The sequence below is a fragment of the Vigna unguiculata genome, chromosome 10 (genome assembly GCF_004118075.2).
Source record: "Vigna unguiculata cultivar IT97K-499-35 chromosome 10, ASM411807v1, whole genome shotgun sequence".
Taxonomy (NCBI): Eukaryota; Viridiplantae; Streptophyta; class Magnoliopsida; order Fabales; family Fabaceae; genus Vigna; species Vigna unguiculata.
The window spans coordinates 15,268,086-15,340,174 of NC_040288.1; the positions used below are offsets into that span (position 1 = coordinate 15,268,086).

The following is a 72,089-nucleotide window of genomic DNA, read 5'->3' on the forward strand; positions in this document are numbered from 1 at the left end:
AGATTTTACCTTCTTATATATAATTAATTTGAATCTTAAACAACACTTTTAAATATTATTTATTAATAATAATTTATTAATTTACCTAAACGGTGTTTTAAATATTTATTGATAATAATTTATTAATTTATTTAAAAATTATTATTTTTCTTTTTGTGTTTTTCTATTGATTTGTATTTTTATCCGTTTAACACGAGTCAACATCTCGAGTAAACATTTTCGTTACATATTTAATATTGATGTAATATTTCAAAGTTTGAAATAAGTATTCATTGTACTTAGTTTTAGATTATATAATATATTTGTTTGATTTTATCAATTTTTTATTTTAAAATCAACTATACTCGTATAAGTAAACAAGACGGGCTTCTTATAAAGTTTAGAATTAATAACTCAAACCTAATTCAACTATCAAATCAAACTTAATAAATAGTTTGATTTTGACCTTTCAACTAATACTAAACTTAATTTTTCACAGTTTTCAATTCATTTACCATATATATCTTTTTATTCTAGGGAAGCTGAATCCAAATTAATGACCAATAACTATATATATATAATATAATATAATATAATATAATATAGCTATATCTTTTTATTCTAGGGAAACTGAATACAAATTAATGACCGAACAGTGTAAAAATGGAAGCTTATTAAAATACATGAAAAGTATTTAAAACTTTTATAGTGTCAACTACTTTTTGTGTTAATTTATTATTTAAATTTTCACCAAATGAGTTAATTATTGAAGGTAAAAGCCCGTGTGAGGTGCTCCATATTAATAAATTATATTCTGACTTAGTATGTAAGCTGAGCTAAAACTTTTAAACACTTACGGCGGGTTTATTTTATAAGCGTTTAAACACCTTTTTATGTGATGAATATTAATTTAACGAACCGAATATATCAGTTAAATATACTTTATTTGCATACGTATTTATCACCACAAACTATTTTCCAAATATGCCACGTTTTTAATACTTCGTTAATTAGAAAACTAGGAAATGGGAATGTTTTCATCTATTAGCACATGAATCACTTATCCATTGACATTTTTTCAAAGAGTAGAAAAAAAAAATTGAAAGTAACTTCTTCATAAACTAAAGTAGCTTATGCATCTTTTAATTTGTAAGAAGAAGAAAAAAACTTATAGAAATTTTAATTTTGGTTAACAAAAATATTATTTAATTTTTTATTTTAAAAATTTTAGGAAAATAGTCATCCTATTAATTCAAACCTCATACCAACCAAGTCTAGTTGGTGGAAGACTTTTTGATATGATTCACGAAAATGCAGTACTTTCGAAGTGTTTTATATGATACCTATCCCATTAGGAGTTTAAAAAATTCCGATATACAAAAGCTAGAGATTCACTACTTGAAGAGTGTTATGTAATGAATTTTTTATGTATTGTATACTATATCAATAATATCAATGTTATAGATGCATACCATATATTATATTAACACATATACGCATTTAGTATTAAGTTAATACATTAGATTATTAAAACCCACTATCATAGAATTTGGATTTTTATTTATTTATTTTTTACTATATTTTTACTGTATTTTTAAAATATATTAAAATTAGTACAACTTGAAAAATAGTGAAATATTAATGTTATTTGAAAATACAATAAAACGAGGAGACTAAAAAAATTCCAAAATCAATAGAGTCCAAGTGTCTTGAAAGATTCTATACATGACTTTTTGACTCAATAATTATTGTTTTTATATATAGCAAATTTTTTATTGAAATATATTAGCTAGTGATATCTATAGCAATATATAAAGAGATTCTCTCTTTTGCGTTCCAATTTTAAAATATCAATTTTATCCTTTAAAAAATAATTATTTATTAAATATTTAAAAATTGACTGTTACTTTTACAAATTTTTTTATAAAATCGTCTATCTCTGTTCTTATCTTTTTCTCTATTTCTCAACAATTATACTCTCATCTTTTATGATATATTTCACTTTATTCTCTCACATTTTTTGATATATTTTATTTTATTTTTAATAAATATAATTTTATTTTATATATTAATTTAATAACATTATATTATTATCACCTACTAATATAATATTATATATATATATATATATATATATATATATATATATATTTAAAGGATACTTACACACATATATTACAGTATTACAGTGTCGGTAGTTATAACAAAAGTACTTTTCGTTCAAATCCAAACCGTAGTCGCATCTATTTCATATTTTTGGGTAATTTTTTAATAATTTATTAATAACCATATCAGTAATTTATTTACTTATTACCTTTTTCAATCGTTTATTCTCCTTCAGTATTTAGAATTCTTTTTTCATATTAACAATTTAACTTTTAAAACTATATTTAGATAGAAGTAGTCAAAACACAACTACTCGAAATTCCACATCAAGTACAATGAAAGTCAAATTAACATATAAAGATGAAGATAACTGTTATTCTATAAAATAACTTTTGTAAGAATAACTTAAATTTAAATTTACTTTTATTTAGGATATTAAAACTTATTATAGTAATATTTGTTAGATCTAACGCATTATCTACTATTTAGTTTCCCATCAATACCACATAATATATAGTAACTAAATTTAATAATTTTATATTGACTAGATTAAAAACTATTACATAAAATAAAAATTATTGATATCTAAAATAAACTCTAATTTTATAAATTAATTTAAATTTTAATTCATAAAATAATTATAATTTTTTGTTATTAATAGAAATTATTTAGATACTAATAAATTTTAGTTTATAAAATAATATCTAATTTAGTTAATATGAAGCTAATTAGTTTTTTTATATATAAATTTATTTTTTATTGAATGATTTTATAAACAAAATGTAAGAATCTCCTCTTACAAAGTAGATTCTTAATAATCTGATATGGTAGTTATATGTATTAGTTATTAATTAATAAGAAGCAAGCACTACTTGTTCATGTTTAGTTCTTAATCTTGAATGTTCAACGGTATATATCCATAGATATTCAACCCTAATTATTAGGCACCCTGCAAATAAAGAAAAGAGTACATACACACAAAATTCTTATAAACTCATATGGTCAAGAAGACTAGCACAACCTATAAATAGGTGGGTCCACTTCCTACAACTAGATATATTTTATTAACATTATTATTGAAGATAATGCATATAAACCACACAAAATTGGCATTATAATTCACTATTACTAGTGAGAAAGATTCTCCACTCCCATTTGAAACTGGATAATGAGTGTTATTTTTAGCAGATAAGAACACTACAGCCTGTATTCAAATCACTGCTTCAAAATTCCCTTTATATCCCTTACACATGAGATTCAAATTTTGACTTCATATATGAATTTCAAATGATTTAAAAGTACAAAGCTTTCTTGTTTTCGCTATATGAAAAAGACTTTTCTATATAGAAAACTCTAGATAATGACAATAAAGTTATTTTTCACACTCATTCTGTAATGGGAAATTTTAAATTTTAAACTTATATTTCAAATAGTTTGTAATTTACACTACAAATATATTAAAATTAAATTCTCGCATTAATTTGGTGGTTCCCATAATTCAGAGACTACAAATGATGTTTACACTTGTAGTTCATAAAAATAATAAAATTCTATTATTATATTTGTAATATTTATCTCCTGCACATTTTACTTTTAAGGTGCTCGACCATGTTGAATAAAAGGTTTAGCGAAATAGTATTTTTATAACCATTAGCTTTGCAACAATCACATGTCAATTACCTTTTAATAAGAAAATATAAAACTACAAAAATAGTATAATGATTAGAATAAAAGTTATTTAATCAATATATATATATAGCACAAAAATCATTGTAAAAAGGTGATATGAGATAATGCGTTGTCTTGTCCCTGTACGATAACTCGAAAGTTCATTATTCTTACCGCATATTGTGCGTGCCAAAATCATTGAACAAGAATATACTGTGCCCGCATGCTTGTTTTTTGGGCAATCAGAAAAGCTATTCGATGTATAGATTAGGATTACTGGTTCAGGATGCTTCTTTTCTTTCAAACCTTTTCTTATATTTTCAATCACAGAAATGGAAGCATTTATCGAAACCATTTCATTTCTATATATCAGAGTTATTCCATTTTCTTGAATCTATAAACTTAACAATCACTCTTTAACTGCACCATAACTACCCATGCATATATTCATACAGTTATTTCTTTTCAATATCGATAAAATAATAGGGATTAAAATATTTTTTTCTCTAAAATATTATATAATAAAACTGATAATAATAATAATAATAATAATATCGTGATGGACTATTTATGATAAATTAACATAAACATAAACTTTTTATTCTGATTTGCAGCAATTGAATTCAGTGAGAGATTGAGCTACTTCGGAATAGCAACTAGTTTGGTTCTTTACCTTACAAAAGTTATTCATCAAGACCTTAAGACAGCAGTTAAGAATGTTAACTACTGGTCTGGTGTGACCACCTTGATGCCATTGTTAGGAGGATTCCTTGCTGATGCTTACTTGGGTCGTTACTCCACTGTCATAGCATCATGCGTTGTTTATCTCATGGTAATCAATCTCAATCATCATCATTCAATTCAGAATCCAGATTCTCTATCGAATTTTTTTTCTTGTCTTTTATCGAATATTATCGATAAATTGATGTTGATACTTTAAAAATCATTTTAAAACATTAAAATCAGTGTTTATTAACGTATTTTGAATTCACAAAAGATAAAAAAAAAACAGCGGATGAGAATCCAAATTCATTCATTCAATTAAGCACTTAATTAAAGATTAGAGATATGATTACATTTATAATTAACTATTAACAACTGTTTCTGTGTGGCAAAACTCCACAGGGTCTGGTTCTGCTTACTCTGTCATGGTTCTTACCAGGCTTGAAGCCGTGTGATCATGCTGCTACATGCACCGAACCTAGGAAGATTCATGAAGTGGCTTTCTTCCTAGGGATCTATCTGATATCCATAGGAACAGGGGGCCATAAACCTTCGTTGGAAAGCTTTGGTGCTGATCAATTTGATGATAACAATGCTAAGGAACGAAGGCAGAAAATGTCCTTTTTCAACTGGTGGAACAGTGGATTGTGCAGTGGAATCATTCTGGGAGTGACTGTGATTGTGTATGCTCAAGAACGTATCAATTGGGGTGCTGCTTATATCATTCTCACAGTTGTCATGGCCATCTCTTTGCTCATTTTCTTGATAGGAAGGCCTTATTATCGTTATAGGACACAAACTGGGAGCCCCTTGACTCCTATGTTGCAGGTTCTTGTTGCTGCTATTTCCAAAAGAAAGCTTCCATATCCTTCCAGTCCAACTCAGTTGTATGAACTTTCCAAGGCTGAAAGCAATGGTGAAAGATTTCTGGTTCACACCAAGAAACTCAAGTAAGTACAAAATCTTAATCATTACTTTGAGAAAGGTCAATTTAATACGTGACACGCGTTTTCTTTTTAAGCAATTAAAAGCGTTTTCCTGTGATTTCTTCTGTCAGATTTCTTGACAAGGCAGCAATCACTGAAAACGAAGGGAACATAGAAGAGAAACAGAGTCCATGGAGGCTTGCAACAGTGACTAAAGTTGAAGAGCTGAAGCTAATCATCAACATGATCCCCATTTGGGTGTTCACTCTACCATTTGGAATCTGTGCTGCACAAACCTCAACTTTCTTCATCAAGCAAGGTGCCGTGATGAACAGAAAGTTAGGCAATGGATTTGAGGTCCCTCCAGCTTCAATTTTCACTCTTGCTGCTATAGGGATGATAACTGCAGTGATCATTTACAACAACATCCTTGTGCCAACCCTAAGAAAGCTCACAGGAAATGAAAGAGGAATCAACATCCTCCAAAGGATTGGGATTGGAATGGTTTTCTCAGTCCTCTCAATGATAGTGGCAGCTTTGGTAGAAAGAAAGAGGCTTGATGCTGTTGAGATGAATGGACCTATAAAGGGTTCTTCATCAATGAGTGCCCTTTGGTTGGCCCCACAATTTATAATCATTGGAGTTGGTGATGGGTTTGCTCTTGTGGGCTTGCAAGAGTATTTCTATGACCAAGTGCCAGACTCAATGAGAAGCTTGGGAATAGCACTATACCTTAGTGTGATTGGGGCAGCAAGTTTTCTCAGTAGTGTGTTGATAACCATTGTTGACCATGTGACAAGAAAGAGTGGGAAGAGTTGGTTTGGTAAGGATTTGAATTCTAGCCGCTTGGACAAATTCTTTTGGCTTCTGGCAGTGATCACAACGTTGAACTTGTTCATGTTTGTGTTCTTTGCTCGCAAGTATAACTACAAGAATGTACAGAAGTTGGCCGTGGCTGATTGTTATGAAGACAAAAGTGATGATGATAGAGCAGATATTAGAGTTTGAATTAGTGAAAATTAATTCTATTCGGCATAAGTCACCACCACCAAGGTTTCTTCAACCAGTGAACAAAATACACATGTTTCTACTGTTAGAATCCTTAAATTTCATCTTAAGCATCAAATAGCTTATGATCCTAGTCCAGGAGTTTTAGTTTTTGTTTTAGTTGTTTATGGCATCATGTAATATCACAATAAGATTATATGTGTGTAATTTCCATTTCAAAAGTTGTCATTCACCTTTTTCACATTTTATCTCGTATGTCGTACTTTTCTTTTTATGGTACTTGATGGCAAGACTAATTTGATATTTGAATGTATCAGATACCTAAACATACAACATATTAGTTTGTATTGGAAATTCAAGAGGTTAAATATATTATGGTTCTTTTAATTTTTAGTGAAAATTGAAATTAGTTTATTTTCAAAATTTCAGATCAATTTAGGCTTAAAACTTTAAAAATGTATGGATTAGTCATTTTAACAAAATTTTGTTAAGTTTATTTGATGTTTCAAATGTATTTCATAATAGCATTTAAGTTTCTGCGACGTTTGACATATTTTTGCTTCAATGTTAGTTTAGAAACGTGTTTGAAACGTTGAATAAATTTGGGAATAAATTAGGCCAGAATTTCGAAGAATGACTAATTACAATTTTTACTAAAAGTTAAGAGACCAAAAATATATTTAACCCAAAATTTAATTATTAGTCCATATCTATGATGCATTGATACTTCAATTTGGGTCACGTATCCATGTCCGATACTTTAGGATACCTTAACAATATTTATCAATGAAGTATGTAATTTATAAAGTCGTAATATACTACAATAAAATCTTTGAATAGTATTGACTAAAAATAATTAGTCACTATATGGTGACCATATTGACAACTGAAATAGTTTCAAAAAATTATAATTGATCTCTAAATTGATAATTAAAATAGTTTCAATTATGAATTGATTTTTAAATTGGTCACTAACATTAGCTACCAAATTTTGGCTACCAAAATAATTTGTCTCTAATTAGAAAATTTGGATTCACACATTAACAATCATATATTTATTATGTTTGTAAGAATTATTATACATTTTTCATTCATATATCATGTATCTATCACGTATCATATCTTATTATTTTGAAAATAAACCTATCGACGTATATGTGTCGTATCCAATACATGTATCGTGTCTGTGCATCATAAATCCATTAGAGTACCTTATATAAGAAAGAAGAATTATAAATCCAATATTTTAAGGTTTTAAATTCGAGGTAATATATAAATCTCTTATATGAATTTGACTTATATATTTTGGTAAATCCTTTCAAAATACTCATTCGTTTGAAAATGTTTTTAAATTTGTTGCAAATTTTTAATATACAGAATAACTTTGAATATAGTGTAGTCGAATAAAAATATGATTAAACAAATAAAAAAGAATAGTTCTTAAAGATTATGATTCGAAAATGATATAACTTGAAAGGTTAACCAACATACTAATGTAAAGCAAATAGAAAATATTCTATGTGATTCTTGCTTTCGAATAAAACAAAGCAAAGCGGTTACTAGTACACTAAAGCTTTATTGACCTCTGATTAAATGTGCGAAAAAGCAATTAGCATTTTTCTCAACAAACCAACAATCGTTTGAATGAGCAAGAGCATATATCATCGAAACATGCAACATGAATATCATCCAATAAAAAAAGAAGCTACCTTACCGTCCTAAACATGTATTATTAGCTAAAGGCCCATGAAAGTAGTTAATCAATAAACATAAATATGTATGATTAGATAAAGGAGTGATTTTATGATCGATGTGTTTTTGTGTGGTAATAATGTTGAGTTTCTCATTTGATTTTTATGTGTGGAAATGATTGAAGTTTTTCTGGATTTGAAGTTATGTATGATTAGATAAAGGAATCATTTTATGCTTTTTGTGTGGTAATAATGTTGAGTTTCTCATTTGATTTTCATATGTGGAAATGATTGAAGTTTTTCAGGATTTGAAGTTTTCTTCTTTAAATTTTGATATTGAGTTTATGAAGTAGTCTTGTAATCTTTTACTTGTAATCTTTTACTTAAAGTAATTAAAGTGCCTAACATTATTAGAATTATTTGATAATACGAGGGATGAGAAATCATAATAGGTTTTACAATCCAATTGCGTTTCTTTTTACTATTTTTCAAATTAAAGAGTTAGTGCGTACAAATGACAATAAATATAAAAAACATATGAGTAATGTTATCTTTTGATTTTTTTTATGCTAAAAATTTTCAATATTCAATGAGTGCTAGTGTAGAAAAGTCTTTTTATACTATTTAAAAAAGGTTTTCTATTCAACACATCTTTGTCCGGTTTAAAATAACTGGGCAAGAGTACTTCATCGACACAATTATCTGAACCGTAGAGCAAGATAATGACCGGAATAAGGTCACTGCAATTGATGTGTTTTGTTGCTGTAACACGGTCGATTACTCCAGATTTTCCCCAAAACAGAACATGGTGTCGTATGAACAAACACTTATGCAACTAATCAAGAAAGAATCTTCTCCATCCTTTCTTCGCTTCTTTCCGTTGATGTTTAACCCTCTTCTAACCGAACACCTGTGACACTCACCCATATAGAAATTCCAACAATACTGCAAATATAGAGATATCTCATCATCTTTAAAGAAAAAGCTGTTTGAAGAAAAATTACAGTGTATAGCGTGATTACAACATTTCACAACTTAAAATGTGAATTTGTTTACGAAAGGCTTAATTAAGCATTTATAAATTTGGACATTTAATTGAGTCTATTAAAAAAGTTTGTTTGTGCTGAATGTTCAAAACATTTTTTATTTTTAATCAAATATCTTACCATTTGATTTGGCCATCTCAGTAATGGCTACATAGCTTCTACCTTAGCCTTCGTATCTCATACTCACTTGTCAACTTGTTCCATTCCTCTCCAATTTCTCAAACTTGTTTGTCAACTCAGTTTTGGAAAAGGAAAGAATAAGTTGACTGACCAGTTGGGAGGTAAAGAACAAGTTGATCCGTGAAATGAAGATAGAAAGACAGATGTAACGGTCACATCATTTCATTGATGGCAAAAGAATCAAATAGTACGGTACTTAGACAACAAAGATTGAGAACTCATTAGAACGAAAATTTGTAAGAGTGAAGTGAAAGTACCTAAACTTAAAGGCTTACTAAAATATAAAAGCAATTGTCAATCCTTGGTACAAGTGGATTAAAGAGATTCGTGCAAGGACGAGGCGATAAAGATAAACTCTTTGACAATTATTCATCCTTATCTAGCAAAACAAAATTGAACACCAAAGTGTCACTTTCAAACTAGAAGAGCGGATCATATAACCCTTCCTCTCTCCAACAAAACCTAAAGTAAATATGCAATGTATAAAAGAAAACTAGAGGATTATTAAAATCACACCTGAATTATTTTTCTTCCCATTGCTCCTAACCCCCACAAACAAAACACTACTGGACTGTAGCTATTGGAAATTTCTGCTCTCGGCCAATGAAAGCCTGATTGAAAGAACTCACTTTCGCTATAATTGGTAAATGAACCCCATAATATAAAAATGAAAGAACTACAATTTCCTTGATATGAATCATGATGAAATTGCAAAGGGAATTTTGTCCATATAGATGAGACCAATTTAATACCATTCGAGAACTTTCTGCAAAACTCGGTTCCCAAGAAAATCCAATGGAAAAATGAGTGCCGACCAGGATCCTTTTGCGTGAATTAAGCTCCAATCAGAGCGTATGATCTTTTTACCTTTCCATTTACAAGAATATCATACGTAGTGTCATCAGGCACCAGACCTTTATCAAGCATCTCATCATGCAGCCTAAAAGCCTCTTGTAGATTGCCCTCCTTAAAATGTACAGCAATTAAAGTGTTATACAGAAGAACAGTAGGAGTTATACTATTCCCATCCATTTCCTTTAGAATCTTGCCCGCCTTTTCTAGTTGTCCCTGGTTACAGAGTCCATTTATCAGAACAGTGTACATGACGATATCAGGCACAATACCCATGGAAAGCATCTCTGAGTAAAGATCTAAGGCAAAACTTAATTTACCCTCTTTTAGTAGGCCACCGATCAGTGAGGTGTATATTTGTATATCACATGGAATCTTACTATTTATCATTTCCTTGTGTAGGTTAAGTGCTGCTTCCATATTATTCACATTTCTGAAGCCACTAATCATGCTGTTATAAACAATTGTATTTGGAGTCAAACCAGCCTCCAAAAGTTCAGAGAAGATTTTGCTTGCATTTTCCATGTCTTGCATTTTGCAGAAACCATCAATGAGAGCACTATATGCAGTAATATCCAATTCCAAATCCTTGTTTTTCATATCATCATACATTTTCAAAGCAAGATCAATCTTGTTACTTTTGAAAAATCCATTAATCAAACTAGTACAAGTGATGACATTTGGTGAAATTCCATTTTCACACATCTCCCTATAGGCAGACTCTGCAGAATCAATCGCACCTTCCTTGACAAATCCATTTATGATGCAATTATAAGTCATAGATGTGGGAATAAAACCCTGCTCGATAAAAGTGTTCAACTTATCCTTTGCCTCAGACAGTCGGCCAACTTTACATAAGCCTTTCATAATTGTGTTAAATGTGTAGTCAGTAGGCACAACATCTGCAGCCACCATTTGATCAAACACATCAGAAGCACGATCACAATCACCCTTTTTAGAAAATCCTTCCATCAAAATTGTGTATGTGATGACATTCGGTTTTAAGCCAGTTTTAATAATATCATTCATCACATTATATGCGTCATCCATGCAGCCTGCTTTGCAGTGACCAAGGATCATGTGGTTGTAAGAAACTAGTGAAGGCGTAATACCCTTACCAATCATCTTGTCCCACAAATTGCAAGCCTCATTAACCTTGCCCAATTCGCAGAGCCACAATAAAACAATGTTATATGTAACAACACTAGCAATTCCATTTTCAACTGCCTCATCAAGCAATGTATATGCATTTTCTAGCAAGTTCTTTTTCCGGAATCCTTTCAACAGAAAATTCACAATAAAGACAGTGGGTTGGAGGCCCACGAGTTTCATTCTGGTGTAAAGTTCATTGGCCTTGTCTACATTCCCAATCTTAGAACACCAATCTATCAAAACCGAAAAAATAGACACATTGGGAGTAACACCAGCCTCAACAACTTCATCAAACATCCGCAATGCACTATTCACATCCCCTTGCATACAATGCCCTTTAATCAAGCTAGTCGCAACAACTACATTCATAGGCACACCGTTACTCACCATTTCATCCTTGAGCCTCAAGGCCTCTACAAAGTTCCCCTGCCTGACACAAGCACCGATCACAGCCACATAAGTACCCTCAGATGGCACCCATCCCAACTCCTTCATCTTCTTCAACAGCGTACACGCCAAATTCAAGTCCGGCACCCTACAAACAGCCTGAATAACAATACTATAGGCAGCCGCGTCAAGCTTCAATCCTCTACCCACCCCATCTTCGAAGTACTTCCAAGCGTCCGCAAACCTCCCTCCCTTCAAACACGCACGCATTAAAATATGCAGGGTATAGCAATCGCCATAAAGTTCTCTCTCACCCATTTCATCATACAGTTGGCGCACATTATCAGCCATGTTTCTCCTAACCATGGCAGTCAAAAGTATGTTCACAATTGGAACCCAAGGAAGCACGCCGTGCTCTAACATGGTTCTAAAGCACTCAACAGCGTCCGTTATCTTATTAGCTCTAGCATAACTATTCAACAGATAATTGAAAACCCTTGAATCAGATAATTCAAAACCGTACCTTCCCGCACACTCCACCAAGTGTTCCACCAGCACCTTCGCACTAGGGGCTGAATCTCCAAACACATAGTTATTGAGCAAATACTTGGCATCTTTGTGAGTGTCGGGGCTTGAAGCGAGAATCTGAAGCAACAAGCACAAAACATCAACGGTTTTTAAAAACCCTCGTTGTCTCTCTACTTTTTTGAAGAACACCAACGCCGATCTGGGGTCGGCTTTGTGGAGCAAGAGGGTGTCCAAGACTTCATTTTGCGACGGAATCCGACGGGGTTCGGTAGATTGGGCTTCCAGGGGGGTTTTCTCGGAAACATTGGAGGTTGAAACGATTTTCTCGGGAAAATGGTCAGAGTCCGTGGGAATTGAGAAGAACTGAGATAATGGGCTAAGGTTCTCTGGAGGATTTGAGGAAACGATGCTGAGAAACCTCTTTCGCATTGTTGCGAGAGAATGGGCAACAAAAGGGAATTCAAACTTCAAAAGGTTCAGTAAAAGAAAGAAGATTTGACAGTTTACATTGCCTTCGGTTGAAAATTCTTACACTGTGGCTGCTAACTGCGGCTTAAATATTTTTTTTCAAATTTAGCGTAAATTTGATATTACTCTTTCAAATTTAAAGTTTGTATTTCAATAATTATAATTAAATAAGCATTTATTTTAATTTTTTTTAGATACTCATTGGAACTATGTTTATATGACTACAAAAGAGAGAAATAAAATAAGTTTTCTTTTCAAATTGCAATACTAAAATATTAATTTTAGATTTAAAGGATTAGTCAAATTTAAAAAGATTTTAAGAGATGGAAACTGTCCCAATCATACCACAAACCAAGACAAATGTGCATAGTATACGGTATGCAGCCGACCCAAGCCGCCTATTCTAAGCTATAAGGCACGCAGACAGAACATGACCAATACACAACCCCCTGGACCGCATACTCTATATAGAATTCACGAAACAGTATGCAGCCACTATCAACTCCCTGGGCTGCCAACTCCGTACTAAAGCCCCCACCCAAGTATAGAACTAGTAGCCACGGCCAGCAACCATCTAAACGACTAGGTGGCTAGGAGATAGTCAACCATTCAGATCTATATGGCCGGCTACCGAGTACCGCATGCTATGGATGCCCTTCGAGGTATGCGGTGCCCGACATTCATGGCCGACAACCGCTTACCGATAACCCTTGAGGGACTTCTTGGTATTTTCATCCCTTGCTAATGGATCCAGAAACAACTAAAGAGGTATTTGGGCCTCCAAAGCCCACTCCAGGTAGGACCCACTGGTAAAAAGGTATATATATATAGCACACTATTCGATGCATTGATTATGCATTAAATATTTCCTAAAACCACTGACATCACCAGCGCTGACTTAGGCATCAGAGTGTCTTTTGCAGGCACACTTGCGTGTCTTTTGCCGGCACACTTGCGCCGTCATCGGAGCTTCATCGGAGTAAGAAGACATCCACCCGACTACCCAGCACCAGAGCTATTCAGTAGACTTGTGGAATACTACTTGGTCCCCTAAGAACAAAAACAAAAATTTGAATTTCCTTGCAGAAATATCAAGCATGTTCTTACTATATAACTAAATAGACTCGTAATTTCTTATTACAGAAAAAAAAAATTATTTTATCATCTAAAAAAACTTAGAATACACCACTTGTCAATACTTTCTTTGTCTAACATATTACTTTATACATGCGTAAGATTTTGAATTAATAAGTGAACTCTATTATGAAAATTATCCTGTCACCAAAATATAATTAAGAGAATAAAAGTAGATGAAGTTTGAAAGAAGAATATATTTCTAATTTAAAAAGTAGAACAGTAGGATACCTTTTTTCTTAATTTTGTACAAAATTGTATAGGCGTATTATTTTTTTTTTTGTATTTTCTTAGAATTTTATAGAGACATAGGTAGTCTAGTTTGGCTTGGATGGGATGCACCTAACTCACTTTGTGAAGCCATACTTCAATTCATTTTTTCTTTGTTTTGAGTCCCACATTCCCTATGATAAAAAGATTAAGGGGCTTATGCATATATAAATAAGACCTCTTGCCCCCTTTTACAAATAGTTTTGTTTTGAATGAGAATTAATATTGATGAATGATTAAGTTGGTCCATTTTAGATTTTTGAATATGGTGATGAGTTCTTTAAGAAAACCTAGAAAAGATTCCCACTAAACATTAATATAACAAGTTATCTAGATGTGAATGTTCACTTCTAAAGGTTCTAGAGAAGAAGAGTAATGGATTGAGTTAAGAAACAAAACAAATAGGGAGTTTAAACATGAAACCGAATTGAAATAAGAAGAAACAAGTATAAAGCATAAAAGATGGTAAGGATGGAAGTGAAGCATGCCACTGATACAGGGGCCATATGGCTAACCAACTCTAGAAATGGGTGAAGGATGCCGTCACTTGCTAGGTAAGATAAGGCTAAGGTGAAGATTCCACTCCTATGGAGGAAGCTCACAATTTTTTTGTTGAATAACACAAGTGTATAAACTCAAAATTATCAACCCTTTTACAAGCTAAAGAGCACCCCTTATATAGAGAGTTCAAGGGGCCTCTAGGAAATAAATATAACTTCAAAAGGGATAACTAGCAAATAGAAAACCCTACATTCTATAAGGTAGGTTAAATGAAACAAAAAATGAAATGTTTTGTCCACTCCAATGGTGATTCTTGTCCAAGAGATGCTAGGTGTCCCCCTTGGACCACTTGTACCTCCATGGTACAAGTTGCTTTATGTTTTTACTTTATGCTTTATGTTTTTTCTCTCTCATCTCCTTTCCATGTGGTCCAATGACACTTTACCATCTAGGAATGCTCTAATCCATCTCCGTTAGTGATCATCTAATCCTAACCATGCTTAACCTACAAAAACATACGACAAACAAGTCAACATGTTGACTTGAGCCAAGTCAACTCTAGTCAACTAGTCAACCCTAGTCAAGGTCAACAAGTCAACTAAGGTTGATCTAACCAAGCTAACTTTAGGGAATTTCAACATAAGGAATTACTAAATAAGGACAAAGAAGAAGGAATAGAAGTCTCCTCTCTAGTCATGCTCCTTGTGATCCTCTTTAGGAGAGCTTCCATGGTATCTTATGTGGTCAATTGATAAGTCTTATCTCTAGAGTTTTCATAGCTAATTGCATTGTTTTGGGTAGGTTTTGTCGAAAAAACGCGTAGCAGAATGATTAGCGTTTGGAAAAAAACAAAGAGGGGGGATGAATTGGGTTCTTAATAAAATTATGCTTTTAAAATTTCCCCCTTTTAATATCAAAGTTCAGTTAAAATTCCTTCCTTTATTTTAGTAAACACAATAAAATAAAGAGAGTAAGGAAGAGAAAATTGCACAAGGTATTTATACTAGTTCAGATCAAAAGACCATACGTCCAATTGTTAATCTAAAAAAAAATGAGATTAACTTAATCACTAAAATAAATCACAAATACAATCACAGATAAGAAAGTTAGGGTTTAGAAAACACCTCACTTGAATCACACAAGAGATGAAGACACCTCCCTTGAAATCCACAAGGGATGAAAACACCTTCCTTAAATCACACAAGGAATGAACACCTCCTTTGAATCACACAAAGGATGACTGACTTCTCCTAGCAACAACGACAACACTCAATCACTCAAGATCCCACTTGATGAAAGTTATCGCTCTACCCACACTAGGTTTTTCAAAACCTTCCCACAAAGAGTTCTCAAGTACTCAGAGTTCTCTAACTTCTGTATTTTGAAATGGAAGCCTACCACTTTATTTATAGAAGCCTATTTAGAAATTAGGTTAAAAATATGAAAAGTTAAGTCACAACTGCCATAGATAATCGATTATCACAAAAACTTTTCTGAATTTTTTTTTCTTGTTGTCATAATCTATTATCAGCCAAGATAATCTATTATCAAAAGGTGATAATCGATTATCAAAAGTGATAATCGATTATCATAGAGGCTTTTCTCAAAAATCAGTTTTAACTAAGATAATCGATTATCACTAAGAATAATCGATTATTCTAGTGAGTTTTGCAAATAAATAAAATTCTCTTGGTGCTCTACTGCTTGGGTTTTGCTTTCTTGACTCTTAACATACTAATTTAACTATTTTAAATAACATACACAAATTACAAGACCTAAACAACTAAATCCCTAAGTCTTCAATGTATCTCTTGAATCGAAGCAGTCTTTAACATTTTTCCATTCATCATCATTAAGTATTCCATACTTCTTCATAATTCATCATTATCATTAAAACTCCTTTTTGAAGGAAGATGTCCATCTTCTTCTTTTTATCAACAGGTTTAAGATGTTAATTAGGAGTTATTAGCATAGAATTAATTTAGTTAGGTTTTTAGGCTAGTTTTACAAAAGTAGCTTACTTAGGTGTTTTTAATGCATTTTTAGTGTAATCCTTAGTAATACTATTAGTTTGGTCCAGTTTAGCATACAAGATAGGTTCATAAATAAGTAAATAACATATTAATTTAGTCTTAGTTCAAATACATAGGCTTAGAAGTAGAGTTGGTGCTCTAGTGTAGTCGTTTTAGAAACTTTTGGGAAGAGTTTAGTGTGACTAACATCCTTTTTCAGATTTTTGAGCTTAATGCAGATAAAGATCAAAGCAAGCATTCAAAGGTTCAGAAAAAGCCATGGGTGAATCTGAATCAACCAAAAATTTAGTGAAAAATGGCTGAGTTGACTTTTTAATGGAAGAGTTGACTTAGAGTTAACTTTTTTTATTTTCAATTTCAAATGACATGGTACTTGTGGGGAAAGTTTTAGAACCTTAAAACACATTTGTGCTGACCATGAAAGGGCTAAAAAGTGGTCAAAAGATGTATGAAACTCTTAAATCTAATTTGCACATGTTTAGTTCATTTAAGTGGTTTTAGTTGTAGCATAGTTTGAGTTTGTGAACTCTAATTTGCTTCTTTAGTTGTGAATACAAACAAGGGTCAAATGTGGAGCTGCTGGAAGAGAAGTGAATGGACTAAATTGGTTCTAAGATAAAGAGTGAAGTGGATCAAAGGTTATTTGGGAAGAATGCACGTGAGAGGTTTGAAATGAAGGCAAACATGGGTTGTCAAGAAGCTGGCTGGCTGCATAAACTGTTGTGAAGGTTGCAGAACCCGAACAACCACAATCACCAATGTTTATGATTTGTCCCAACCTGTAGCTGCACTTGAAAACCTGGTACCTAAGTGACAAGTAAAGATAAGTAGTTAGTTAGTATAGTTAGAAGTTAGTTTTGATTAGGGGGAACCTAGAATAACTGCCACAACTTGTAATAGCCAGTAGAGGCACTACTACATATTTATTCTTTAGTAACATTTAAAAAATGTTACTGTATTGTAAAAAATGTTACAAATATAATTTAGTAACATTATACCACATGTTACGTATACCCTATGTTACTAATAAATATTAGTGACATTTGTACGTATTAATTGAGACATTTATAAAAATGTTACTAAATACTTTTAGTAACATTTATTTAATAAAAATGTAATATTATAAAAAATGTTACTAAATTCTTTTAGTTATAATTCTTTTATAAATGAGTGACATTATAAAAATGTTACTAAAAATTATTGGTAACATTTTTTTAAATAAAGAGACATTTTAAAATTGTTACTAAAAAAGTTTAGTGATAACTTTTTTTTTAAGGTAACATTATAAAAATGTCACTAATATAAATAGTCACACCAACATTTCTTTTGACCAATTGATCTCTTGTAGTCTTAAAAAAGTTTGATTTTAATTTTTACAGATCAGTAGGATTAATTACGTTTTTAATTTGTAAAATTAAAATTTGTCCTTTTTCTAAATTAATTCCTATATGTATAAAGAGGCAAATATCATCTTCTATAACGGAAAATATCTTTTACTATATTTCAACATAATAGATAAACAAGAATTAAGAGCAGGTGAAAGAAGTGTTTAAATTTTGTCCGAGTTTTAAGATTCTCAACATCATCATGTTCTGCATTAAAAATAAAAGTAAATACATCAAAGAATATACCTCAACTAAAACATGGAAAATCTCAAGTTTAAAATATGATCTTAATAACCATCAACATAAATTGAACTGTCCTTCTCTTCTTCTGTTACTAATGCATGGATTTTTATTTTGATAGTTCAGAATTTCTTGGAGATATGATACTGAATTAGCTTTAATTTCAGTCTTATTCTTCATCATCTTCTTGATTCAGAATCTTTTGATGTTGAACTTCCTACGATCATTACCTGTTAAAGACTTAAAATCAGTAGGCACTGAAAGCAAGACAATTTTGCAGACAGCACTGAAATCAGTTTTCAATAACTTTTATTATGAACATGGTCTCATTCATGCATGATGCATGCAAAATGAAAGCTATGGTTGGTATCACAGTATCATCATATATACGAATATATAATCATATTTTGAAGAGAATTGGTGATATTGGTTTAATAAATAATAATAAGTGGAACAGTTTAAGATATTCAAGTGATAATTCCTTCTAAAGTGTTCATGCAAGTGGATGGTATAATCATTTTAATTTCTTTCGAAGGTTTGGCTGCTCTGCCTACTCAACAGAAACTGTGATAAGTACTAATGGCCTACTAGGGTTAATGTGCACCCTTGTAACAATATACTTCTGTTTACACATTATGCACCAGAGAACTTTGATGGATATGAAAGAAAAAATCATATTAATTTGAAAGCTTCACACACAAAATAAACAAGTAAAGCAATTTCAGTTATTGCAATTAATATTATTATTTATCCACTAGTTTAATTACTAAAAGTGGGGAATATATTTCAATGAGATAATAAAAGTAATGACAAAAAGACAAGGTTGGCGAGGAAGAGTTGGTTCATTTTTATCCAACACTGTAATTTGTTTCTTCCTATTTCAGATCTAGTAGCTATTTGTAAAAAATAGAATCCTGTGACAATTTATTGTATCCAATAGAAAACATTCACACCTTATTCAAGCCGCTTCTTCAGCTCATTTGCATGTAACAATGTATGTGCATCATTTAGCAACTGTATATAAAGATAATTAAAATTGATAAATTAGTATAACAAATACATAAATGTTTTTAATCAAACTATTACTATCATTTACTAAAAGACTTAGAGGAAACTTACACTTGTGAGATTTCTCTTGTTTCAATTTTTTCAAGTCAGTCCCGTCAAAATGAATTTTAGGTCTCCGCTCTCTTTTTCCTATTTCTTTTCCTTCAACAACACTACTTAGATAAAGTTCATTAACAAACAATCAATATAACAATAAAAATGGAAACAAAAACTACTTATACAGATGGAGGGATGTTAATCCTGAAACTGGTTTGAGCATTTTTCCATTGCTCAGAAGCTAGGAATGATGGGCAGTGACTATGTATGGATTGCAACAATTACTTTTGGCATGATGTTCAAGAGGATAATAAGAACATCTTATGGCATGATATTCAAGAATGTTAACAACACTAAAGTTATGAAGAAGAAGAAGAAGAAGAACCTTTCCTTTAATGTACTCAAATGTAATTTTCTTTTGAGTTTAGTTGCTGCATTGAAATAAGACTCTAATTCCTGATTCAAATATCATAAATAAGAAGCTCAATTAATATTAAATTTCTTAAGGATGAATAAAAGGCTTGGACTTACTTTATTTGTCAGAGAGTTCCATGCCTTAACAGCTTTTTTCTTAACCTATTTTTTAAATGAAATGTTAAATAATAAGTGATTCAAATAATGAAGCTTTATCAATGTATTGAACTTTACATACCCTTTCAAAATTGTCTAAATCAACTTTTGTTTCTTTATAGTTGTTTGCAAATTCTTGCCTGTAATAGTGATCATTTATAAGTCAATAAACCAAAAAGAATAAAATTATAAGCTTATTGTAAGAGAACTAGATCTTACAAGAAAAGCTCAAAGGCATTGGATGGATGTTTGAGAATGCTAAGATCTTTATCAAGTGTGACAATTTCAACATTAAGATCTTCTAATTTCCTGGATAAAAGAAATAGTAAGATATGTTCCAAAATATTATTAACAAAATTAATTGATAGATAATATAAAAGAAAAATAAAGAAAAAATATGATAATAACCTCTTAGTTAACTTGGTGTTAGTTTTCTGCACTTTTTCCTTTTTTCTCCTGGGGCTAGTATGAGTGAATGGAAAGATCAAGGCATGTGCATTTTTCTCTACGAGCTCACTTGTAGGATCTTCAATAACTACCAAAGGAACAATGCAAAGATCAAAACATTTAATACTAAATCAATATTTACTACTATGAAATAAATAAACCTTTATGAGAGATGTTGTCATCATTATCCATCATCTTCAATGTTGGATCATCTTCAATGTCCACCTCCTCTTTATTCAAATTTGAAACCATTACTTCTGGAGCATAACTTGGGATTTGAGTAAAAGCGATTTTGAAGTTCTTTAGAAGCTCAACTTTCATTGCTTCTAGTTGCTCTTTTAGTTTGGTTTCCACTTGCTCCTTCACTTGCTCTTTTAGCTTTATTTCCATTTCCTCTTGCATTCTGTTTTTCATGCTTTGTAGTTCAACCTGAGCATTCCTTTGAACTTCATCAATTAATTTTTGTATTCCAACTCGGGAGTTAGATCCCCATAGATCGGAAGGTGAAACCCCTTTTCCATATGTGCGCACATAACCATGTCGATCTTTTCCAAAGACTTGGAAAAATACATCATCTCGGGTTGAGTTTTTCTCTAGTTCTATTGAATGCGAAGAAATTGCATCCTCAAGCTTTGACTAAAAAAGGAAAGAAAAAAACAAAGTTAAACTTGTTATTAAACAAAACTATTAATTATAAAAATATATATAATGAATGAGATCATCATACAATAATCTCTTTGGTTTCCTCATTTTTAGGCTTATGTGTCATGATGAACATTTCTGCACGAGATGGCTCTCTTCCATCAATATTTTTCATCATCTACACCATACAAAAGAAAAAATATTAGTGTAAAAAGGGTACAACCATTAATACATTAGTTATGTAATTAGTCTAACCTCTTCATATCGTATTTCAGCAAAGGTTTTTGTTCCTGTGGTATGTACAGAAGTAAATTTTGCTCTGCTTGTTTTGTTCTTCTCACAGCGAACCTTTATAATAAAAATATGAAATGAGAAAAGATATAAGCAACTGAGATATACAAGTACAAATCCACATATAATAACATTTAAATAAGACCTTAGCTATGTCAGATTTCCAAAATTTAATAAGAATTTTCCACTGCTCAAGTGGAACACTTGGGGGTCGATTTTTGAAGTTGTAATCATCTGGCATATTTGGAAAAAAATACTTTGTCTTCAATCGACATTTGTGGTTCCTCCAACTTGAACATATGCTTCCTAAAACCCACTTTTTAGCACGTTCTTCAATATCAAATTTTGACAGCATATCATAATCAATGAATAAGTATTAGAATTTAGGTAATATATAATCAAAGATAAAGGTTAGTGAAATGAATTACCAATACTGTTTTCCACATGTCATTCCAATGTTCTTTCAATCCTTTCCAACTAGTAAAAGTTAGAGGAGCTAAATGTGCATTCCTAGCTAATGTTCCCAAATAATTGCTCAATGTAGCTCGATAAGTGCCAACAGGTTGACCAAGGACATTAAGTTTAACCGGTAAACGCTCATCATATCTCAAACCATGAGTCTTGAGACATTTGGTAGGACCTCTTTTTCTCTTACTAGTAGAACCTGTTAATTAAGTATAAAATTAAGAAATAATATTTTATTACATATATAATAAATTACTACATACTTGAATGAACAAAAAGAAATAACTAACCAATGTGGGGGAGTGTTGGAGTTTGACTAGGTCTTGATGCAATTTCTTCCAACTCATCAAGGATTGCAACCATAGAACCACTTGGAAATGACACTTTAACATTCTTGGCCAGCAAGGATGGTTTTTCTTTCTCACCACTAGCCATAAATCTACTTGACTTTGAAATTCATTCACAGCTATGGCATTATGTCCATACATCAAAGGTGAGCATATTCAGCTCATCAACTTGCAAGCATAACATTTTAATGTACTGTATTAATGCAATGTATAGTCAAGCATGTAAATAAATCATGTTTAACATTTTTTTTTCCCTTAAAAGTTTCGTGCTTCAGCCTTAAAAACAGTGCTAAATAATAACATGTTCTACAAGCTTACAAGCATCCTAACTTTAACAATATAATCATTAACAAAGTTTCAATATAGAAGTGCCTCTGCAAAAATACATTGAATATATCTTTACAGTTTTATCCATACTCTTCTCTGATATTTTGGCACATTGGTTCAATTAGACAATTTATTCTATAGTATGGACATTCAATTTTACAAACCAGAGAAACAAATACGAAAAGAAAAAGATCATGAACATTTTACGGAAATGTAGTTATTGAATTGAATTAAATTTTCTTTAACATCACACAAAAAGAGTACCAATTTTTGTTTACTTGGAGTTCCTATCATTCTTACTATTTACTAAAATGAAGGTGAAATATGTTTGTCACTATTAAGGCATGACATGCAGAGAAAAAGAGAACACTAGATATATTCTAATATTAACTTAAATAACAATAAAATTCAAAGTTATTAAACCAAACTACTTCCATTAATTCCAAAATTTCCACACACAACCTGATATAAAATAAAAAAACATTTGAGAAACGAGTTTGGTTAACTAAAAGTACAACAAATTAAGTAGTAATGCTTATCCAAGATGAACAGGTAATTAAGAATTGATGAGAGTGCAAGCTATGAGAAGCAGTGGCACAAATGGGCAAATAAAACCTGAAAAAGAATAATTATTGAGTTATCTCTCTTAAACTGAATAGAATTATATATGTGTATTCTATAGTGCACCAACATGGGAGAAGAACAGCTCACACCTGATGGAAGATGGCTATATATGGAGAAAGTATGGACAGAAAATCAACCCCATCTTGGTTCAACTGGATGCAGATATTCATGGGAAGGCACATGTCAACAAAATCAGATAGTCGCAGTCAAATCTCATAGTTTCATAATCAATGTACATCAGAACCATTAACCTTAATTTTCCAAATTCAGACAGAAATACAAAAAAAAAATAAAAAATACTACACGCAAGTGATATCCCAGAATTTTTTGAAAACTAAAGAGGTGGTATCAAGTGTTAATTTATTTCGCCAAATCTATCAAGCAAATAGAATAGCATAATTCGGTGCGAGCTAAGATGCACAGTCTGTTAAACACAAATACGAAAGAAAGTTTTGAAAATAAAACGATTCGATTTCTTCGTTGAGCATAAGGCAGGAAATGCGAAAGCTAAGATCTCCGCAATTGAGAAAAACCTAACTAATTTTCTAATTGAAAATGAGAAACTATTTTACTTGCAACAGATCCAGAACTTGAACAAAAGGTAATCAGAAGCGAGAGGCAAAAACGAATCGGTCACAGTCCAAAAGAGAAGAATCTTACAGAGAGAGGACTTAAGAGTTGTAGAAGAAACAGACAGTGGTGGTGAGGCTAGATCCAAGAAGAAGCTCCCTCCAAATCGAATCCAGACGGTGGTGGTGAAGGGGGATGATGCTTCTTGCGTTTAATATTATTGAGTTATTTTAGTACCTAAAATTATTATTTAATATAATAATAAAAGAGAAATGATATTCTATTTTATATACTCTTTAATACACTAGTTAATTATACATGGTCGTATACCGAACGATTACATTATAATTATAATACATTTTAATTAAATTTACTTCTTGTAAATATAAATCTTAAAAATCATTCATCAAATGATATGTCAACAAAATATTTATACAATAAAGATTAAAAAATCAATTTTTTAATAATACAATAATTAAAAACTAAAAGTTAGTTTCTATTTTGATTATTTTTATTGATTAAAATTTAGTTTCTAAAATAAATTTAAAATGACTAGAAAATAATTTTTAATTACTTCTTAACGATGCGATATTATTATTTTATTTTTAATTAATTTCTGATAATACTGATATTATACAATATATTTATTTATTTAGTATATATTAACATTTTTGTAACATGTTGCAATATTAGGATATATATATATATAGTAATATTTTTAGTAGATGTGATTATGCAAATGTTAATAAAAATAGAAAAAAGTGTAATATGTACAGTAACATTTTTAAAAAGTGTTACAATATTAATATTAATATTCTTTATAGTAACAATTTTAAGAAAATGTAACTATATTATATCAATAGTAACATTTTTAATAAATGTAGCTAGGTAAATGTTGCAGTAGCTACTAAATGCTGTAGTGAGGGTGCTGAAATTGAAATATATTGGCGCCATACACACCTCACTGAAAAAAATTTCACACACACATTCATCACACCATTCAAGCACATCACAAACCATTCACTGACTATTACAGAATCACCACATTTTTCTCTTTCTTTTTCACTGTTTTCTTGAATTTTGCTGCATTTTGGACAATTCTCTAAGCTATATTTGTGAGATTTCTTCCACTTTCACCGAACTCATTGTTGTGAGAATGCTTCTCTTTAATAGATTCACTTATTCCTTTCATTTCTACCGTTGAATTGTTATGTTTCCGTTCATCATCTGCTGATTTGCATTCATGATTCAAGTTTGATTGGTTTAGTGATATTGATTTACTCAACAATGAATTTGAGTTGGAATCAACTTGAATTTCAGTGAATGCAACAATCATTCTACTTAAATATCAAATGTCTTTTGATCAAGATCAATTATACATAAACCATTCAACTTGAATCATGAATTTTAAATCTGTAAAATTTGCTATTCTTGTGTTTTGTATGCTTGTTTCTTGTTTTTAATTCTTTTATGATGTCATACGTCATGTATTCGAACCATTTCCACGATCTATTCATGATTCATTGCATCCAATTGCATTTTCGCATGCTTATTCGTTATTTCTGTTAGATTAGGGTTTGTATTTTAGGATTTTGCGATTTACTTAACTTTTTCGCATGATTCTTATTCCTATGTTCTACTGAGATCAGTCTTGAGCATTCTATATCATCACATATGCATTTCATCCATTCTATAGTTAAATTCGACCATGCCCTGCACATTTCACATGTAAACATTCATGAATGATTTCCAGATTTTAGTTTTCTGCATATTATCATCAAATTCCATTTCAATTGGCTTTATTGACTTTAATCTACATGTTAGAAGCATGTCACATGTTTAAATTGTGTGTAGGATAATCACATTGCATATTAACATACATTAGTAGGTTAGGCATTTCATCAAACACCACGTGTGAATTCTAGTTTACTTAAGCATTTCACCAAACACTTTGCATTCATACACATTGATACCATTTTAAGTTCATTTTAGTTTTGGTTTAAATATATTTGTATAGATTTCCTGTGATTCACAAAACACATTGAAGAAATCATTCATTTCCCTTGCCTATCTTTGGATTGATCCTTGATTGATCATTATACTATATTAATTAGTGAGGAATTCGAGTTTTGACTAAATCTCTACGTGATGAAAGGTTTATAAACATAAGGAATTACTAAATAAAGACAAAGAAGAAGGAATAAAAGTCTTCCCTCTAGTCATGCTCCCTGTGATCCTCCTTGGGAGAGCTTTCATGGTATCTTGTGTGGTTAATTCTTCATCATCCTCCCCTTCTTGGAGAGAATTCAATCACGAATTCTTATACCTTACATCAAAAGGAGAAATATCACATACATTAAATGAGTTACTCATGTTATAACTTGGAGGTAAGTCTAATTCATAGGCATTGTTGTTCATCTTTCTAATGATTTGGAAAGGACCATCCCCTCTTGGGAGGAGCTTGGACTTCCTTTGAGTAGGGAACCTCTCCTTTCTCAAGTGAAGCTAAACCCAATCTCACTCCTTGAAGATGACTTCTTTCCTCCATTTGTTACCAACCTCTTGATGTTTCTTAACCCTTTTCTCAATGGTTTCCTTAACTTGTGCATGCAAGTCATGAATCATCTTAGCTTTTGTTTCCCCGTCTTGGAAATTCATGCCTCATGAGTAGGGAGGGGAAGAAGATCTAAGGGAGTTAGGGGATTGAACCCATAAACACCTTAAAAGGAGAGTGATATGTAGTAGAGTGTACCACCCTATTGTATGCAAACTCAATGTGAGAAGGAAGTTCCTCCCACTCTCTAATGTTTTGAACTATCATGCACCTCAACATTTCTCCCAAAGTTTTATTCACCATCTCGGTTTGGCCATCACTTTGGGGGTGACTTATAGAAAAGAGAGGTTTGGTTCCAAGCTTCCCCCATAATGTCCTCCAAAAATGTGGCTTAAGAACTTGGTGTCCCTATCACTCACAATAGTCATAGGGATGCCATGTAGTCTCACAACTTCATAAAGAAAACATTTGCAATGAAGTTGCATAATCCACTTTGTGGCATGGTATGAAATTGGCCAATTTTGATAACCTATCCACTACCACAAAGATGGAATTCCTACCCTTTCTTGTCCTTAGGAGCCCTAAAACAAAATCCATGGAGATGTCAACCTAAGGTATGGAAGGGATGGGCAAATGAGTGTAAAGACCATGAGGTTGGACTCTATACTTGGCTTTCATGCATGCTATGCAATTCTTGCAATGTTTATCTACATGTTTTCTCATGTGAAGCCAATAGAAATGCTCCTTTAAGACTTCCAAAGTCTCGTTAGGCCTAAAATGTCTCATTATACCTCCATCATATGTCTCTCTTTTGAGTGATGCTCTTAAAGAACCTTAGGGTATACAAAGCCTCTTACCTTTGAAAAGGTATTGATTGAGGAAATAAAAGTCTTTATTGAATAGGTGGAATTCATTAAAAATGGAAGAGAAGTCATCATCCTTGGCATGCAATACCTTAATGCGATCAAAGCTAAGAAATTTGATTTCAAGCATGGAAAGAAGGGAATGCTCTAGAAAGCACATATGCCACTATGTTGTCCTTCCCTTGTTTGTGATTGATCACATAGGGGAATTGTTCAAGAAACATTACCTACCTAGCATGTCTCTTGTTTAACTTGCCTTGACTTTCAAAAATTTTAGGGATTCATGATCATTACGGATCACCAACTACTTAGAAAAAAGGTAATGTTGCCAAGTCTATAAAGTTCTTACAAGAGCATAAAGCTCCTTGTCATAACTAGAGTAATTGATATGACTACCCTTGAGCTTCTCAATAAATTAAGCAATGAGGTATCCTTCATGGAGAAGCACAACCTCAATACCCACATTTGATGCATCACACTCAATTTAAAATGTCTTGAAAAAGTTAGGAAGGCTATAAGGGGTGCATTGATCAATTTTTCTTTTAAAGTTTCAAAGGCCTTTGTTTGATCAATTCCCCACTTGAACTCCACACTTTTCTTAACCAACTCATTCGAAAGGAAGGCTATTGTGCTAAAGTTTGGCAAAAACCTCCTATAGAAGCTAGTCAACCCATGAAAAGATCTAAGCTCACTCACACTCTTGGGTGTAGGTCACTCTGATAGCAATCACCTCTTCTTGGTCCACGTAGACCCCATTTTGATTTATTTTAAACCCTTGGAAGATCACCTTTTATGTAGTCAACCTTTTATGTCAGGCGATTCAAGGGGTTGACTAGTTTTGTTGTTATCATGAATACTACGCATCTTGTAGTAAAGTAGTCGACCTTCTTTGACTTATGCGAGAGGTATGCGACTTTCCTTTCTTTTTGTTAGTTTGGGAGGTTTACGAATTACTTGGCTTTCTCAGTACACAAGCCCCCCATCCTTTTGTATTTATTTTTGTTAAAGGCTAATAAGTACATGGCTCATCCTGTAGTATGGAGGTTAAGTTTACGACCTATCTGGCCCTTGTAGTACAAACATGAAATGGGTCTAATGGGTAATTTTTGGGTAGATAAGACTTTAAGTTTGCTTAAGGAAAAATTCTTTTGGCAGCATATGAGGAAGAAAGTCCAAAAACATTGTCATAAATGCATTTCATGTTTACATTCTTCATCTAGGATAATACCTCATGGACTTTACACCCATTTGCTTGTTGCCCCAACCTATTGGGAAGATATTAGCATGGATTTTGTCGTCGGTCTTCTGAAAACTTAAAGTGGTTGTGATTCCATTTCTGTGGCGGTTGATCGTTTTAATAAAATTTATTAAATGGCACATTTCATACCATGCCACAAAGTCGATGATGAAAGCAACATTGTTAGGCTCTTCCTTAGAGATGTGGTGAGACTTCATGGACTACCATGCACCATAGTGTCTGATAAAAACTCTAAGTTCCTTGGTCATTTTTGGAGAACCCATTGGTCTAGACTAGGAACCAAGCTTCATTTTATACTTCTTGTCACCCATAAGCTGATGGGCAAATAGAAGTTGTCAATAGATCTTTATTAACCATGTTAAGGGCAATCTTGAATGGTAATCACAAATCTTGGGATGAATACCTTCCCCATATTGAGTTTGCTTATAACAGGGTAGTTCATAGGACCACTAAGATCTCTCCTTTTGAGGTTGTTTATGGTTTTAATCCTCTTACTCCATTGGATTTGACACCACTTCCTAAATCTTATGACTTTGTCCATAAGGAAGGGGTAGCTCAAATATGAGTTTATCAAGAAATTACGTGAGTGTTAAAACTCAAATTTAACAACAAATTGAGAGGTACACAAGGTACAATAATAGGGGAATGAGGAGATCCTATTTGAGGAAGGGGATTAGGTTTCGCTTCATTTAAGAAAATATAGGTTTTCTAAACAAAGAAAGTCCAAACTTAGTCCTTGAGAAGATGGTCCCTTTAGATTTCTTAAGAGAGTGAATAGTAATGCTTGTAGGATAGAAATACACGAGGAGTATGAAGTTAATACCACCTTTAATGTCACTAACCTTATTCGTTTTGCAGGTGGAACTAATTATGAGGCAGACCCTCTAGATTTGAAGTCAAATCCTTCTCAAGAGGGAATGGATGATGACATACCTCTAGCCAAGGGGCCTAAAACAAGAGCAATGACCAAGAGGATACAAGAACATTGGTTTTATTCACAACTTAGCAGGCCCAAGCTGATGTTTACATGGGCTAAGGAGGACGTGAAAACCTAGTCTATGATTCTTTGTTTGTATTTTTTTGGACTTCTATTTGGACTGACTAGCATAGAATTTTGTGGGCCTTGTATTTGGGCCTTGTTTCGGCTTTTGGGCCTAGAAAGGGTGCACTTTTATGTGTGAGACATGAAAATTAGGGTTAACTGAATAGTTTGAGCCTCAAGCAACCCTAATAGTGGGCTTAGTGCTCTCCATTCAATTTTATTTGTTTTAATTTTCCACTTCTTTTGGAGAAGTCTTGCTTTCCTTTGCTCTTATAAGTAAAGGAGCACCTCTCTTGTAAAAATCACTCATGAATGTTAATGAAACTCTGTAGAGATTTCTCCAAACACTTTGTGAGGCTCCTTAGGATAGGTCTCCACTATCATGGCTTTTGTAACATTCCGTTAAGATATTACGGATTTAAATACTAAAATAAAGAATTAAGTAACAACTTCATTTAATAATACCTCATTTCCCAAAAACGCGGGAAATTTAAAACATTTTATTACTTCCAATTAAAATCCAAAATCCATAGTTTATAAACTGGAAATAACATAAAAGCCTCTCATACAAGTTTACAAATTATTTCAAATCAAAAAATACAAAACTCCCAAGCTTTTCCCTGCCCCGTGGCTAAACCTCACCAGAACCACCTGCAACAACATTATCTGTTCACGCGTACCACGTACGCGATCATAGCCAAACACAAGTAGATAAGGTGGGCTTAACATATTAATCATATCAAATACATATACATATATTAATCACCTATATATAAAAATAACACATCAGAGGAAGAATGGTCTAGAAAAGAGCGATGGCCTAACCAAAGCTAGGGGTAATACCCTTAGAAGGGATGGAACAAAAGCTCATAAAAGGGAGGTGCAAATCGTCCCCCAAATCAAGTCAAGCTCCATCTACAAAGGCATAAAGAATTAGTGGTCAAATTCTCTCCAAGGAGGGGAGGATGATGAAGGATTGACCCCAACCAAGGATGGAGGCACATGCTTAAGAAGACTAAGCATGTTTAGAAAGGAAGTTTACTAATCTTTCATCCCTTTCATTTGTGTTTGTTATTTTTGATTCCCAAAGTTGACTTAGTTGAATCAACTTTAGTTGACTTGTTGACCTTTGACTAGGTTTGACTTGCTAACTATAGTTGACTTGACTTAAGTCAACATGCTAATCTATGTTTATTTGCTTTGTAGGTTAATTAGGAGTAAGAAAGCAATGCTAGGTGGCGCATGGTGATTGGGGAGCATAAATGATGTGGATGAGAGAGTAAAGAAAACCATAAAGCATAAAGTAAAAGGCATAAAACAAGTGTACCTATGTACCTTTGGTCTCTTTTGTTTTTAGCACACTTTGGCCACTTTTTGGAGACATATGAGACACATTCTTTGTCTCCTTTTGTGCTAGAACGAAATTAGTCTTGCACACACCATAGTTGGCTCTTTTGTCTCTCATTTTTGTAACCTTATTTGACCTAGTTTCTAGAAGCTAGGGTTAGGTTTTTGTAGAGACATCCTTAGGTATCTTTTATTTGCTTAGAGGTCCCTAAACTCTTCTATATAAGGGGTGCTCCTAGACATGTAAAAGGGTTGAAGATTTTGAAGTAAAAACACTCATGTGTCTCAGCCATTTGTGAGAGTTTCCTCCCTAGGGAGTGAATACTTTTAAGCCTTATCTTGCATAGCAAGTGGCGGCACACATCCACTCATCTTCAAGGTTGTCATGGCTTCTAGCCTAGTCTTGTAGTGGCGTGCTTCTCACATTTTTACCATTTCTTTCCTTTCCATTTTATGTTTTCTTCTTCCTTTAATTGTTCTTGGTTTTCTATGATTTATGTGCTTTCCATTTCCTTTTTGTTTTGAATCAATCTATCATCTTCTTCTCTTGAGCTTTGTGAAAGGAACCTTCACATCTTGATAGCTTGCTATCTTAATGTCCAGTGGGGATTTCACTTAGTTTTCTTAATCAACTCACACCATATTCAATTATCTTAAAAAGGAACAAGATAATCCTTCATCATTTGGTATCTAGAGCCTAGGTTATCTTGAATATGGTGTTTTTCATGTGCTACCCTTGTCTTGTTGTAGGTATCTTTGTATGGTTCGAATCCTCTTCCATTACTAAAAAAAAACAGTGTTGGCAAAAAACTTGACGATTTTAAGACATTAAACTGCACCAGCTCAACAGTCCAAAAATTACGTTTTTGGAGTCAAAAGAAAGCTCTTTGAGTCTAGTTTCCAGGAAAAAAAAGAACCAACCCATTTGGAGTTCTGTGGAGAAAGTTATGATCAAATTAGTGAGCAAAGGTCAGATCTGCCAAGAATACGTGAATCAGTTTTTTCAAGTTTTGTTGTGGCAGTTTGGCTACGGTTTTTGCACCTCTTTAAGCTCCTAAATGTGGTTGGATAATATGTCTTTGGATGCTTAGTCTTTGAGCCTCAAATCCATGAGTTTAAATGCATGATAGCTACATGTTTGTGTCTTTGTGTATGTCATGTTGAGTCTTTAAATGTGCCTAACTTTTGCTTGAGTCATATGTCATATGTTAACTTGAAGCTTTCTTATTCTTGTTTTTCCAAGTATTTGAATCTTGCTTTCACTTTATGTCTTGCTTGATGTATGCTCCATGAAATTGATTTGTGCCTAAAACTTGAGGAACTAAGTGTCCAAGCCACCTAAAACTCTTTCTCACCATTTTATGAAACTAGTTGTGAAAGAAGAAAATTTTGCACCAATTTTTGCCTAAAAATCGAGAGCAACCTTGCTCCTTGGCGAACTAAAAGTGTGTTTTTCACTAGGTGTTATGCTACTAGTTTTCATACTTGAGAATTGGGTGATATTGACTAATTTGTTCCATACTTTAACTTGGTTATGATCTTTCTTGGTGTATGCATGATTTAAGACTTGAAGATGCTTGTCAAGTACTTTCCATAGAGTCTTTAAAATGTGCTTTTCTTGTTTTAGTCTTGTTAAAAGTTTTGTCTCAAACTTTTCTTCTTTAGAGTTTAGCTTTCCTTGTTTTTGTGCTTTTAATGCTTGTCACTAGGTGTTCTTTGTTTTGTCTTACTAGTTTTCTTTTCTTGAAACTCTTGGGGTGTTGTGGCCACTTGTCTTGCATTTGAAAGGTTTTGCACAAGTTTTTAAAAGTGTTTTCTTCAATCCTTTGGTGGATTTTGAGTGCTAGCCTTGCCTTGTTACTTTGGGAGTGTGATCTAAACAATTGGGTTGCATTTTGGGTTGGAATTAGTCTCGTTTTTTATGTTGTCTAACCCCTAATTCATTTATTTTGTCTTGGCTTTTAGTGTTTTGTTGTAGGAATCATGGCAAGTTTATCAAATGCACCTACTCCAAACAAAAAAAATACATTGATGAGATTGCTTCGGGATTTGGAGTTGTCTAGGAAGGAGTCCTTTGAACAATTGAGAAAAGAAAAGGAGCAAAGTGACCTAAGAATCCAAGAGCACATTCAAAGGTTTGAAGCTAAAGAGCAAGAAAGAGAGGCTAGGAAAAGAGGGCATTCTAGGCGCAACCCATTACAAGAGAAGCAAACTCCAAAGATTCCTAAGTTCAAAGGAGAAAATGATCCAAACATCTACATTGAGTGGGAACAAAAAGTGGACCAAATATTTAATATTCATTTAGTTAGTGATCAAGAGCAAGTACATTTAGTAGTTTTAGAATTTGAGGATTATGCCATGACATGGTGGCATCAATTGTGTATGGACAATATTAACCAAGAGCCACCCGCTGCCTCTTGGATGGACATTAAGACCTTGATGCGCGCTAGATTTGTTCCTTTGTACTATAGGAGGGAGACTCTTTTGAAGCTCCAAAGACTTCAACAAGGGTCCATAAGTGTGAATGAATATTTTAAAATGATGGAGTCCATACTTCTCAAAGTAGGACTCCAATTTGAAAGTGAAGAGGAAAATGTAGCTAGATTTGTGAGTGGGTTAAGGAGGGACATACAAGATTTAGTAGAGTTATATGAGTACTCCTCTCTTGACAAAGTTTTACATTTGGCCATTAAAGTTGAAACTGAATTGCAAAAGAAAAAAAAGAGGCAAAGAGGAGTGGTTCATACAATGACTACTATTCTAGTACTTGGAAAGATAGAGAAAGAAAACATGATAAATTACCACTCAAGAGTTTCCAAGACCCACCTCCTAGGACTAATTCATCTAGGCCTTCTAATGAAACTTCTAATTCTTCTCAAGGTACAAGGACAAGTTCTATAAAATGTTTTAAGTGTTTGAGATATGGGCACATAGCTTCAAATTGTCCTACCAAAAGAACCATGGCCTTAAACCTTAAAAGAGAAGTAAAGAGTGAACATTCTTCTCCCCCTTCCCCCAAAAGTACTTCTTCTCACACTTCTTCAAGTGAAAGGATTAAACCCATTAAAGGTGGATTGTTAATGATAAGGCACCAACTAAGACAAGTTTCCAAGGAACTTGACCCTTCTCAAAGACAAAACATTTTTCATTCAAGGTGCCATATCAATGACAAACTATGTCCCTTCCTCATAGATAATGGAAGTTGTGTAAATGTGGCTAGCACAAGGGTTGTGGACAAGCTTGGCTTGAAAACTATCCCTCATGCCAAGCCGTACAAGCTATCATGGCTTAAGGAAGAAGACATTAAAGTAACTCAACAAGTCCTCATTAACTTTTCAATTGGAAATTTTAAAGATGAGGTGTTATGTGATGTTGTGCCTATGGAAGCAAATCATATTTTGCTAGGTAGGCCATGGCAATTTGATAGAAAAGTCTTTTATGATGGCCATGCTAACACCTATGCTTTCTCCTTCCAAGGCAAGAAGTTCACACTCCTAGCTCTCTCACCCAATCAAGCAAATGAGGACCAAAATAAAGTGAAAGATAAGAGAAAAGATGAAAAAGAAAAGAGCAAGTTACCTTCAAAGTGTTACTTGCCTCCAAAAAAAGATTTCCAAAGCAAGATGGACATCACCATTCTTCCTTCTTTTCCAAGGCTCAAAAGGAAGACCCAATGCGCAAGCATGAGAGGAAGAATGGTCAAGAAAAGAGGGATGGCCTAACCAAAGCTAGGGGAAATACCCTTAGAAAGGATGGAACAAGAGCTCATAAAAGGGAGGTGCAAATCCTCCCCCAAATCAAGTCAAGCTCCATCTACAAAGGCATAAAGAATTTGTGGTCAAATTCTCTCCAAGGAGGGGAGGATGATGAAGGATTGACCCCAACCAAGGATGGAGGCACGTGCTTAAGAAGACTAAGCATGTTTAGAAAGGAAGTTCACTAATCCTTCATCCCTTTCATTTATGTTTGTTATTTTTGATTCCCAAAGTTGACTTAGTTGAATCAACTTTAGTTGACTTGTTGACCTTTGACTAGGTTTGACTTGTTGACTATAGTTGACTTGACTTAAGGCAACATGCTAATCTATGTTTATTTACTTTGTAGGTTAATTAGGAGTAAGAAAGCAATGCTAGGTGGCGCATGGTGATTGGGGAGCATAAATGATGTGGATGAGAGAGTAAAGCAAAGCCATAAAGCATAAAATAAAAGGCATAAAACAAGTGTATGTAACATCCCCTCAGGATATTTTTGATTTAAAGAAATAAAACAAATAAAATCATAAAGATGTCGCATTTATGAATAAACTTCATTTCCCAACAACGCGGGAAATTTAAACTTTCATAAGTGTAAATAATGAAAACCAAAGTTCATAATTACCAAAGTGTAATAATCCAAAATAAACGTCTCAAATGAGTTTACAATTCATTTCCAATAGTAGAAAATACAAGTAAGATAAAACACCTCGGATATCCCCTCTCCGTAGCTAAGCATCACCAGCTCCACCTGGATCAACATCCTCTGCTCACGTGTACCGCGTACACGATCATCATCAAACACAACCAGATAGGGTGAGCTTATGAAATCAACATACATCATAACAATAAATAATTAACCAACCATATAACTATATTTTCTACAAAGAACCAATATACAATCTCTTTCTATATTCTCTAACATCTAGCCACAACCAGACCATTCGTGTTCTACCTCTTCTAGTGATTACCCCAAGATAATTTGCTGCCAAACCTATCGGCCACAACCGACAGAGCACGTGCGGGAACCAATGCCACGGATCATACACCGTAACGCTAGGTGCAGTTCCCAATTACGAACATAGTCCGTAATGTCCCAAAACTACCAAACTCGTCAGCGATTTACTGAGGAGGGCAATCTATCTGGACCCATCCGTACTGGCCACAACCAGCACACTCACACCGGCAACACTCGCCAACCCGAGCTCAACTCAAGGGTTCCTCGTGTTCATCCGCCATCCCGAGCTCAACTCGAGGGATGCCATTCCAAGCTCAACTCGAGGAATGTACGTGCTTAACCCCTATCCCGAGCTCAACTCAAGGGATACGTTCCGAGCTTAACTCAAGGAACCCAACAATCTTACCTTTGAAGCATCACCAAAAGTTTTGTAGATCACACCTATAAAGTCCAACAACTAGGATTTACAACAGCCAAATCGCCTAGCGGGGGACACGTATCGCTAGGCACTATCCGCTTCCAAACCGCCTGGCGGGGGACGTGTACCGCCAGGCGCCAAGCGCCTCAAGAATCATAAAATCTGCAACTACCGCCCGGTGGGACTGTTCACGCCGCCAGGCGGACGCTGCTCCAGGAGCTACTATTTCCCTCGCTATCGCTTGGCAGAACCATTCCCTCCGCCAGGCACCACCAATTCTAGATGCCCATTGTTCACTCACTATCGCCTGGCGGCCTAACCCCCACCGCTAGGCGCCATACCAGTATCGCCACATTCATTGTTCTGGTCTGAAGTTAGGCACTGTATTTGCGTCCATCCCTTATTACTCACTCAACTAGGTCCTGAGGCTATAATTACAATCTATAACAGTGCCCACACTTGTGCTTGTGGTCTATCTCGTTGACCCCAACATAATTGATTCTCCTATTTTACAATTTCCATACTTTAACATTTAGTACCACATATGTAAATCAATTGCAAGTTATATTTCTTACTATATTCTGGTTTTGCAACTAGCCTCCCAGACCTCACACATTTATTTCAATGAGTCCATTGAATTACATGATTTCAAACCCAACCTCACTACCAACCCATTGTATACAGTCTATACCTATAATCTATGTACATTCTAAGTGCTACATTCCACAAGACTTCAACTTATTCTACTGTCAAGTTATAAGGTCACACTCCTTACAAGATTATCCATACACTAACTTCCCCAACTCCCCATTTAACCTTTTCAAATTTCCATTTCCTTCCCTCACTGAACACCAAAATACCCAAAACCAGCACCACAATTGTAGCCATGCAGACACACTACTGCTGCGATGGCGCCTAGCGGCATGCCCTGTGCCGCCAGGCGGTACGATTATTTCTGGCAGAATCCCAGACTCTTAGCACCCGCGATGCTTCCCACACTCCCTTCCGAGGTTCTCCTCCACCTATCTCAGTCGTAAATTCCCAGGTACAAGATAAATATGGCACACTAATCACTTTGACTACTCCAAAAATCAATATATAGTATTTAACACGTATTACATTCAGTTCCATTAAAGAAATAACCCAATATGAAACCCTAAAGTTTCATCCACACTATTCCATCAATTTTACCTATCACTTATACTGGATTTCAATTAACTATGACTCTATATCATCTCTAAATCACTAACCCTTGATTTCCATCCGATCAGAATCACGTCAAAGCACCCAAAATGACAAAACTCGAGCCACAGCCTCGCGTCGCCTGGCGGAAATTCATCGCCGCCAGGCAGTTCATAAAAAAAACCCAGAATGGCTACAATCTTGCGTCACCTGGCGGTACAGGGCTTCACAGCCAGGCGCTGCATTCAGGAAACACAGCAAACACGTAAAAATGGGATGAGCCGCCTGGCGGCTATGCATAGCCCGCCAGGCGGTTTCTGGAAAATTTCTAGAATTTCTCATAATCTCAAACAGACAAAGTTCATACATAATTAACATACAATTAACATGCATCTCATACCAAAACATCAATTTAACGTGGAAAACTCTCCTAACCGGGTTTTCCTTCGCTTAAAGCTTTGACGATTAAGATTTCACCCTATACCAATTGCCTCCTTATCCTTCTCTCAATTCAGCCCCAAAAGTCTCACTCAAACCTCACAAAATCTCAGATTTTCGTGCTCTCTCTGGTATGTTTTTCAACTTGCCAAACCTTCTCTATTAACCCACTTTTTCCTTTTAAACTGTGCATAAAAAACTAGGTGAATATCCTAGAACGAAAATTGGGTATTAAATGGTGTTTAATGTCATTTACCAACTCATTATGGCTATTTTCCAGCCACCTGCCATTCTACTAGGGTTTTCCTTCAACCTTTCCATATTCAAGCCAAAGCCAAAAATATCAAAAAATAAAGTTTAATGTGAGTTCTCACAAGACTTGAACCCATAACCATGCAATTGCCAAATCAATATCAAACCATCATGCCAATTCATGTTTCATGCTAACAATCATCATCCAATTATCATATTATTTCACAGCATGATTATCATATATTTAAAATAATAACGAATAATAACACAAAATTGGTAGATATAGGACTCGAACTCAAGTCCTTTCATAACAACTAAGTACTCCTAACCATTTGACCTAGTACTTTTCCACGTCATCCCAATCATAATTTAATGTCATAAATGATTTTCCCACCCGCATTTATTAATTAATTATTTAATTAATTAAATTCCACGGGTCTTACAGTGTACCTATGTACCTTTGGTCTCCTTTGTTCTTAGCACACTTTGGCCACTTTTTGGAGACATATGAGACACATTCTTTGTCTCCTTTTGTGCTAGAACGAAATTAGTCTTGCACACACCATAGTTGGCTCTTTTGTCTCTCATTTTTGTAACCTTATTTGACCTAGTTTCTAGAAGCTAGGGTTAGGTTTTTGTAGAGACATCCTTAAGTATCTTTTATTTGCTTAGAGGCCCTTAAACTCTTCTATATAAGGGGTGCTCCTACACATGTAAAAGGGTTGAAGATTTTGAAGTAAAAACACTCTTGTGTCTCAACCATTTGTGAGAGTTTCCTCCCTAGGGAGTGAATACTTTTAAGCCTTATCTTGCATAGCAAGTGGCGGCACACATCCACTCATCTTCAAGGTTGTCATGGCTTCTAACCTAGCCTTGTAATGGCGTGCTTCTCACATTTTTACCATTTCTTTCCTTTCTATTTTATGTTTTCTTCTTCCTTTAATTGTTCTTGGTTTTTTATGATTTATGTGCTTTCCATTTCCTTTTTGTTTTGAATCAATCTATCATCTTCTTCTCTTGAGCTTTGTGAAAGGAACCTTCACATCTAGATAGCTTGCTATCTTATTGTCCAATGGGGATTTCACTTAGTTTTCTTAATCAACTCACACCATATTCAATTATCTTAAAAAGGAACAAGATAATCCTTCATCATTACTTCAAGATGACTTGTTGCCATACCTATCGGCCACAACTGATAGAGCACCATAACGTCAGGTGGAGTTCCCAAATACGAACATAGTTCGCAACGTCCCAAGACTACCAAACTCGTCAGCTAAATACTGAGGAGGGCAATCTATCTGGACCCATCTGTACTGGCCACAACCAGCACACTCGCACCGACAACACTCGCCAATCAGAGCTCAACTCAAGGGTTCCTCGTGTTCATCCGCCATCCCGAGCTCAACTCGAGGGATGCCATTTTGAGCTCAACTCGAGGAATACCACGTGTTTAACCCCTACCCCGAGCTCAACTCAAAAGATACGTTCCGAGCTCAACTCAAGGAACACCAGCAAGCCGACCTTTAAAGTATCCTATAAGTCTTGTAGATCACGCATGCAAAACCAGCAACCCAAAACTACAACAGCAAAATTGCCTGGCGGGGGACACGTACCGCCAGGCGCTGCCAGCTTCCAAACCGCCTGGCGAGTGACGCGTACCGCCAGGCGCATAGCGCCTTAGAAACACCAAAGCTTCCTACACCACTTGGCGGGACTGCCCTCACCGCCAGGCGCATTAGTTCCAGTAGTTCACTAACACTGTAGCTACCGCCTGGCAGGACCCATCTCATCGCTAGGCGCCTCATGTGATGAAGGATTAACTTGTTTCTTTTTAAGATTATGAATATGGTGAAATTCATAACTCTAAAAGAAAACAAGATAATCCTTCATCATCATGACATACAAACTCCTTGTAATGCTGCTATCGCCTGGCTGGTTGAACCCTACTGCCAGGCGCCACACCAGTACAATGACAGGTACTAGTTTTTCTGTACTTCATTCAGTTGCTAAGTCTCACTCATGCATTTGCACAACCCTAGAGTACCAATCTTCAAGGGGTATCTTATTACCAACTTTGCTTATACCCGTATGAGTCCTCCTATCCTTTCATACCAGTGAGTTGCTTTACTTAAGATTAGTTGACTCTCTAACAATTCACCTCATGCAACTCATACAACTTATATTTAATACTTACCCTTCCCAGACAGTATTTTGATTATTCCATCCATTAAGCCCTCATAGTCATGTAACCCTATCTTGTTACTTAACCTGAATAAATTGTACCAACCACCACTGCATTTTTTATTTCAACTACAAAACCTTTATCATACAGATTTTTTTCCCAATCCACCCTGCAGTTCTAATCTTATGTCATTAACCACATTTACTCTCCAATCTTCTAGGTATCCAAATTCCATCTTTTTTCACTAATTCCTCCATACCACTTCATGCCCAAAAGCTATCACAACAACCAACCCAAACCAACCCAACTAAAATCTCTAAAACGCCACTGGTGCAGCGCTGCCGCCTAGCAGTAACCTATCTTCCGCCAGGCGGTGTTTCATACTTGAAAAAAATCTAGACTCTGTTACACTTGCCAAAATTCCCATTATCTCTTTTTTCGCCTCTCTCGATCCAGTCTCTCCCATCTTCGCACGAGAATCCAACAATACAGCCCTACTATTCAATACTAACTGTACCCAGCAAGGATCACTAAGCAATTACACATCAATTGTACCCCAAGAATAAAAAATCCCCAAACTGTCGGTCCTAAAGCATATTCTCACTATTCCATCAATTTTAACCATCATTTATACTGGATTTCAACAAAATACAACATTATATCATCTCTTAACTACTAACCCTTGATTTCCCTCCGATCAGAATCATCCTAGAATTTAGAAAATATCAAAATCGAGTCAAATTGACCCTTGTCACCTGGCAGTTATTCATCCCCACCAGGCAGTGCATCCAGAAAAACCTAGAAATGTATTTCAACATTGCGTCACCTGGCGGCCGCTAGGCGGTTCTTCTCCAGAAACTCAGAATTAGTTTGACAAGGATGAGTCGCCTGGCGGACATTCATCTCCCACCAGGCGGTTTTTGGAAAATTCCAGAAACCCAGAAAATTAACACAATCAATAATGTACTCATGCATAAACAGGGTTATTTATGATGCAATTAATCTAATCACGCAACTTAACGAGAAAAACTCTCCTAACTTGGTTTCCTTAGCTTAAATTGGAATTGTTGTGAATTCCTTCTTGATCACCAATGATCTCCCTTTGGCTTTCTCTCCCAATTTAGCTCCTCTTTCACACCAGAACACTCTTTGCTCTTTGAATTTTGCTCCTTACAATACCCTCTCCAATGGCAGCCACCAAAATCTTCTTTCTTACCACTAATTGTCCTTATAATTGAGTCTTAATGATGGTTAATTATCAAAAACGCAAATGAGACTTAATGATAATGTTAATTACCATTCATTGGCTTAATACATTCTGTTTTTTAGCCACCCTTGGCTACTATGTCTGCTAGGGTTTCCTTTAACCCTTCAAATTCAAGCCAAAACTAAAAATAGCAAAAATAAAGTTTAATTTGGGTTCTCCAAGGCTTGAATCCTCAACCCCTCAATTATTCAATTATTATATTATCTCTTAACATGATCAATCATATATTTAAAATAATAACAAATAAATAACACACAATTGGCATACATAGGACTCAAACTCAAGTCCTTTCACATAACCAAGCACTCTCAACTATTTGAGCTAGTACTTTTCCACGTCACATCAATCAATATTTAATGTCATAAAGACTTCCACTACCCACATTTATTATTTATTTATTTAATTAATTAAATCTCACGGGTCTTACAACTTCTCTAGCATTCTTCCTTTTAAGTTAGCCCAACTTTTGTTGAGATCAACCTTTTCACTCTACCAAATCACCTTCACTGAATCACTTCTTCTACAAAATCTTCTGCACCATTCTTCTACACTTTTTCATGCACATTTAAGCTTAGAGTTGGAGTCATCACTTAACCAAGTATCCTTTCCTAAGCCACTTTATGCTCTTCCAAGTGTTTTTTTTCTCGAGCTACTCCTATCTCAATACGAGTATTCAATGATTTTGTACAAGCCAATTATTGACTAAGAAAGTATTTTTTCAACAAAGCCACTTTTTAATTAAACAAGTATTATTTCACAAGCCACTTTTGACTCAAACAATTATTCTTTGTACAATAATCACTCCTGACTAATAACTAAGTATTATTTATCAAACAAGTTAGGCGATTTTGATCATTAATCACACTTTTGCTTGCTAGTGAAGATAATCGCTTGTTGATGTATGAATGATTAAATTCTATTTAGCTTGCTGATTGAACACAAAAAATGTTGTTTGTGAAGCTTTCCATGGGCACAAAAACATTTAACAACATTATCAGTGTGCGACATGGTCTCTCTTTGGCTTCTTCTTGAAAGACTTTACATCATGTCTAAAAAAAAGTAGATGTTGTGAATATGATTCTAATTGTTGAGTAGCTTCAACTCTTTTTAATGTCCTTCTTGTGCGTAATTAGTTTGATTGTGAAGGATGCATTAAGTTAACTCCATAAAGTATTACATGTTCTTTTCTTCTTTTAAATATGTGCAATTATCATTTTAGTATATTCATTCTTATTGTATCGTTTGTTATATGGAATACTTGTATTTTACAAGATCTATTGCGAAATTGAAGCTATCATCTTACAAGTAAAGCATGAGCATGATTTATATTTATCAAAAACTTATAAAGCGCGGAGTACATGTTTGCATCTATTCAAGAAAATATTTATTGGACAAAGAGCAATATGCTTGCACGTGTTTGGCGGAAGAAAAGCATAAGCAAAGTGCTTGCATCTATTTAGTCACACTTGCATATGTTAGGTTAAACAAACACTTGCTTCTAACTAGACATGGTGCTCATAAAAATTATCTTTTAACACTTTGTTAGATAACTAAAATAATCAAAACCAACACGTTGAACTTTGATATATCAACTTTATTACATCTCATTCTTGATAGCTATCTTTTACTCAAGATTTGCGAAAGGATTTTGAAAATAGTTGAACTAATAGGTATTTATTATTAACGGTATACTTGTTTTATGTCTTCCAACAGCTTTGCAAAAGCTTCATTCACCTCTCTAGAACCAACTCTTAATTCCAATTTTTGTATTAATTTTTTTTTGAAGAGAAATTGATTACTAAATTAAAAATCATAGTATAATCACTACTAAAATATGATTTTTTTTTTTGCAAATTTGTTAAAGAGATTTGCAAGAAAAAACCTTTTTTAGTATTTTTTTCTAAAAATTTTAAGGTTTAAATACATATTTGGTTTTTATTTTCGTTGTGTTTGTTCAATTTTATCTTCATTTTTGTTTTGTGTTCAATTAGGTCCTTATCTTCGTCAAACTTTGGTTATTTTGGTCTTTTTTACTAACAATATTTAAATTGTTAACGTTTTTTAACATTGCATGACACGTGTCAGCTCTTAATTTTTTAATTTTTTTTAATTTTAAAAAATTGTCCACATGTCAAGTCATAATTGTGCTACATGTCAATGCTAGTGCCATGTGTCAGTTTGTAGTTGTGTTAATTCTTTTTGTTCAATTTAATCCTTATATTCATTACTTTTGTTCAATTTAGTCCCTACATTAGTTAATTTTGTTTATTTTAGTCTTAATTTTTGTTAAAATGAATAATTTTGTCCCTTTCAAATTGACACCAAATTTAATATCTTTTATAAATATTACACTAATATTTTTTCTAAAATTGATATTTTTATTAATTATTTTTAAAATTCAATTATAAATTATTAAATTTAATTACAAATTGAATATAATTCTTAGATTTAATTGTTAAATAAAATATAAATATTTAAAATATTATTATAATATTAGTATTAAATGTTTTCTTCTAATATTTATATTCTAAAATACTAATACTTTTAAAATTTATATTTAAAAATATTAGAAATATTTTAGAAAAGTATACTAATATTTATAAAAATAACATTTAAATATAAAACATTTTAGATTTTGTTATCTAAAACGCAATAAAAATATTAAATATTTTAGATTTAATAGTCAATTTTATAAATGTTAATATATTTTTTTAAAACATTTAATAATTATATTTTAATAATGATGTCAATTTTAAAAATAAATATATAATATTTATAAAAAATTAAATTTGGTCTTAATTTGAAAGGGAAAAAATTGCTCAATTTTTACAAAAATTGAGATTAAATTGAACAAAAATAACGAATATAGGAATTAAATTGAACAATACTAACAAATATAGAGACCAAATTAAACAAACAAAAGTAATACAACCACAAACTGATATGTGACACTAACATTGACACGTGACACAATTGTGACTTGACATGTAGACAATTTGTTTGAAATTAAAAAGTATTTAAAAAAAACGAGGAGCTGATAGGTGACATGCAATATTAAAAAACGTTAACTATTTTAACACTGTTAGTAAAAAGGACCAAATTGACCAAAATTTGACGAAAATAAGGACCTAATTTAACGCAAAACGAAAATGAGGACTAAATTGAACAAAGACAACTAGAATAGGGACCAAATGTGTATTTAAGCCAAATTTTAATTTGTAGTTAATTCTTCTTGGATAATTATTTTTTACAAAATTATAAAATTCGTAAGTATTTCCTACAAAATTTTATGTGAAAAGTGTTTAATTCAAAATATTTTAAAAAAAATAGGTAGTAATTTATTATATTTTTTTCATAATAAAATTTATAAGTATTTTTTATGAAAATTTTTCAAAACAAATTGACAAAAATTATGAATTTTTTTTAATAGTAAATTATATCAGAATATTTAGATATCAATTTATAGTTTTCATACTTTAAATATGATTAGATGTTTTAGCTTATGAATAATTAGATTAACAATTTCTTACAATAAGACGTAACTGGTCAAGCTTTATATTTCAGTAATACCAATGAAAAGTTAAGGTTTATTTGAAAATCTCTCCAAAAGTAATTTTAGAAATGAAATAAAATAACATAAAATAATTTTTTTTTATAAGTTAAAATTAACTAATGAACAAATAAAAAGTAAAAATGAAAAGTTTTATATAATTTTTTTATAAATTAACTAATGCATAAAATTTTTTTAATTAAAAAATTTATCTAACACTTAACCTTTATAATATAAGGAATAATATAAGATAATGTTCATTATCCAATAAGGAGGTAGGTCAATGAACCTTTTCGGTCACAAATGGAAAGGGATTCCATGTCCACAACAAGCGGTACAATTTCAGAACAGGCCCACCATTAATACTACTGCAATCTCCAACCTTTTCACAACCCCACTAATATCTTCTTCCATGCCTTCCTCAAATATCTAAACAGTTTCAAGTTAATTTTATTTTTATTTATAAGATTAAATATGTATTTGCCTCAACTTTCACTGAAAATTAGAGTTATTTTTTTTTTCAAAATTTTGGTCCAATTTAATCTTCTAACTTTAGAATTGCATGGATTTGATCTTTTTAATCAAGTTTTGTTAAATTTATTTAACGTTTCAAATGCATTTGATGATAATTTCTTAGTTAACATTAAAGCAAAAATGTGTCCAATAGTATAAACAACTCAAATGCTATTATGAAATGTATTCGAAACGTTAAATAAACTTAACAAAATTTGGTTGAAAGGAATAAATCGGTGCAATTCTAAAGTTCGAGGACTAAACTGGACAAAAATTTTGAAGAGAGACTAATCCAAATTTTTACTAAAAGTTGAGGGATAAAAACCATATTTAACCTTTATTTATATGTATTTTTTCTATTTTTTTAACACTTTAGTTAATTAGATAACTTATTATAGTATCTTAACTAAATATAGCACCACAAGAAATTTTTTAATTAACAACTAATTTTAATGACTAAAAGTGATTAGTCATTATAGTTATCAATTTAGATACAAATTTATAAAATAAAAAATTATTGGTTATTAAAATAGTCACTATTATGAAAAAAAAAATTATAATTTATAATTGGTTGTTAAATAGGTCACTAATTACTCAAAGACTAAGTTAGAAACCAATTTCTTTGGTAACAAAACTTTTGGTAATTAATATTTAGTGATCAATTTTCTTTGGTGGTTAAAACCTTGATAGTTAAATTTAGAAACCAATTATAATTTTTTATTCATAATAGTGACTATTTTAGTAACAAATAATTTTTTATTTTGTAAATTAATGTCTAAATTGATTACTATAATGACTAACAACTTTTGATCGCTAAAATTTACTGTTAATCAAAACATCTTCGGTATAGTGTGTGAGATAAAATATTCAAATATAAAAATAATAAATCATTATATGTATATATATTCATTCTTATCTAACCAAAAGAATACTGTAGTCCATTTTGTTAAGAATATATACGAAGATTTCTCGAAAAATTCAAGAACAAAAATGTAGGTCTCCTTTTTCTTCCCCAGTTGAACCGAAGGCCATGACAAGAAATTAAATGGATTCGAAAGTGATCGTGGACATATGAATACGAATATATGCAGTGTTTGTTGATTCCACTCATACAGTAATCAAGAAACATAAATGATTGAAGAATGAGAATGCAATATTGTTTGGTGGTTTAACTTTTGGATTTCTTTTTCTTTCTTTTTTTTTACCTTCCCATTTGATGACATGCTTTTAAAGCAGAAAAGGAGTTAGTTGAAGACAAATTATTGTATATCTTTTATTGTTAGATGTATTAAAAAAGAAACAAGAAATACCTTATAATTTATATTTACATTTATTATTAGTTTTTGAATAGGGTTGGTAATTTTTTTTATAAAAAGGAGAGTATTGGTATTCAAAATAAAATAAAATCATTTATTGATGATGAAATCAGGGATGTCATTTAGTGATAAAGATAGCATCAAAGTATAATTTTGGTTACTTGTGATGATTCTATTATAGTAGTTTGAAGAACGAGATATAATGAGGTTATTATAATATTTAAGTCCATTATCTCTTTTTGTATTGTGATAGAGATGTATGTAGAGCTTATAGAATGTAGTAGAGGTGGTAAAATGATGAAAGACATGATAGACACTTTTTATTCAATTCGGTCTTTTTTTATATTAAAATTATTCAATTTTGTCAAATTAAGACCAAATTACTAATTAAGTTTAATTATAATTTATATATATGTATTAAAATAATTTTCTAAAATTCATACATCAAATCACTTCAAAAAAAAGAAAAAAGACTAAATTGAGTAAAAAATAGTAAAAAGACCAAATTGAACATATTTAAAAAGTTGGATGACTAAATTGAATAAAAAAATAAGATGATTAAAATAAACACAATAGAGGATTAAATCACTAATTAAGTCATTAAAAAAATATTAAAGGAGTTTAAACCCAACTATCTATTATGTAAAATGTAAAATTCAATTCAATTAGAATCAACCAGAAATATTATTATGGAAAAAAGTTATTGTCAAAATAAGGAATAAAGGTCAGATAAACTAAAAATGTAAAATTATAGTAATTATTACTACCAAATCCATTTTATTATTAATGAAAAAAATAATTAAAAACTTGAAATAAGATAAATGAAGAATGAAATCAATGTAAAATGAAACTATCAACGTGTCAAAATATGTACTATCACATACCTATATCAAGATATTATTTAGTTGCTATTTCAACTTTCGTCAAAATTGTTCTTAAAGGATATTTCGAAGTATTATGAAGTGTTTTATAAACTATCTTTAATTTTGATTCTTAATCAAAATAAAATGATTTTAGAATTTTAGAACAATAACCTCTTAATTGTGACTACAGAGTTAAAAGGGTGTGGTGGTCCTATTGCGTTGTTCATATCTCCATTATAATAAATGTTGCAACTTAAAGTCGAATATATCAAAGGTAGTAGTGTTCAATTTGGATTCTTCTTATTCTCACAGGTTTATCCTTCATTGATGCTTTCGTGAATTTAAAAAATGTCTATACATTATTGTTAATATAAAAATTGTTTTATTTTATTTAACGGGAAACTATGTTAATTAATGATTATTTAAATGCATATGAATTTAATCAGATAGATAGAAATATCAGTTCTAAAAACGGAGGTTTGAATAAACAGGGAAGGTTGTCATAAACAAATGATGATAATCAGATGGTTGAGAGATGATGGTCAACGATTTGAGAAACATTTCAGAAGATTTTCACATTAGGCTTGTACAGGATAATCAAAGGTTGTTACAAGTATAACAGAGGAATTAAAACAATGATCATAAACTTTATATTGACTCCCCCACAAAGTTGGACTACATTAGGTTATTCTTTTCAATTTTCAAAATCTTACACTAATCAAACCCCTGATTACCATTATTCTAATTGTAATTTCTAGTTTATATATAATCAATGGAACAGGTAGGGATAATAGATCTCTACTATCTTTTTCGTGGGATAAATATCCGTTTCGTACTCGTATTTATGTTTGTGCAAGTATCTGTTATGCATGTATCCACATATTTTTTCTTAATATTCGTGGGTACTCACAAATATTTACAAAAAATAATTCTAAAAATATTTGACAATATATTCTAATTATAAAATCTAAAAACAATTGTATAAAAATATATAAAAATGGTATAAAGTTATAAAAATTATATAGTTATTAAAATCTAAGAAAAATCTATATAAATATCTATAAAATATGTATATATAAAAAACTGAATTTTATACATTCAATCAAAGATAACAATGTCCAAATAAATTCAAATAAAAGATGGTACACATAAGTTTCAAACAAAGTTCAAATAAATTTAAATTCATACTTGAAAAATGAAGATGAAATGCGCAACTCTAAAGAAAAAATCATTCACTTCTTTACGCAATAAATATATATATATATATATATATATATATATATATATATATATATATATATATATATATAAAAGAGTATGTTGGTAAATTAGAGATTAATGGGTATGGATATCTACGGTACAAATACTATGATACCCGTACCGTCATGTTAACATGTGTGTATACAAAATATCTGTAATTGTCGTAATTATACATTTATAATATTCATTTTTTATCTATTGTAAATTTTATTCATGAATGCTTATGACTATCTATTTTATCTTTCTCGAGATAAGAGGCAAAGAACAAATATGCTCTAACATTAACTCACTTTTAACTTTCCTAACAATTTTATAAGGTAAAAAGTTGTAAAATATTAGAAAGAAAACTCAGACTAAAAAAATCAACATCACAAAGGTTTTACAAAGAAAGGATACATTCTTTATTTTCTATGAGATGATCTATATAGATCTAACACTTAAAATACTTTAGCGAAAGCACACACACAACATGTCAAATTTTGATCTAGGACCATTAATTTGATTTGCACAATGAACTTTCGGTTTTATAATCTTGAAAAAGATTGGTAGAGCTTGCATGAAGATCTTGTCCTTGCATTATTGTCTATTCTACTTGACTTGTACATACATTTAATGCTTTTAAATCTTTAAAATAAATTGGTGGGTTTCAAGTATAACAAAGAGGAATTGAAAAAAATCATAACTGTGTATAGCTCTACTAGAGATTTGTAGATACAGATTTGAATTTTGAAATCAAATTGTAATGAAATTAGGTAATCGAAGTTAGCGTTGTGTGCCGAACACAATAGTGGGTCAATGGGGACCAATGATGTGTTGTTATAGCACATGAGAGGGTGAGTAATTTTGAGAGATTTTTTGAGGGATTGAAAGGTCAATGGTGTAAAGGTGAGAGTGGTGTAAGATTTGTTGACATGGAAGAAGTTGAGGTTGTGGTGCCAGAAACTGTGTCGCTGCGTGACGAGTGAGTCACTACTATGAATGCGACTGTGCAAAGTGAGCCAACAAGAGAGTGCTCTAACCACAAAGTGTAGCCAACAACGACACCAAGTGAGCAAGTAGTAGAGGCATATGCGAGGCTTATTTGTGATTTTTAAGGCAACAAAATAGAACTTTGATTAGTTTAATTATGTCAAAGTACATACGAATATGTAAAAAAAGTGATATATATGATATTGTTGTTTTTGTAATCAAATAAAGTATAACGGAGCCTTTATTCCATTCAATATATGAGTACATGTTGGGTTAACTAACCCAAGTCCTCTCCCACACAAAGCCTAGTTGATTCTCCATCTCTTTCATAATTAAATTTATTATTTTATGATTATCATTCATTTAATTTATAAACAAATATGAATTAACTAAATAAGCATCAATTAATTCATGAAGACTCTCACTCATTTCAAACATTTTCGAGTGAGATGCTAATTATACTTTACATGTTTCAAGCATTTATATACTGAGTGTTATATGTTATTTTATCTTTTCAATTAATTAAATAAGCGTGATTCCATTAGGTGTTATTATATTATTTTACCTTTTTAATTAACTAAACAAGCGTGAACCGTGTTATTCTATTTTCTACCTTTTTAATTAACTAAACTAGAGTGAATTAATTCATTTAGTTTCTTAATTGTTCCAAATTTCTTAAGTGTACTATAAGATTTAATTATTAACAAACATTCTAGAACTATCTTAAGAGCATAAATCATAAGTAAAAAAGAATGGATAAAATAGTCTATTTTTGAAAAAAAAAAGAATAACACTTTAATTGCATATAAACTCAGAATTCAATATATGAAATTATAAGAGAATCAACCCAAGAGACCTAGCCTTTCATATGGAAGACAACACGAAACATGATAAAAGTAAAAGGTGTATTGATGAAGAACGAAGGTAAGTGATGGTGGATCTCTGTTTATAACAATCTTGGATTGACCAAAGTTGTTTTTCAAATTCACAATTTACCAAGTTTTACATTTGTGATTTAAGGTAACCACTTTAGTTGCAAAACTTTAGAACTTCCAATATATGATAATTGATCCACATTAAACAATTTTGTGCAGAGATTCAAAGGATTGAACACAAATTCAATTTGTAATAAAAACATATTCTAGTGTTGCACATCCTCGCAATTCTCTTTCAAAATATAAACTTTAATATCAACTTAACAAACGATTTAATCCGAACACATAAGACAATACACAACAAACAAGTCCATTAGAGGAGCCACAATAGACGATTCCATTAGACGAACCTAGTGCAACACATAGTAGATGATTTTGGTGAAATGCGTGAGATGAGTCCACTTGTAAATCCCAGAAAAAATATTTTAATTTGGTAAAATATATGAATGACGTATTTGTTGCAAACTTAAATTATTATGATCATGGTATGACTGAAAGATGTGGTTGCTCAATTGGCTATAGATTGTTACTAAAGGAGGTCATAAGTTCAACTCTTACCTACCTAACACACTTATTAATTTATATTTTAAAAGTTTTAGGATAGACATTAATGTGTAATTATTATATTAGTATTATTATGCTAGATTTATAATTAAATGGTGTTATAGCTTGGTTCTTTAAAGTGCTTGTTCTGAAGGGAGATCATATGGGCTTAATTCTGGCCAATGCACTTATTTTTGTTTTTAACATTTATATGGAATTTTTGATGATGTGGAAGTTTAAGCATGGATTTAAGCATGGATTTCAGGACTGATAAAGAGAAAGCCAATGTGAATTTCTAAAGGACCTGAAGAAATTTAAAATAAATATGCTAACGCAAAAATTATGAGAGAAAATATTTTCTTTTGATTTAATTGGGAATAATGTACATTTAAGAGAAAATTAGTGGACGTACTTGGAGATGTTTGATGCTAGGGTTGGATGTATATTTTAGGCTGAGTTAGAAAATAGTTTGTTAAAGAAAAGAGAGTTAATGTTTTGAGGTTAGAACAAGAAAGTGCATAGTGTTCAGAGCAAAGATTTAATTTTTTCATCGAGGCTTGGAAGCATAAGTTACAGCGTAGGTTGGTAAGATTATTCTTCCTTTCTCTATTCAAAGAGATTTTAATAATGGTGTAAATCTAGAAAGTTTTATTCTTTTGGTTTTCTTAAGCATTTGATCGGTAGCGATGTTTTGGATCCAAGTGAGGATGAAAAATGTGTAGTCGTCGCTGGTAACTTTTATTGCTTGAATGATATTTCATTGTAAGTGATGTAATGAAAGTATTATTTATGAGTATAAGGTGGAACTATCTTAATTGTTGTGTGAAATTGTGTTGGTTATTATGTTTAGGTGGAAATTAAGTTTTGAAGGATAAATTCTTTTTAATTTAACTAGTGTTTGATAAGTTCCTAATATGTGTTAATTTTGAGATAAATTTGACATTTATCTTGCGTTGATTTTATTAAGTTTCTACTTAAATCATTCGAAATTTGTTTGTTTGCAATTTCCAACACCAGCAGGAAGTCAAAGTGGAAAAATAAAGAAAATAGATGAATTTCAAGCAAATATTAACAAAAATGTTATTGGTTCAATTGAGTGGTCGAATTGAGGCTTGAGCCATAAGGCAAATCCATTGGATATCGAAAATTCAAGCATCAAACGTTAGGCTAAACCATGAAGACTCCTTTCCATATAAGTTATCTCAAGAGCTGAAACATGAGAGCATAAGGCTTGGGCCATAAAAGCAAACCCAACTCTGTAGCTGAAGCCACAAGGGCACTACTGAGCACTTCCCTGGATAGTTTATAAAAAAAGTTGTACCCCTTTTTATACAGACTTTTTGGAGGGTTCTTTTGGAGAGATCTCTAAAAACCTTTTGTAAACACTTTCCTCAATTTCCTCTATACTTAGTAAACACCTTTAGAGGGAAAGAGGAGGCATAACTATCAACATCATTTCAAAGTTTGTTCCATTATGAGAGGCTAAACCTCTCTTGTGTTAAAGTTAAAATGTAACCCTTTGGAATATTATTGTATTTGTATTGTTTTATTTATCAATGTATGATTTTATTATATGTTTGTGAATTGGTTTATACTTGTTGTTGGATGAACTAATCACTCATCTTATTTCACTAGCTTGAGATTGAGTGAAAACTAGTTCCAAGTTGTGGTCCAATATATTCTCCTCTTGGTTTTAGATGCTAGGAATAAATCCAAGGTTCTAGCTGGCACTAAAAAAAATTATGGAAATTGTGATAGTTTTAATATATCGGTTATTCAAAACCATCACCTTTTACTTTATAATACCACGGTTTTTGAACCGCCACATTTTATGTGCAAAATATGGTGGTTTTAACTCCCATATTTCAAACTGCCATATTTTTCATTTAAAAGATGGTGATTTTAACTGTTATTATTTGAACCTCCATATTTGCATTTAAAATATGGTGGATTTAACTATCATTTTCAATAAAGGCTATAAACAATTTTTCCTGGATTTTTAATTGTATTTTCCCCTAACATCTATTTATAAACCAATACATGTTTCTTTTAGAAAAATATAATATATATTTATATTTATCCACTATTTTCAAAAAACAACTTACCTCCTTGTTCTTTTCACTTTTCTTGCTCAACCCAAAAATAAGACTTCATTCAACCATCGCGTGCGTCTCGTTCCTCAGAACATTGTGTGTTGCTTCGCCACTCTCAAGATCCATTATGTTGTACAAAAAATCATTCTTTTGAGTGTTGCTTCATTCTACCAATGTTCTAAACCACCGCATTTTTCGTCTCCTTTTTGGCCAATCGACCCATGACATCTCTCACACCAAGTCTAAGTTCTCAAGCTTTGGCTCAATCCGTCTTTGAATCTAAACATCAGATTCTTGTTTAGTTCTTGTGTGCTGAACAAAGGTTAGTATATTACATTTCTTTCATATATGGAACTTAGTTTTTTTTGTTAGGTTAAAGATATTAGGAATAAATTAACAAGTAATTTTGGGGAAAATAAGAAAGGAATATCAATTAGTTTACGAATACAAAAAAGGTTTACACATTTAATTTTAAACTGGAGAAAACAAGCAGGTGGGATTACTAGGGTTCTCATAACCATTTTGCAATTCATAAAAAATGGGAAAAAATGCTTGCATTTGAATGGTGAATGGAAACAAAATCAAAAGGAAGAACAAATGTAACCAAAAACACATATGAAACACATATATCAAAAGTAGAACATGAATAAACCCCAAAACGCGAGTGGATTGTGAGTAACGGATGAAGTAAAACATGAATCAATCGAAGAGTGAAGCTAATGGAGAACTCAAGATGAGTGAAGGGAGGGTCACCATTTAAACTGGAAACTCAAGATAAGACCAATGTCGCCACTTAGGTGGGAGCACCCAAGATAAGACTAGGGAGATTTGACACACTCAAAGGAGTAGAGCAGCTCTCAATTTCATGATATTTTTCTTACAATGAAAGACAAACCTCTATTTAAAGTTTGAGAGTAAGTTGCCCTAAATAATATAGAATAAGCTAAACATAGATTAAATAAAACATAAACACAAAAATGTGCTTGCCCTCACTATATAAGTCTAGGACACTCATTGACCTTACAAGATACAAGACCTGAACGAATTCATGTTGACCCTTTAGGACGATATGTACCTGGCCTATGCCAACTAACTGAGACGAGACCACTATTATTCAAAACAATTAAACCCAAGGTTAACTTCATTAATACAATTATAAGGTAATTAGTGTCTTGGACCCAAGCCCAACAAGGTAAGGTCCATGAATAGTGGTATAAGTAGCATGTTTTATGAAGTACATTGATTATGTATTCATTGGCATTTATTATCCTCTGACATATTAGACTGACTTTGGCATTGAAGTGTCTTCTACAAGCACATCCCCCTTTGTGGAGTTCGAGGACAAACACCCTTAGAGTTCAAGGATGCATACCCTTTGAAGTTGTGGTACTTGGAGCACTCTAGAAGACTTTTAAAAATATACCTTAGCCTCGTAAGAACAAAAAGCAGCGTCTCCTTGGAGTTCAATACATAGTTATTGTTTATAGATTTATTCTCTAGTTTAAGCAGAATAATTTTGATCTACATATAAACAATTGTTCTATTATTTTTATAGTCAATAGAATTTATGAAAAAATGCTTATGCACATACTTTAACTGACAAAGTTTTTGCTAGACGTGATCTTGCTAATTTGAACTCTCTATGGTTGTAGTTTTCACGAATAATTTACTTGTTCTCAAGTAATATGCATATGCTTCTTTATCATTGAAGAACTTGTTCACGTGTATGAGGAGAAACTTGGAGATGCTGGCTACAATCTCTTCAAGCTTCGTCAAACCAATATCTCGTGGAGATAGTAACTGTGTGAAGATTTCATTCATCCTTATATTCATTTAAATATGTGTATTTCCAATTGTTGTATTTATCCTCATCCTCATATTGTTCAAAGAGTAAAATAGTAATGATTGACTTTGCATTGCAAAGGAAGATTTGAAATTCAGCATGTCGAGATCATATGTTAGAAAATGCAAAATGGTGCATGGAAGATGTTTTCACAGAATTGGAGTAGGAGCAATAAGTCATTAGTTTTATGATAAATAATGCAATGTATTTTTTTTTTGGGAAATTTAGATGTAAAATTAGAATTATCAATACTTTGTACTTTTCTTAATATTTGCATTGTAATTGTGAATAAATGTACCTACAATTAGGTACTTATCAATGAAATTATAAGTTCTTTTTTTGTATAGTGTGATAATTTATGATTATAAAATTGAAAATTTTATTACATTGTGAAATTAATTAAAAAATTATAAGTGCAAGTGGATTATAAATAGTAAATATGGATTATAAATTATATAAAAGTTGAATTACGACAGTTAAAAGTGTTGTAATATAATGTCAATAATGGCATTTCAAACAGTTGTTATTTACATTGATTTTGTTTTCCACTAAATAACTTATTAAGGTTTTAACTGTCACATTTTACATCCAAAAACTGCTATATTTTACATTGTAAAATATTGCGATTTGCACAACGGTTCACTTGAAAAAACAACATTATGCTTTGTAGCAACGTAAATTATGGTGGGTTTTGAAACTGCCACAAATGTAAATAATGGCAGTTAAAACTGCCATAATATACAAAAGTAACTACCACAATTTACACAAATTTTTGTAGTGTGATTATAGAGTCTTGATCTTAATACAAGTGATTCATTCAAGTAACAACTGAGGAATCATATTGAAGTTTGATGATCTTAGGCTCTAGGTGTCAGGAAGGGACTTAGAGTTTCATTTAAAGAGCACTCTTAGAACATGAATACTTGTATCTTTCTAAATAATGATTGAATCAATATATGAGAGGGACAAAGTGGTGAAATCTAGCTTCAACACGTCTTTAATATATTGATGTCAACCTTTACTCAAAATTGTTTTAATACATCTTTATTTCATTAAATCAACGTTTTTAATTAACAAATATGTTTTCTTTACTTCTTAAACAATCCTAGTGCAGTTTTATTCAAATCAAACTAGTTTAAGCTTTGTCCTATCAAATCCCTATGGATAGAACTATTGTTGTACTACAAACTACCTTGTATATTTGCTTAAAAAAATGATTGTATTGGAGCATTAACAAGTTTTTGGTGTTGTTGTCGGGGATTTGTGTTAAGAATACATTTATTTGGAACCAGCTTTATTTTAGATATTTGTGTTTATTGTCACTGCATAATTTTGTTGTTGACCACTACTTGAAGCTATTTTGTAAGCAAAAAAGGAAACAAAAATAGGTTTTGCTGACCACTTCTCGAAATTGAAAAGATAGCAAGAAGAAACAATAGTAGAGCAAGGAAGCACAAAAAACTCGTGAAAATACAACAATAGCAACAAGAAAAGGTGGCTAATTCAAGCTTTGATCTGGACTCTCACATATCAAACACACTAGACCAAATGGCTTCACAAAATAATCAAAGGAAATTGTTAGGTGATTATGCATAGCAGTAGGGACCACATTTCAAGGTTTGTAAAGCCTACAAAAGGTGTGGAAAAGATGCCTACATTGCTTTCATTTTTACAACAAACTAGTTTGCTAGTTTGGACCAAGAGGATCCTTTTAATCATCTTGCAACATTCTATGAAATGTGTGGAACTCTTGGGACCGATTTTGACCAAAAAGATGCCATTTATCTCAAATTATTTTCCTTTTTCACTTATTACTAAATCTAAAACATGACTGCAATCGCATGCCAATCAAAGCCTGACTAGTTGGGAAGATGTGGATAAGAAGTTTCTAGCAAGATTATTCCCTCTAGCAAAATTTATTAGTGCAAAATTATTTATTGCTACTTTCTTTCAAGGAATTGATGAACCATTCTATGAAGCATGGCCTTAGTAAGAAAAGGTCCTAATCGTGGATTTGATGATGTATCACTACTCAACATGTTCTATAATGGACTTAGTCATTAGAATAGGATGTTATTGGATGCATTTGCATGAGGAACCATGATGCTTAAGGATGCTAAAGTAGTTACTTTGATCAATGAATTATTAGCAACTAGTGATCACCAAGCTCAATGTGATAGTAAGCAACCTTCAAAAAGTGCAATTTTATAGCTTGAAACTCATGTGCCATTCTTTCACAAAATGGAATCATTTCATAGCAGATAGAAGAACCAAAAAAGTAAATGTTAAAGTTGCAGCTTTAGCCACGACCTCATGGTTGAACGCAACAAGTGATGAGATGTGATTTCTGCTCAAGTGATCACCAAAATGGTCTTTGTTCTACTTCAGAAACTCAAGAAGAGGGCGTGAACTACATGAATAATAATAATAGGAGGTCTAATAATTATTCCAACAATTGGAGATTCAATTAAAATCAAAATCAACATTTTAATTGGCAAGATGGAGGAACATCCAATAGGCAATCTGTGTAAGATCCGCAGAATTTAATTAATTAAATAAATAGTTAATTAATGAATGTGGGTAAGTGGTGTAATTATGACAATAATTTTTGATGGTATGATGTGGAAAGTGTTAGCTCAAGTGGTTGAAAGTATTTTGATTGTGTGAGAGGACTTGGGTTCAAGTCCTATGTATGCCAATTGTGTGTTATTTAATTATTATTGTTTTAATAATATGATGAAGCATATTTCGTATGATACCATGCTTGAATTGTGTGAGTTAGCAAGAAACATGAGTTGGCCTGATGGTTTAGCATTAAATTGGCTTTGGCATGGTCATGGGTTCAAACCTTGGTGGTGAAAATTTAATTCTCTTTTTGCTAAAAATTGGTATGGCATGAATAAGAAAAGGTGGAGAGAACCCTAGCACCCCTTTAAGGCACCTTTAAAAGGCAATTTTTGAGAGAGAGGAGGGGTTTGGAGAAGCTGTTTCTGAGGGCTTTGCAAGGGTGCGAAATTGAGAGGGTTTTGGCAATTGAGAGCATAGTGAAGGGAGGGTCTTAGGCTGCCTAGTGATCAAGGAGGGATTTCCAACATTCTGCATTTTTTTAAGCAAGGGAAAATTCCAGGTTAGGGGAGCTGCCATTTCCTTTTTGAATGATATTGTATGCAATTGCATTATATATTGATGCATGAAAGCCTTCTCCTGAACCAAAATTCTTTTATCGTTTAACCTCTTGATGTTTGTTGTATGTGATTTTAGAGAGGGTATAGGTATGCTTGTGGTTTCCATTGTATTCAGTATTCTATGTGACTCCATTAGTACTATGATTATTATGATTCTTCTTCTTTTTTTTTTTATGACTTGCCGAGATGTTTAGAGTTTTTCTCCTAAATATGGCACAACTATTATAATTATCATTATTATTATTATTATTATTTATATATTATTATTATTAGTTATTATTGTTATCGGATTATAATTATTATTATTATTTTTACTATTATTATTATTATTATTAATTTTATTATTATTATTATTATTATAATTATTATTTATTACTATAATTATTACTTATTATTATAATTATTTTTATTGTTATTATTATTATTATTTATATATTGTTATTACTAGTTATTATTATTATAATTGTTATTTTTATTATTATAATTATTATTTTTATTTTTATTTCTATTATTATTATTATTATTTATATATTATTATTACTAGTTATTATTATTATTATTATTTTTATTTTTATTACTATTATTACTATTATTTCATTTACTATTATTATTAATATTTTATTTTATTATTATTATTATTATTTTTACTATTATTATTATTATGATAATAATAATAATTATTATTATTTTATTATTATTATTATTTATATATTATTATTAATTACTATTCTTCTTATTATTATTTTTATTATTATTATTATTATTATTATTATTATTATTATTTTATTTACTATTATTATTAATATTATTATATCTTTTTTATTATTATTAATGCTATTTTTACTATTATTATTATTATTATTATTTTATTATTATTATTATTATTTATATATTATTATTTCTAGTTATTATTATTATAATTATTATATTTTTTTACTATTATTGTTATTATTATTTATATATTATTATTACTAGTTATTATTATTATTATATTTATTATTAGTACTACTATTATTAGTTTATTTACTATTATTATTAATATTTTGTTATTATTATTTTATTTTATTATTATTATTATTATTATTATTATTTATATTATTATTTTTACTAATACTATTATTATTATTATAATGATTATTTTTATTATTATTATTATTTATATTATTATTATTATTATTTTATTTTACAATTATTACTATTATTAATATCTTATTTCATTATTATTATTATTATTATTATTTCTATTATTATTATTATTATTTTATTTTACTATTATTTTATTATTATTGTTATTATTATATTTTTGATTTTATTATTATTATTATTACTGTTTTATTATCATTGCTTTATTTTGTTATTATTATTATTATTACTTTGCTATTATTGTTTTAACTTATTAGTATTATTGTTTTATTATTATTGTTTGAATTGATTTTATTTTATTATTGTTTTTATTATTATTAATGTTATTTTGTTTGATTTTGATTTTTATTATTATTATTATTATTGTTGTTGTTATTATTAGTTTTATTATTATCATTTATTGTTTTATTGCCCATGTGTAGTATTTTGGGGCAATAGTTATATATTTTTCATGCGTTTGTATATTGTTTGGTTGTTCAACATTGTGTTGGACTATGATCCAGTCATGTGATTATGACTGGATAAACATATTTCATGTTATGAATTGTATGTATAGTGTTTGGGGTTCTTTGGAACTTGCTTCAAAGTGCCAAAAAACCAGTAGCAGTGACGCTATTGGTATGGCGCCTAGTGGCTTGGGGTGTGCTGCCTGGTAGCTTGGGGTGCGCTGCCAGGTGATAAAGGAAAACCAGAGAAGCTTGAAACGCATGGCGCCTGGCGGAAAATGTGATCCCGCCAGTCGGAAAAGATCTGGTAGAGGCTCTAGAAAGCACGTGGTGCTTGGCGGTGAGGAGTGTCCTACCAGGCGATAACTACAGGCATGGGCATCAGAGGCGCGTTTGCATCTAGCGGTACGTGTCCCCCGCCAGGTGATTTTGCTGCTGCAACTTTGGGTTGCTGGTTCTGCAAGCGTGATCTACAAGGCTTTTAAGGATGCTTCAAATATGGGTTTGCTGGTGTTCCTTGAGTTGAGCTCGGAACGTATCCCTTGAGTTGAGCTCGGGATAGGGGTTAAGCACATGGCATTCCTCGAGTTGAGCTCGGAATGACATCCCTCGAGTTGAGCTCGGGATGGTGGATGAACACGAGGAACCCTTGAGTTGAGCTTGGGTTGGCGAGTGTTGCCGGTATGAGTGTACTGGTTGTGGCCAGTACGGATGGGTCCAGATAAATTGCCCTCCTTAGTGGTTGACTGACGAGTTTGGTAGTCTTGGGACGTTGTGAACTATGTTCGTATTTGGGAACTCCACCTGGCGTTACGGTGTATGATCTGTAACATGGTTTCTCGCACGTGCTCTATCGGTTGTGGCCAATAGGTATGGCAGCAACTCATCTTGAAGTAATCACTAGAAGATGTAGAACACGATTCACATGGTGGTGGCCATGTGGTATGGCATTAATGAAAGGAACTTTCCAGATGTGAATGATGTGTTATATATGTATATGAGTGTCTTATATATATATATATATATATATATATATATATATATATATATATATATATATATATATATGTGTGTGTGTGTGTGTGTGTGTGTGTGTGTGTGTGTGTGAATATATAAATATGTGGTTTATTCTGTTAGCTCACCCTATCTGCTTGTGTTTGGCGATGATCGTGTACGCGGTACACGGAGCAGATGATGTTGTAGGTAGATTCAGTGAGGCTTAGCGATGGAGCGGGGATAGCTTGGGAGTTTTTATGATTTATGGCTTTGAAATAAATTGTAAACACTATGGATGTTTTATATTATTTTGAGTTTTATAAATTATGGAATTTTAGACTATTCATAGATTTAATAAAGTTTTAAATTTCCCGCGTTTTTGGGAAATGATGCTTTAATAAAGGAAGCTAACATAATATTTCTTTACTTTTTATTAAAATCAGTAATATCCTGACGGGATGTTACAATCTGCACAAATGCCTTATCAAGGACAACAATCTCAACAAGATAGAGTATCTAAGCTTGAAGGTTCTTTAGCCTAATTTATACAAGTATCAACTTCCAATTAGAAGAATATTGAAGCTTCCATAAGAAATCTAGAAATGTAGATTGGACAAATTGTAAAACAACTTGCAGACCAACAAGACACTCAAACTACAACCAATACAAGAATCAATCATAAAGAGCAATGTAAGTCCAACATTTCCAGACAAGGGACGGTAGTAGGTGAAGGGATTGGTGATAATTTGAGAATAAAAGAAAGTGAGAAAAAATAGTTTGAAATGGAGGAAAAAGAAAAAGAGAACACTAAGAGTGAAATTGAAAAAAAAAATGAAGAGAAAAAATGAGTGTAAGTTTGAAGGAGAGAAAGAAAAGAGTGAGAGTACAAAAAAGAATAGACAAGATGTAAATAATAATAAGGAAGAAATATATATAGAAGGAGAAAATGAAAAGAAAAAAGTATAGAAAAAAAGAGAGGGATAAAGAAGGAAAAGAAATTCATAGAGGAGTAAAACCCCCTATCACACACCTTCCTTACCCTCATGGACCTACAAGAAAAGATAAACAGAGGCAATTCATCAGATTTTTGGATATGATAAAGAGGTTGCAAATCAATGTGCCATTCACTAAAGCCATGGAGCAAATTCTAACTTATGCAAAGTTCATGAAAAATTTCCTTACCAAGAACATGAGGATCCATGAAGATGAAATTGTTAAAGTGGAGGATGAATGTAATGCTATAATTTAAAGGCATTACCTTCGAAGACACGTGATCCAGGATGTTTTACACTACTTATGATCATAGAAAGCTTAATAGTGGGAAAAGCCTTGCTAGACCTTGGAGCAAGCATCAATCTCATGCCATTGTCTATTCTAAAGAGAATTGGTAGAAGATCTCTTAGTGAGGGTTAACAAGTTTTACTTTCTAATTGGCTTTGTGATCATGAACATAGAGGAGGATTTTGAAGTTCCTCTTATCTTTTAATGGCAGACCCTTCATGAAGCAATTATTTTGATTGAAATTGTATACTTGTGACTAAGTTTTTGAATTTATTGTTAAAGGTTTATTCATCCCCCGCCCCTCTTCTAGAACCAGATCACACCAACAAGTGGTATCAGAGGTCAGTCTTTGGGGAACTCCTTGACAGGAAGAGAGATTATTGATCCGACAAATTCAATGGAAGGAAGCGACCAACAAATGAATCACTTTCCGCACTTTAAAGATGAGATGTATGAATTATGGAAATTAAGATATTTTAAAGAAAAGAATATTGACTTGCTAGATATCACCGAGAGAGGTATTCTTTCTATACTAGATGACAAAAGAAAATAGCTACCACTAGGTAAATTAGATATTGCTCAAAGGTATGTATATTAGTTAAAAGCAAAATTGAAAAATTGTGGAAATTGTGCTTCGTCGGAGGAATAAATTGGGAAAGTACATGCAATGTATTTTACTAAAGAAATGTAGAATACTTTAGCATTAGGTCGTGATGGATCCACAAATGTAAGAAGGAGTAAACTAACCATTTTAAGTAATCAATATGAAAAATTCACTATGGAAGAAAATGAGTCAGTACAGTCTACAATTACATGCATACAAAATCTACTTAATAGTATGAGATCTCTTGGAACACTTTATTGTAATTATGACGTGATTGATAAAATCTTACACACTCTACCAAAAAAGTGGAGAACAAAAGGACAAGGAAAAGGTAATATGTTACGAATGTAGGAAACCAGGTCATTATAGTTTAAATGTCTTGACCTAACGAGAAAGGATAAGGATAAGAACTAAAAAAACCTCATGGAAACATGGGAGGCAATGGAATCTTCTGAATTAGAGGGGGAAGAAGCACATATTTCATGACAAACACAAATTGTGACACATCATACCACTCTGATGATGAAGAGGTAGACTTCTTTAACCTTCACTCTCTATAAGAATGGAAAGACAAGACCAGATAAGACCTTGTGTTGAAAAAGGAATTCACTCAGAAATCACATGGATTCAACACAAGACAAACAAGAGCTTAATGGGAAATCCTCGAAACCTCCAATTCCTTGATCACCACTTTGAGAAAATGTGTATGATCCTTGCAAGCTACATGCTTTGGATGATTATTTTAATAACAATTATCTTGTTTGTTGTTTTTTGTTGAAAGGGTATTTGATCCCGGGGGAGCAAAGCGAAATGCATCTAAGAGAAAGAAATTTTTTTACCATAGAGGAACATGAATATTTGAGGGCAAATTGTTTTGAAGAGGAGGGGATGATAGCCTACCCTCTAGCCATGGCCAAGCATATTCAAGAAGGGTTGAAGTTATCTCTGGAAGGTGGGCATAAACTCTTTCTCTTGGGCCATCATGAAGCATCTTTAGCAGTGTAGGAATACAGGATAGACCTTGCTTCGTAGATATGGCCAATTTCAAGGCTGCCAGAAAATTCCTGAAAAGTATAATTTGCACCAAAGGAAGAGGTTGTTTAAGCTTGCCAAAAAGTATGTTTGGGATTATCCATACCTCTTAAAAATTGGCTTTAGTGGCTTACTCAGAAGATGTATATTTGGTACAAAAATCAAGGATGGGTTATAACACTGTCACAATTCACCTTATGGAGGTCACTATAATGGAGAAAGAACTGCATCAAAGGTGCTACAATCTGGTTTATCTGGCCTACCCTATTCAAAGATGCAAATGAATTTTGCAAGAGTTGTGACAAATGTCCAAGAGTAGGAGGCATATCCAAGAGACATGAACTTCCTCTTTCAAGCATGATCGAAATTGAAATCTTTGACTGTTGAGGAATTGATTTGTGGGACCACTGTCAATGTCTTACTCAAATGAATACATGCTCTTGGAAGTTGAATATGTCTCAAAATGTGTAGAAGCTGCAACTGTTAAGACTGTATATTTTCTTAGGTTTGGCTCACCAAGAGTGCTAATCAATGATGGTGGCACTCACTTTTGCAATAGACTAATCAAAAAGGTTTTTGAGCATTATAAAATACGACACAAAGTAATAACACCTTATCACCCATTAATGAATGGACAAGCTAAAGTCTCCAACAAAGATTTAAAAATAATTTTTGAAAAGACAACTGCAAATTCAAAGAAGGATTGACTTAGTTGGTGTAAAGAGTCCTAATCAGTAATGCAAAGAGTTCATTCGTTAGGGGTGAGACATCACACTGAGTTTGAATGTATTAAGGTCTCGTTGACTGAGACATCTACCTAGGATTACATTAGTTTACTTTCAAGAACAATGAAAGAATATTGATAAATCAATGAAATAGTAATCGTGCATAAGAACAAGAGAGTGAAATTTAATCCCAACACACCTTATTTTCTCTATATCACATTATTTTATCTTTATTTTGAGTTCTAGATCATTATCATTCTAAAATACAAACATCTATGTTTCACAAATCTTAAATACATCACGAGTTTTTGATAAGTTGAACAAATCCTTACACTACAAAAAAAATCAATTTTAATGGAGGTTTATTAACGGAGAATACAAAACCTCCAGTAATTTATTAACATAACGGAGGTTTTTTTGAAACTCTAGTAACTAACAGGGGTTTTCAATCAACCCGGGAAAACCCTCTTTACATTTCTTCACGAAACCTCCTTTTATCATTTTTCGTACGTTCAAAGATCACTACTACTTTTTTCTTCTTTCTTCTTTTCCTACGTTAACCTTTCGTCGCAGATTCAAATTTTCCTCTCTCAATTTCATTAAAAATCTTCAAATCTTCCAAAAAAAAAAAAAACAATTGTAGCTTCCAGTTTCTCTTCATTTCCCTGTTCGTATCTTCACTTGTCAATCATAGATTCCAATTGGTAATGGTTTCCTTTGTCTTTTTTTAGGTTTTCAACTTTTATTTTACTTGTCGTTAATTTCTCACTTTCTCCTCTTTGATGTCTAGTTCTGTGAAGGTATTCAGTTTCAAGTGTGTCTTAGACAAGCGACTTTGCCCGTTCAATGGTTATAGCATCTACGTTGTTGCTTCCGCGTTTGATTGTTCATGGTTCTAACAACTTTTATGTTTCAATTCGTGAAATGGAGTAATTGGTGAGTGTTGAAGAGATTCACGATTGTGCTTGTAACGATACCATTCAAAGAGTAATCACTCAGGTGAATTTCTTTGAATTCACGAGACAACAAGCCATGCATTTATCCTACAACTAAAACTCACTCTTCTATAATTTTTGTATGGTTCCTTAAGTGTCCTTTTATTTCAACTAGAAAATCTGACACTATTCTTTGTAATCTCTGTCTCATTCTCTGTTGTTTCATTTCTTTTCATATTTTTAGCAGACAGAACTTTAGTTATTAATTGTTGATCAAATGATTGTAGTAAATAATTTATGGTTGGTTTTGATTTGTGCTATTAGTTATTACGTTTTTTCTTTAAATTTTGTGAATGTTTGGATAAAGAACGTAATTAAGTACTTAATCATAATAAAGAACTAATATATGTGGTTTTGTTTTCAGTATAATGTGTTGGCAAAAGCAATACAAGTCTAAATGCTGAAGCAAGATTTTGGTGATGATAAAAGAAGCCTGAAAGCCATCTGGAAGACAATATGAAGACCATATGTTATTATGTTTAAAGCTATCTTGTAAAATGTAATTAGATTAGTTAGAATCAGTATTGTACAAGAAAATTCTGGTATTTCTCGAAAAATCAAAGTGATAATCGATTATCCTGAGCTGAACCAATTTTTTCAAGAAAGAACTGGAATAATCGATTATCACCTCTGATAATCGATTATCTGCTAAAAAATATTGTTTTTCATAAACCACACTGGTGGTCAGTTGGGCGCGACTCTTCAGCTTTTTGACCTAATTTCTGGAACCCCTATTTAAGGAACCTCAGAGTTACTTCTCATTTACCTTTTTGAGAAGCTAGAGTACTAGTGTTGTGACTGGAAGAGAGTTCTATGAGTGTTCTCAATAGAAGCTTTAAAAAACCTAGTGTGGGTAGAGCGATAACTTTTCCTGAGAAGTGTTCTAGGAGATTGAGTGCTGCTGCTGTTGCTAGGAAAGCTAAGGTCAAGATTCTCTGTGTGATTCAGAGAGGTGTTCATCTCTTGTGTGATTCAAGAGAGGTGTTTTCTTTCCTTACACTCTTAATATCTGATTGTAAATCTGTTACTTGTTAGTGATTTAGTTAATCTCGTTTTTGAGAGATTAACAACTGGACGTAGGGTCTTTTGATCCGAACCAGTATAAATTGTGTTCAATCTTCTTCTCTATCTCTTTATTTCATCTATTATTGTGTTTAAAGAAATTATTTATTGATCTAATTGATAAATTTTGGAAAAATTTTAAAGTATTAATTTTATTATTTAAAAACCAATTCACCCCCCTCTTGGTTTTGTCCGCACGCTCAAACATTCTGTTGCGCGATACCAACAATTGGTATCAGAGCTTGCTTTGATAGTTATTCAAAATTTTCGAAATTGGTTGGACAAAATCAAACTTTTGCCGAGGGTGCGTCTATCAACAGACCTCCTCTATTTACTGGTGAAAATTATCCTTTCTGGAAAGTTAGGATGCAAATTTTTCTGGAATCGGTTGATGAAGGTATTTGGGATACTGTTTTAAATGGTCCATTTGTTCCTGTTAATATTGTAAATGATGTGCAGGAACCAAAGCCATTTTCGCAATGGACAACAGACGAAAATAGACGTGCTCAGTATGATGTAAAAGCTAGAAATATAATTTCATCTGCCTTAACCCTAGATGAGTTTTACAGGATCTCAGTATGCACCAGTGCACAAGAAATGTGGGAAATATTGCGTGTAACCCATGAAGGAACAGACAATGTGAAAAGAGCACGCAAGAACTCCTTGATCCAAGAATACGAAATGTTTCGGATGCAGCAAGGAGAAACTATATAGGATGTGCAGAAACGATTCACACATATCGTCAATCATCTCACAGGTCTAGGTAAAACTTTTGACACTGATGAATTAAATATGAAAGTTCTTAAATCCTTGAACAGGACTTGGCAGCCGAAGGTGACAGCCATCACAGAGTCACAAAACCTTACGACAATGACGATGGCGGCTCTGTTTGGAAAGCTGAGAGAACATGAGCTTGAACTGGGCAAATTAAATGATGAAGAAGATATTGGAAGAAAGAAGAACATAGCCTTTAAAACCGAAATGGTTAAAGGCAAAAGGCAAAAGGAAGAAGAAGATTCGGATGATGATGAAAATCTTAGTCTTATGATTAAGAAATTTACAAAATTCATGAAGGCTAGAGGTAAAAATCAATTCAAGAGCAACAAGAAGGATAATCAAGGATCATCCTCAAATTTTAAATGCTACGGATGTGGAGAATCTGGACACGTCAAAGCTGATTGCCCAAATACAAAGAAAAGTGAAGAAAAGAAGGGTAGAAAATTCTTCAAAAAGAAAACATACATAGCTTGGGAAGACAATGCCTCAAGCTCATCAAATTCTAGTGATTCTAAAACTGAAGAAGCAAATCTATGTTTGATGGCTAATCATGATGATTCTGACAGTGAGGTAAATTATACTTACCATGAAAATGATTATGATGATTTGTATGATGCTTTTCAACAATTACTTATTAAATCTAGTAAAATGGATACTGTTCATAAAATGTTAAAATCTGATTTTAAAGATTTACAAAGTAAATTTGAAAAATCTCTTGAAGAAGAACTTTTGAAAAATAAAATTTCAAATTTAGAAAATAAAGAAACTGTTGAATGTGCTTCATGTAAAAGTTACATGGAAAAACATCTTGAAGATGCTTTAGAAAATAAAAACTGTGAAAAGTTTAAAATCAAGAAAAACCCAAATAAGATCAAGCATGCTTATAATCATAGTTTTAAAAATAAAACTAAAAGAACTCAGAGTTTGGGTAGAAAAAGGAACATATCATTCTATGAATACATATGCATGTACTGCTACATGTTTTTATTGCATGAAAAAGGGTCATACTTCAAACAAATGCAATATCAAACATTTTGGTGTTCCTAATAAGAAATATCATTGGGTTCCTGTTCATAAGTAGATATTTGTTTTCTAACCCCAAGGACCCAAACAAGTTGTTGGGGACCTAAATGAATTGTTTCCTTATTTTGCAGATGACTTCTAAATCCAGAAGATCAATGTGGTATCTTGACAGTGGTTATTCAAGACACATGACTGGAGATAAAAAGAAGTTTAAGAATTTTAAAAAGAAGGAACAAGGATTTGTCACTTATGGGGATAACAACAAAGGAAAAATACTTGGAACAGGTGATGTAGGAGGAGGAAATACTTTGGAGATCAAGGATGTACTATATGTGGAAGGACTAAAACACAATCTTCTCAGTATAAGCCAATTATGTGATAAAGGACTCAAAGTAATATTTGAGAGTGACTACTGCACTATTCATCAAAAGGACTCCAAAGAAATAGCCTTAAAAGGTATGAGATACAATAATATTTACTTGATTGATCTTGATAATGCATCATCTAGTGATATAACTTGTTTGGTTGTTAAAGAAGAAAATCCCTGGTTATGGCATAAACGAGCTGCTCATATTAACATGCAACAATTAAACAAACTAATATATAAAGAATTAATAATTGGATTGCCTAAAATAAAGTTTGAAAAAGATAAACCATGTGAGGCATGTCAAAAGGAAAACAAGTAAAATCTTCATTTCATTCAAAAAATGTGATTTCTACATCAAAACCTTTAGAACTTTTGCATATGGATTTATTTGGTCCTTCAAGGACAAAAAGCTTTGGAGGAAATTATTATGCTCTTGTTATTGTTGATGATTACTCACGATATACATGGAATTTCTTTCTCACACTAAAAAGTGAGGCATTTAAAGCTTTTAAAAAGTTTGCAAAAGCAGTTCAAAATGAAAAAGATTTGAAAATTAAAGTTTTAAGAAGTGATCATGGTGGAGAATTTCAAAATGAATTATTTGAAAACTTTTGTGAAGAAAACGGAATTATGCATAATTTTTCTGCACCTAGAACTCCTCAACAAAATGGAGTTGTAGAAAGGAAAAATAGATCTTTAGAAGAATTAGCTCGCACAATGTTGAACGAATATTATGTGCCTAAATATTTTTGGGCTGATGTTGTGAGCTCTGCTTGTTATGTATTAAATAGAATGCTCATTAGACCAATTTTAAAAGTTACCCCCTATGAATTTTTTAAAGGAAGAAAGCTTAATGTAGCACATTTAAAAATATTTGGATGCAAATGCTTTGTTCTAAATAACGGAAAAGAAAATTTGGGTAAATTTGATTCTAAAGCTGATGAAACTATTTTCTTAGGATATTCATTAACTAGTAAAGCCTATAGGATATTTAATAGAAGAACCTTGAATATGGAAGAATCTGTGCATGTTGTTTTTGATGAAATTGTGGACCTTGAGGAGAACCCTCTTGAGTCAAATAAAACAAATGCAGGTGATGAAGAATATTTAAAAGAAGCCCTTGATGAGATGTATCTAAATGAAAATCCACTGACTAAACCTGAAGATCTTGCCAAAAGCTGGAAATCACCTAGAGGATTATCTCTAGAAAATGTCATTGGAGATATATCAAAGGGAGTTGTTACTAGAAATATGTCAAATTTCTGTATGACTGTTGCCTTTGTTTCACAGATAGAACCCAAAAGTGTAGACGAAGCTCTTCAAGATGATCAATGGTGCATAGCAATTCAAGAAGAGCTGAATCAATTTGAAAGGAATGAAGTTTAGGAACTCATTCCTAGGGATGATTCACACCAAGTAATAAGAACAAAATGGGTGTTCAGAAACAAGCTGGATGAGGATGGAAACATCACTAAAAACAAAGCCAGACTTGTAGCAAAGGGATACAGACAAGAAGAAGGTATAGACTATGATGAGACTTATGCTCCAGTTGCCAGGTTAGAAGCTATACGTTTACTTCTTGCCTATGCTTCTCTGATGAAATTCAAACTATATCAGATGGATGTCAAAAGTGCTTTTTTAAATGGATTTATAAAAGAAAATGTGTATGTTGAACAACCACCTGGCTTTGAAGACTATAAGTTTCCTAATCACATTTATAAATTAAAGAAAGCATTGTATGGATTAAAACAAGCACCTAGATCTTGGTATGAACGATTAAGTACATTTTTGCTAGAAAATGATTTTGAAAGAGGTAAAATTGATTTGACTTTGTTTATTAAAAGAGTAAATGAGCATATTTTGCTAGTTCAGATTTATGTAGATGACATAAAATTTGGGTCTACTGATAGTTCACTATGTAAAGGCTTTGCAAGCATAATGCAGGGAGAGTTTGAAATGTCAATGATGGGAGAATTGACATTCTTTTTCGGTCTTCAAATTAAGCAAATGGAAAATGGAACTTTCATTTCTCAATCTAAGTACTGTAAAGAAGTACTTAAGAAATTTGGAATGGATACTGCTAAGGAAGCAAGTACTCCTATGGGAACCTCCTGCTACTTAGACAAAGATGAATCAGGAATAGAGGTAAATCAAACTATGTTTAGAGGCATGATAGGTTCTTTGTTGTATCTTACTGCAAGTAGGCCTGATATTATGCAATCTGTATGTGTGTGTGCTCGTTTTCAAGCCAATCCAAAAGAATCACATCTTACTGCAGTAAAAAGAATTTTAAAATACTTAAAAGGAACTGCATGTTTTGGACTTTGGTATCCTTCAGGAGCATCTCCTAATTTGATAGGATATTCAGATGCTGATTATGGTGGCTGTAAAATAGATAGAAAAAGTACCAGTGGTACCTGTCACCTCCTAGGTAGTTCATTAGTCTCTTGGCACTCTAAGAAACAAGCTTGTGTGGCTTTATCAACTATAGAGGCTAAATACATAGCAGCTGGAAACTGTTGTGGTTAAATTCTTTGGATGAAACAACAACTAGAAGACTATAATATCTTTCTAAATCACATACCTCTGAAATGTGATAATACTAGTGCTATTAATTTAACCAAAAATCCCATAATGCATTCTAGGACAAAGCACATTGAAATAAGGCATCATTTCCTAAGAGATCACATTAATAAAGGAAATTGTGAGATAGAATACGTAGATACAAAGCACCAACTAGTTGATATCTTTACCAAACCTTTAGCTAAAGATAGATTTTATGAACTAAGAAGAGACTTAGGCATATTAGAGATCTCTTAAATTGTCAAAAACTCAAAATCCTTAAAAATCCGAAAAATAGCGTCAATAATCGATTATAAGAGTCAATAATCGATTATCAGACACTCTTAAAAATTTCCAAAGCATTCTGGAATAATCGATTATTTGGGGACATAATCGATTATCCTTAAACTTCTCAGCCTTAAAATTCAAAAATGTTCTGTAATAATCGATTATTTGGGGCAATAATCGATTATCCTTAATTCTGAGCCAAAAATCAAAAACTCACTGGAATAATCGATTATCACTTAGGATAATAGATTATCAGCTCGTCAGGATTCATATTTTGCCTAGAACATGAACTAATAATCGACTATCATCTTAGGATAATTGATTATTACACGTCATTGACCAAATAATTTTAAAAACTAGCCGTTGTAACGGCTAGATTTGCATCAAATCGCGTGTATATGGCCGTTGGAGACTCTTCTCTATAAATATGAGCCATTTTTGTCACCAGAACACTCTTTTCTCTCCATCAACACTCAAAGTTCTCTCATTTTCTCATTTTCTCAAAAACTCACAAAAGCTTCTCCTTTACTTCAACCATGGT

The 72,089-nt window shown here is 32.2% G+C and overlaps 3 protein-coding genes across 12 annotated transcripts in view; 1 reads left to right on the top strand and 2 right to left on the bottom strand.

The window, feature by feature from the left end:
- Positions 1-6,653, top strand: part of LOC114167092 (protein NRT1/ PTR FAMILY 5.6-like) — a 7,261-nt gene extending 608 nt beyond the window's left edge. Inside the window, exons 2-4 of the mRNA XM_028052033.1 lie at positions 4,368-4,585; positions 4,879-5,426; positions 5,534-6,653. Of these exons, the coding sequence (XP_027907834.1) occupies positions 4,368-4,585; positions 4,879-5,426; positions 5,534-6,410 (1,643 nt within the window). The 3' untranslated portion in view covers positions 6,411-6,653. The remainder of the gene's footprint in view (positions 1-4,367; positions 4,586-4,878; positions 5,427-5,533) is intronic.
- A 2,922-nt stretch (positions 6,654-9,575) lies between these two features.
- On the bottom strand, positions 9,576-12,757 carry LOC114167112 (pentatricopeptide repeat-containing protein At3g54980, mitochondrial). Its single transcript, XM_028052072.1, has 2 exons — positions 9,844-12,757; positions 9,576-9,706 (listed from the first exon to the last, which is right to left on the bottom strand). The coding sequence occupies exon 1, from the start codon at positions 12,673-12,675 to the stop codon at positions 10,162-10,164; it is 2,514 nt and encodes an 837-aa protein (XP_027907873.1). The 5' UTR covers positions 12,676-12,757; the 3' UTR covers positions 9,576-9,706; positions 9,844-10,161.
- A 5,437-nt stretch (positions 12,758-18,194) lies between these two features.
- On the bottom strand, positions 18,195-23,883 carry LOC114167039. Of its 10 annotated transcripts, none has more exons than XR_003600083.1 (16): positions 23,755-23,883; positions 23,184-23,246; positions 22,087-23,085; positions 21,760-21,995; positions 21,477-21,680; positions 21,296-21,388; positions 21,126-21,218; positions 20,560-21,034; positions 20,360-20,486; positions 20,171-20,260; positions 20,034-20,091; positions 19,913-19,957; positions 19,767-19,837; positions 19,397-19,497; positions 19,231-19,291; positions 18,195-18,244 (listed from the first exon to the last, which is right to left on the bottom strand). XR_003600083.1 is itself a non-coding variant. In XM_028051952.1 (15 exons), exons 3-15 carry the CDS (start codon positions 22,229-22,231, stop codon positions 19,281-19,283), a joined length of 1,749 nt encoding a protein of 582 aa, XP_027907753.1. In that variant the 5' UTR covers positions 22,232-23,085; positions 23,184-23,246; positions 23,755-23,883; the 3' UTR covers positions 19,230-19,280. The 10 variants fall into 10 exon arrangements, 1 of the variants encoding a protein (XP_027907753.1); XR_003600082.1 differs by lacking the exon at positions 18,195-18,244 and adding an exon at positions 18,290-18,507 and having other exon boundaries at positions 22,087-22,262; XR_003600081.1 differs by lacking the exon at positions 18,195-18,244 and adding an exon at positions 18,290-18,507 and having other exon boundaries at positions 22,087-22,311.
- Between the last annotated feature and the right edge of the window lie 48,206 nt (positions 23,884-72,089).

Coding starts and splice junctions, on each gene's coding strand:
- LOC114167112 (XM_028052072.1), bottom strand. CDS start 12,675: ATGCGAAAGAGGTTTCTCAGCATCGTTTCCTCAAATCCTCCAGAGAAC.
- LOC114167039 (XM_028051952.1), bottom strand. CDS start 22,231: ATGGCTAGTGGTGAGAAAGAAAAACCATCCTTGCTGGCCAAGAATGTT. Junction 21,035..21,125: donor AGGAAACCAAAGAGATTATT/GTATGATGATCT, acceptor TTCCTTTTTTAG/TCAAAGCTTGAGGATGCAAT. Junction 19,838..19,912: donor GGAACTCTCTGACAAATAAA/GTAAGTCCAAGC, acceptor TATTTGAATCAG/GAATTAGAGTCTTATTTCAA.